The sequence below is a fragment of the Bos indicus genome, chromosome 26, assembly GCF_029378745.1.
Source record: "Bos indicus isolate NIAB-ARS_2022 breed Sahiwal x Tharparkar chromosome 26, NIAB-ARS_B.indTharparkar_mat_pri_1.0, whole genome shotgun sequence".
In the NCBI taxonomy this organism is placed as follows: domain Eukaryota; kingdom Metazoa; phylum Chordata; class Mammalia; order Artiodactyla; family Bovidae; genus Bos; species Bos indicus.
The window spans coordinates 37,729,233-37,801,321 of NC_091785.1; the positions used below are offsets into that span (position 1 = coordinate 37,729,233).

Here is a 72,089-nt window from a genome sequence, read left to right on the forward strand (position 1 = left end):
AAAAGGCTAGATCAGACTCATTAGATCCTGGGTATGAAAATTTTTCAGTTAGTTTATTCAATTTAGAAGCTACTGGCAAAAAAATTCCTTTTATATACAATTCTAAATCCATTCAGCAGATGGTACTTATTTTTTCTCCAAACCAAAAATTCATGTGTCATAAATGTTGATGAAGTGTTCTTAAATGAAATTTACTCCCATTCATCTTTCATTTCTTAGCAATAAGGCTGCAGTCCAAGTGGAGAAGGAAAATGAATTCTCTGCAGTGCAGAAAAGGATAACAGACTATTTGCATCATTACCTTTAATTACACAAGAATTGGTCCGTTACTGGAGATTATGCTGTGTTTTTTTGTTTGTTCCAGTCTTGCTTGGGATACCTTCCAGGTCTCAACTACATTAAAAAAAGTTAATCTCATGGGTTAACAAAGAGAGTCATGGAAAAACTGCACGTGAGTTTATCATTAGTTCTTTATGTTACCAGATACGTCTACTGTTAACTCACTTCTAGGATCTGTATTTGTCAGATGACTTGATTTCTACCCTCACAAGAAGGTAATATTCAAGTGCAATCAGTTGGTGCTGCTAAAATAAACTTGAGAATACTTTGCAGGCTGCTTCAACTTGACTAGTCCTTAAAAAGATTCAAAAATGCTCCTTAAAAAATGGGGGCGGGGAGGGCATATGGACTTCATGAGCCCTAAGCAGACATCATTGATGGAACAGAATCCTATTTCCACTTGTCCATTTTGTTCACCTCTATGTTACCATTTAGAACAGTCCTTTGCACATAGCAGATATTCAGTTGGTTGAGTGGAAGGATGGAAGGAAGGATGGATCAATGGGTGGATGGGAGAGTCCAGATGTAGGACTCACCAACTTCCTTGACACAGCAGCAACTGTTGATGGAGCAATTAAACACTCAAGATGAAATCTATTTTCCGTACTACACTGAGGTTTTATTCTTGACTCATTTTTCCTGACTATTCAATGAAAGACATGTATGTTAAAGAAAGCACTTCAATCAGAAAAGCCTATCTTGCTTGGTGTTCTCATCGAAATGCATCATGCTCATTTTTGCATCATGATATAATAAGAAAACTGTTTTTATATCTCGAGTTTCCATAAGTCTCCTAAACAGAAGTGGATCCATGTACTCCCTGTTTCCATTAGGGACCACTCAAGGTTTCTTTCTCTCTCATTAATTACAAATATAAGCCAAATGAGAATGGGAGCTCCTCCTTTCATCAAGGACAATGGAAAGTGTTTTTATAATAGCCATGGTTGCAGTATTTTAAAGTACAGATAATTAAAATCTCAGCATGCTGCCATCCAAATCATATACAACAAAAAAGTAAAATCTTCTTACACCATATTTCAAAGCACCAGCCACTTGGCTCCGTCCTCCCCTTCCTCCTCTAACAGGCTCTTCTTACTCGGGACCTGGAGTGTGACACATGGCCTGTAAGAGGGAGCCGGCACCAAAGGTGAGCAGCCATTTGGTTCTGTTGGGCTTGCATACAGATAAGCAGGGAGTGTACACAAGCAAACAAACAGCGAGAGTGGCTGATGACAAGCTCTTACTAAAGTCAGGGAAGGACTGAAGAAGTTGCTTCTTACATTTTGGTAGACTGCCTGTAATTTAAAATGAACATTTATTTCTGCCTGTTCCCAGTTTACACTGTCAAGGTTTTGGTAGTAATCATTTCTCCTCTAGATTCAACTTCCACTGCTTGTTAAAAACCCTTGCTTTTATTCATTTCAAAGGAGTTGGCTTCCTCAGGAGATAACATCACTGTTTATAACAGATATTCATAACAACCATATGGACCTTAAAAAATCATCTGATCACTCACTCAAAAAATATTTATTGAGTACCAACTAAACACCAGGCACTGTGCTACATCAATGTCAGGGCTACAAGGGCTAGAGAGGCTATATATTCTTTGTATATATTTTTTAAATTACTAGTAGACTTAAAAACATAGACAAATAAATGCACAAGACTGCGGATTGCTGGAGGTCAGCAAAGCTCAGATAGAGCACTTTGCATGCAGTAGAAGAAATGCCAGAAAAAAAAAATCATTCATATAATGTCTCATCCCACAAGAGGTTTGAGGTGATTTACAAAGATATATGAGCTTCCCTCCTAGCTCAGCTGGTAAAGAATCCACCTGCAATGAAAAAGACCCCAGTTCGATTCCTCAGTTGGGAAGATCCCCTGGAGAAGGGGTAGACTACCCATTCCAGTGTTCTTGGGCTTCCCTGGTGGTTCAGGCAGGAAAGAATCCGCCTGCAATGCGGGAGACCTGGGTTTGATCCCTGGGATGAGAAGACCCCCTGGAGGAAGGCACGGCAACCCACTTCAGTATTCTTGCCTGGAGAATCCCCATGGACAGAGGAGCCTGGTGGGCTGCAGCCCACAGGGTTAAAAGAGTTGGACACAACTGAGCAACTAAGCACAGCACAGAGATACATACAATTCAAAACGATGAAATAAATGAGTCAGTGCAAAGTAATATGGATATTAAAATAATAAAGGTGGGAATAAATTTACCATTTAGATACACTTTCTGAAATTCATTTAGTTACTCAGGAAAGCCAACCACTAGTGATTGCAAAATGGAAGAGAAATGTAGGTGAAGCCTATTTAACATGATTTCTTCTGCAAATAGGAAGAATTTAACGCACAGACAAATAAAAGGCATTTGTAAGATGATTGACTGTACTACATAATGGTCATGCTCAGCGAGAACACATGGAAAAGGTATTGTTATTGAAAGAACTGAAAATTATGCTCTTGTAAAGAAACACTCTTTTATGTGTGAACAGTTGTATTTTCTACTGCAGGACACAACATGCTTTTTAATTAAAGCATGCATCAAACTAAAAAAAATAAATTAAATGATTAGCCAGTCTGTGGAAATCAACAGAAGGGATAGTCCCAACCTACTTTAGATGGATAATAAATAATAAATACCTAGGTGTCTGAAATCATGTTGAAAAGAGTAAGGATCAGACAAAAGGTGGAAATAAGCTAGTATCTAAAAACAGTGAGTTCTATGCCATAGTTAATCAGAAATTAAGATGTGGTTGATTGCTGTGGTCTTCTTAAGGCTTTGACAATTGTGTCTGGGGGACACCCACGAGTGAGGTCACTCCTACTACTGTGACACCAAAAGATAACAGTCACTAAACAAAGAGAAGGTTTAATTTTGAGGACATCTGGTTTAGACATTAGAACACAAGAGTTGAAAGCAGAGAAGGCAGGGCTGAAGGGTGAGCACCAGGATTAAGATTTACCATTGGCAAGGCACTCCTGTGGCCTGGGGTGGGGGACTAAATTTTGTCCCATATAGATATCATTCTAGCACATTTTTGAGGCAAGCAGCAGCATGACAGGTGTCTAGGCTAGACAGTTCATCAGGTGGTGTGACCCTTAAATAACAAGCCTCCTGGAGTGAGCGAACCTCCTTAGAACCACTCCCGGCTAACAGGTGGGTTGACTAAGAATCCAGGTATCTACAGGCAGCTGAGTGGCTGAGAAAAGCTATCAATTTTTCACAAGCTCCCTTGCTCTGGGGAGACCCACCCATGGTGCCAACCTGCCCCCATCCTTCACCAATTCAGAGGAAAGAAACAAATAGCTTCAACCGGATTAAAGTTCCCTCCAGCACCCAGCTCACTGTTTCCAAGACTACCAAATTTAACCTGATGCTCCTCCCAAACCTGTCCTCCAGGGATGACCCCAAGACACCCAGGTTGTCCTCGTCATGGTTTCCCTCTCTGGTCCACTTCACAGAGCAGCCTGCTTGTCCTGGTTCCCACACGGCTGCCGCTGGTACTCTGCAGTAACTTCTCACACTTAGTGAAGGAAGCACAGAAGCACAATTCTAATCAGTACTAATGCCAATATTTTTATTTAAAATCTATTCACTTAAAGTCGAAGTGACATCTTAATGCCATTCAGCACTGATGAAAATGCCACTCAGCATTGATTCACTTGATGAAAGTGAAAGACGAGAGTGAAAAAGCTGGCTTAAAACTCAACATTCAGAAAACTAAGATCATGCCATCCGGTCCCATCACTTCATGGCAAATAGATGGGGAAACAGTGGAAACAGAGACAGACTTTATTTTCTTGGGCTTCAAAATCACTGCAGATGGTGACTGCAGTCATGAAATTAAAACATGCTTGCTCTTTGGAAGAAAAGCTATGACCAGGCTAGACAGCATATTAAAAAGCAGAGACATGGCCAACAAAGGTCCATCTAGTTAAAGCTATGGTTTTTCCAGTAGTCATGTATGGATGTGAGAGTTGGACTATAAACAAAGCTGAGCACTGAAGAATTGATGCTTTTGAACTGTGGTGTTGGAGAAGACTCTTGAGAGTGCCTTGGATTGCAAGGAGATCCAACCAGTCAATCCTGAAGGAAATCAGTCCTGAATATTCATTAGAAGGACTGATGCTGAAGCTGAAGCTCCAATACTTTGGCCACCTGATGAAAAGAACTGACTCATTGGAAAAGCAGAGAAGGCAATGGCACCCCACTCCAGTACTCTTGCCTGGAAAATCCCATGGATGGAGGAGCCTGGTAGGCTGCAGTCTATGGGGTCGCTAGGAGTCGGACATGACTGAGCGACTTCACTTTCGCTTTTCACTTTCATGCATTGGAGAAGGAAATGGCAACCCACTCCAGTGTTCTTGCCTGGAGAATCCCAGGGATGGGAGAGCCTGGTGGGCTGTCGTCTATGGGGTCGCACAGAGTCGGACACAACTGAAGCAACTTAGCGCAGCAGCACTGGAAAAGACTGTAATGCTGGGAAAGACTGAAGGCGGGAGGAGGGGATGACAGAGAATGAGATGGTTGGATTGCATTACTGACTCGATGGACATGAGTTTGAGCAAGCTCCAGGAGTTGCTGATGGACAGGAAAGCCTGGCATCCTGCAGTCCATGGGGTCGCAAAGAGTCAGACACAACCAAGCGACTGAACTGAGAACTGAGAATGCCAGTCAGCAAAGTAATTTGCCCAGAATAAGAAAAGAGCTTCATTTTTGTAAAGACTTACTGCTAAATTTCCGACATTTTTTTAAATTAAAATACAAGGATTGTCCTCACAAACTCTTCCTGAATATTTCATGTGTTTTCTGCTTTATTTGCTGTGCATATCTTCACAGTGTGTGTATTTTTAAGTACTCCTAACAGATGGCTTCAAGTGCTACATATTATATAGCATTAAGTGAAGAGCTTGGTAAACAAATGAGTCAAGGATTAAAATATTTTACAGCTTACAAATCATGAAAGATGTTCAATAACAGTATATTAATAAAAAAAATCTTTAAATGTAAACATAAAACATTCAATACCGCTATTAGATCGGTCAACTGTTTATGACGAATTATTTCTTAAAAGTGCTAGTCCTATACAGTTTCAGATTATAACCTAAATTAACCTGAGGTTGGCAACTAGTTTTCCTATGAGCCTGGCCTACTCCTGCTTTCTCCATCCAATTCCCCAAGCTTCTCTGCCATTTCCCCCTCATTAATGCCTCCTTCCTAACTGCTGCTGCTGCTGCTGCTGCTAAGTTGCTTCAGTCGTGTCTGACTCTGTGCGACCCCATAGATGGCAGCCCACCAGGCTCCCCCATCCCTGGGATTCTCCAGGCAAGAACACTGGAGTGGGTTGCCATTTCCTTCTCCAATGCATGAAAGTGAAAAGTGAAGTCGCTCAGTCGTGTCCGACTCTTCGCGACCCCATGGACTGCAGCCCACCAGACTCCTCCATCCATGGGATTTTCCAGGCAAGAGTACTGGAGTGGGGTGCCATCGCCTTCTCCGAACTAGGAAAGGAAATGAAATTCGTAAGTCAATTTGTAACCATTTGCCCAACTTTAGCAAAATTTTGCTGAAAGAAGTTGAAAGCGCAGGTTTAAGTTGAGAATTGAGAATAATCAGCTGTGATTTTAATGGCCTATGCTCTGTAGCTCCTTTTCTGCAAGAGACTAATCTAGTGGTTGGCACTAGTTTCCACTGAGGGTTTGTGTGATGATTGAAACAAAGACCAAAAAACCAGGTAACTTTTGCCAGTGTACAGATGTCTTTGAATCCATTTTACACTCTTAACTTTCTAGCCATTATTCCATCGAGGGATAAAAACCAATGAAATATTCTGCTACTGAATGTTTCTCTCTCGTGTGAAAGAAAGTGTTAGTCGCTCAGTCTTGTCCTACTTTTGAGACCTGGTTAACTGTAGCTCCCCCCAGGCTCCTCTGTCCATGAAATTCTCCAAGCAGGAATACTGAAGTGGGTAGATATTCCCTTCTCCAGGGGATCTTCCTGACCCAAGGATGAACCTGGGTCTCCAGCATTGCTGAAGCGACTTAGCAGCAGCAGCAGCAGCTCCAGCATTGCAGGCAGATTTACCACTGAGCCACCTGGGAAGCCCTCCTCTCTCACACTACCCTTATTTTAAATTGTTATTTTCAACCTAGTACGTAATGGTCTTTTCCTAATCATCCAACGTTTTCAGAATCTGATGCAAGATCTAACAAGACTCTTACATTTCATTCTCGATTTCCGCAGACATGAGAACTCGACTCAGTTTTGATTGTGAAAATAATGTAAGCTTTTTATGAACGATTTGACAAAATGATTATAACTAGCAAAGTTACAAAGTGCCTGTTAAATAAAACCTCTCACCTTCAGGTCACAAGTTGGCTTCACTTGCATCAAGGTTCACTGCCCAATTTCATACATACCTTCAAAAACGTTATTCTACTGCACTCCATATGTGGCTGCGTTCTGTTTCCTTTCTATGCTAATATTTTATACCTCACTTTTCCAGACGTCTGTGGGGCTGAGAAGGATGCCCTCCTGAATCAGCTTGGCCACCACATCAGAACAAAGGCAGGCACTCTGGCAGTTTCACATTAAGGCCTGTGTGCATTTTTGCCTTCCCCATCACAACAGCAAATCTTACTGCACAACAATCACTTAGAAGCATCAGCAGTATGAACTATGTATTCTGCATAATGTATTGTGCATATCTTATAAGCAGGCTATCTATGTTGTTTCGTCAGACAAGTTTCTTTAAAACACAAAATATTCACATCATCAAAAAACTAGGAAAAAAAAAACAGAAAACCAACCAAAACATGTTCATAAATAAATTCAGGACTGGCAAGGAAAGTTGCTTAAAGTTTCAAAAAAAAAAAAAAATCTCTAAAATATATTAAGGAAAAAGGGAGTGGGTCTCTATCTCCGTGGTACTCAGATTTGAATATGCATTGAACCACCTGCAGTTCTTGTTAATAGAGCTTTCTGGGTCCTGTCCCCAGAGTTTCTAATGAAGTGGGTCTGGAATTGGGCCTGAGACTCTACATTCTTCCAAGTTCCCAGGTGCTGCTGCCATTGCTGCTCTGGGAACTTTGAGAACTAGTGATCTCACCAACCACCTTTCCAGATCTGGTTGGCCAACTCCTTTAAAAGTACAGTAGAATTTTAAACGGCTGATGTACAAAATCAAAGAGACTATGGAATCAAGGACCACTGTATTTCAACAGAAAAATGTGTTTTACATCCCCAAATCACATCACACACACCACACTGACTTTAGACGACTGGAAGCTGTCACATACCATATGTGGTATGACCTTAACACAGGGCAGTATTATGTGCTAAACTGACCGCTGGGATACTTAGTTTTTACCAAAAGGCAAGACCATCATAAATGACACTGAAGAGTCATAGATACCACAAAGGGGCCTGTGTCAGCTCCTAGGTTAACATTCTGGAAGGCTCTAATCACCAGAGCAGCAGTCCGTGGACTGTCAGTCAGATTACCTGTACTGCCAGGCTCAAGGGCAGGTGTACCTAAGAAAGGCTTTTTCTTTATTGCTGTAAGAACATCTCACATGAGCTCTACCCTCTTAACAGATTCTACGTGCACAATACAGTATTGTTAACTGTAGGCACCATGCTCCACAGTGGATCTCTAGAACTGACTCATCTTACGTAACTGAAACTTGACAGTCCCTGCAAGCTACCTCCCGCCTCCCGCCTCCCGCCTCCCGCCCAAGTCTTGAGCTGTGGTTGCACATCACACGGGCCCCGCATGCCCCTTGGCCAAGTCAGGTTTTGATTAAACACAAGATCATCTGTGCGTGAAGTAAACAAGTACACTCTGCACTGTTCTGATGATTATGATAGTGGTACATCAGAAATAGGGATGCATTGGACTTCCCCAGAGATCCAGTGGTTTAGACTCTGTGCTTCTAATGCAGGGGGCACCAGTTCAATTCCAGGTAGGGGAACTAAGATTTCACTTGTGCTGGTGCAGTTAGAAATACTTCTTAATTAAAAAATAGAGATTCACTTACGAAGAGACTGTACTAGTGGCCTGCAGTTTTTTTTTAAGAACCAGTTACTAACATTTGGACATCATATTTCACATAAGAATGTGTATTGTCAGTCACTGAGACCATCAGGTTTAGCAACCCTGGCCTCACGTTCATTTCTGTCTGGCCACCATGAGCTGGGGCTGAGCAGTTCAGTTCTCCCACACCGCCACTATTCCCAGTAACACCCCCTTCTCCTGCCCCTGGCCTGCCTTCTCCTCCACCACATCTATCCGGCTCTATAAACATTTCAGTTTACCAGCCCTGCACCAAGGTTGTGGTATAAATGAAAAAGTTTGCTGGGAACTGTAAATAACCATAATCTCTGTCTCATGCACTTTTCTGTCATTCACCAGAGCATGAGAGAATGTGACATTGTAATAGTGACCATCTTTACTCCCCTCCAGTTTTTTTTTAATCATTTCCAAACTTTGGTTCTATTATTAAAAAAGTGGACCATATCTCACACTTAACAACACACCACTGAATACCTCTGAGACAGAATTAGATTTCATGCTTCCTAGTGACTTTTTAGTATGTCTAACAGATGATGAAACCCTTGAAATTTCAAGAATAAAATTTTAGGGGTATAAGAACAGAATCAAGCACTTCTAGTTCATGTAATTATAGGTATATAAGAATGTGGCTTGTAAACATTTGTACAATCATAAAAATGTGAAAATATGACTTCTGTGTTATCATGTAAAATCATTTAGGGGGAAATGTAGAATGCTGGGCATCCTACAAGCTTATTAGTTGAAAAGCTGAACAAAAACATTTCTGAGAGGCACTGCAATAGAGCAAACCTACATGGAAAATAACCACTTCAACAGAATAACAACTCTCTACTCCCAAATTACCCCAAATATCTGTCTCAGAAGACTAAGGAAAATAAATGTGAGTGCTAGGGACAGGCAGAAAGGGGAATGACCTGGAGAAATACTAGAGGAGGTGATGAGATATATTAAATGGACCTCTAAAACTGAGGACAGCTAGGGGTGAGGAAGGTATTCTGTCTGCAGAGAACCCCCTATTCCTTACCTTCACAACGACGACGTGTGGATCACGTCTCATCTAGAATACAACCACTCAACATACTGCCACACCCAGCATCATCCCACGCCCTTCGATTCCTGCTGCCCTTGGATGGCATTCCTGCTGCCTGGGATGGACAGGTGTCGTATACCTGCACTGCAGGCTGAGAAGGCTGGAAGTGGGCAGGAGTTAGTGGTCTTTACCAGGACCTAGACTAAAAACTGGTGAGAAATGCTACGGGACGGCCAACTGTAGTCTACTGTTGCGTTCCAGAAGTAGATATTGTTAATCATCTTCGATTTCCTCTGAAAGCTTGTACAGTCCTTACCTTAGAAGGCTGTTGTGAAGAATAATGAGATAATGCATAAAGAGAAGGCACTCCGTACAGGTCTCAGATTCTATACAAACACTCAAGATGTAATTTTCCACCAAATTGTTAAGTTCTGTCCCTGTGAGGGGATGATGTATTTATCTATGAAGGGCTGCTGAACAGTGTCCACGCTGAGGTATAAGCCACTCTCTCAATGACTTTCCAAAACCATTTTCATAGTGAAACGAGTCTGCAGGTATTATAGAATCCTTGCTGCGACACATCAAATGATAAGACATCCAAGTACTGCATTTTTAGAAGACAAGGAGGTCTCATGGACAAATGCATATTCATGCTGTTCTATCTACAATAAGAAATTATGACAACCAGATCAAGATTAAACACTTTTAATCAACTATAATAAACCAGTAATCATATATATTATATAAAAATTCTGATTCATGCATCAGATTACATAAATTACACAACTGTCACATTATGTAATGTTTACATACTTTTCAGTTTGTACCTGCAAAAATGTATACAAGTTATTAGAGCATTTTCCTTAGTAATTGTAATACTCCTCAGTTATAAATAATGCTAGTATCTTTCAAATACCTGCTAAATATATACATTTCTAGATCTGCAGCATTTTTTTGTACCTCAAAATACAAACCACCTAGAAGAGTTAAGATTATAAGCCCAATGTATCATTTGTTACAGACTTCAGTTCCATTATAAGAGTGGATTTTTTGACATGGAAAATAAATGAAATAAAATGTCAACTCTAGTTTAATGCTTGAAGAGCTTCTACACTTCTTATTAAATACATCAGAAAACCCTTCATATGCAGATTAATTAGTTAAGGTGCTACCTATTGCATATTAAATACTTCCAATGAGTGCATCTGGATTATTAAAGTTATAAATCTGTGAAAATGGGGGCTTTCGGTGTGGGCTGACAGACCCTTCCATCTACAATCATGAGCCAGCAGCACTGCGATCCTTCTCCTTTCACTTCAAAGAGATCGAGGAAATGAGCATGCTTCAAATTTCACTTACACACGCGAGGGACACCAACCGTATCTATAAGACATATGAGCACACAGACATCACAAAGTTTCACCTTGTTTTGCAAATCCAGGGTAGGCTGCTTTTTCTAAAAAGCTACAGAAGAAAATAAAAGCTCGAGGGTAACAATTAATAGATATATTAAAGGCAGCAATTTTTTTCTTTTTTTTTTTTTTGAGCTCTCTTTGCTGAAGAACAAGCACTCTTACGAGGGTGGAGGAGTTGGTGAAGGATGAGAAGAAAGCAAGTCTGTGACTAACGAGCTGAGTTTTACTTTAGGTTTCCATTCATGAAACCCCTTTAAATACAGGGCAACATTTTCACAGCTGGAAAATTACAACAAAATCTTCATTTGCTGTTAAAAGCAACAGACATAGTTATGTATAATCTATGGATATACATGAATACGTGTATTCATTCATGGGAGGATGGCAGAACTAGGCTCGATGCAGAATACAGCAGCAAAAAGCAATACTTAAAATTGAGTTGTGAATGGGGGACACATTATTTTATATACAATTCTAAGATTTACTCCCTGGTATTCAATAAATGAACTTGAAGCCTAAGTGGTAGGAGTGTATGTTCAATACTTTGAAGCTGAACTTTAGAATTTGGAAGGGAGCTGGTTGTATAACTACACTATTTAAAAAATATTAGCAGAGGCATTTTTAATTACATTAACAGAACTGTGTTAGCTTAAGACAGGTTTGAGACTATTACAAACACTGCAATTAAAAAAAGAATCCTCTTTTTTGTGGAATATTTTTGAGCATGTCTTTTTTAAGCATAAAAGCAGAAGTAATCTCTGTCTATAAGTCTATTGTGCTGTGCATTAATGAGTATATATGTTTTATTTCCATGTCTAAGTTACTAAAAAAACATACCATTTTAATACTTAAAAGTTACAGTTTGGAAAAATTAACCAATGTGATCTTTTGGCCTTTTTTCTACAATGCTAGAAATTAATACTACTCCACTTGCACTTCCACTCACAAACACAGGAAACACTGGCATGTTTACTCAGGAACTCATTTTTACTTTTCGTTTTTAGTTCATTATATTGACGAATTGATTATGAAAATACAGAGTAAGTCTGACTCTAGGTCATGAATGAAAGAAAGTTCATAAACATCAGAAAAGAATATTTCAGGCAGTGATAAATGCAGATTCAGTTTTCAATACAGTTCTTGTCTCAGAAAAAAAGATAAAAATATTGCAGTTATAGCCAAATCATTCACCAAGGATAAGTCTAATCCTTAACAGTTTTCACACAGGCCAAGATTCTCTCCTTAAAAATGAATTTCCTCATTAAAAAAATAGTAGTCCCTGAATCATACTTTTTCATGAGCTTTGTTTACATAAAACATATCCCCAGTACAACATTGGTATCGTGGGTCGTTCTATAGAAAGTAAATTTGGCCAAAGCATATTAAAATATCTGCAGATAATGTCATAATACTGAAAACACATGGATTCTAATACTTTTAAAAGTGTAAGAAGAGCCTCAATTATACTAAAACTAAGAATTGTGCAACATTTAACAAATGTTAACTAAAAATGGCACCATGTTAAAAAATAAGAACTACTAAGACCTCAAATGAGAAAATAAAATTTTACACCAGACCGTGAGGTTTACTACAGAAATTTAGAAGTGAAGGAAAAAGTTGGAAAGAGCTATTTTTCCTTCTCTTTTTCCTATTAAAAATTATTTTTTGTATTAACATTTGGGATTTTTTTTTTCAGAATTTCAAAATTTGTGCTCTCATAGGAAAACTAAAGCAATTCAGAAAAATACAAATAATAAGGAATTTTAGCTTATGAATATAAACCTGGCCAAGTATTATCTGATTCAAAATATTAAAACTGAGCAACAATTACATGTGCTTTGTTATTTAACTCTCAATGAAGTCTTAGTAGAGACAAATATTAGACAAAAATGTATTTGGTAAAAGATTGGGGAATACATGTCTCCGTGTATACAGGTGAACTTTTCATTGTAAATTTCCTTTAGAAGAAACAGATTTCAGTATTACACAGTATGTATTTCAGACTTTTAAAGTTAAAAAATGAGCAGCAGATGATTAGTAAAATTTTTATATCACTGTTTTTCACTTTAAAGACTAATTTTGTACAAATATATAAAGAAAATTCATGAAAGCGGTCAACATTTTGGGGGAGCAGACTTTAAAAAAAGTTGACATACAGTTTTGTGAAACTGATTTATTTTTAAAGGGTTTTAAGTATGTGGAACAGTATAAATTGTCATCCTAGTAAAGATCTGTTCTAAGAACTCACCCCTCCTTTAGTAAATCTTACTGTGGTTCAGAACCCAAATGCAACCATCTGTTCCATTATTTATGTAACTTGAAACCAAGCCTAATTCATCATTCCTAGAATTTGCTCATTGCTCTGGGTTATCAGGCATCAGAATGATCACCTACTCCCCCCCGAATTATCTTCAGATACAACTTCCTAATATTTCCTTTGATAGTATTTTAAAGACATTCAAAATCTCAACAAAACAAATCACATTTGCTTATCTTCTGCTTAAGGCTTAAACAAAGCTCAGATATTAAGACAAAAAACTAATTAAAAAAACTCATGCTGTTGTGAAGTTAATGAAGTTTCCTAAAATACATCATTCTTTAAAAAGGGACTTTGGGTCATTACTTTGGAAAAAGAGAAAGGATCTGATGGTAGAATAATATATAGTAGCAGCTTATTTTGAAACCAAGGTTCATATAGTCAAGAGTGATTTGAAGCAGCTTCTCTATAACAAACCATTTAGAGTATTAATAGCAATGCTGATTTGTTTTGCATCGACAGAGCACACATGTATTTCCAGATTAAGAAACCCTAATTGGTATCCTATAATTTTAGAGGCAACCAGTTGTTTTTAAATGTTCTAAAAACACACGTATATATGAGGTATATGCACGTATTTTACATACAAAGATACATGAACATCTAGATATTCATGTACACATATGTGTATATAAAATATGAAACCTTTTTTTTTAGTAGTGTTTATAATGATCAGTACTCCTGCAGCTAAATGTCTATAAATTGACTTCTGAGAAACCAACCACAGTTTCAATTTTGCTTTACGAGAAACCTGTTCCTGAGGAATACGTCATGTACTTCTGAAGATACTTCTAGGTCTAAGAGAGATTAGTGGGCCAGCACCAGCACCTAAGTGAATCCTAAGGAACGGCTTATTCACGAGAATCTGGCCCATTTTCACTTTAAAGGTTTAAATTATTGAGCTCACTTCAAAGGTCACTCTTGATAGTCCCTGCTAATATTTACAGGTGAAATCATTTTTCACAATGAAGGAGAGTACATAATGAAACCTGATAGCGTGGTCTCTTTTTCAGTACCAAGCTTTTCTATTTTTCGTCCTCTTTCTTCCTTCCTTTCTCCTTCCCTCCTCCCGCCCCTGCCCCCGATTATAAATGCAGTACCACTGGCTTGTTAAGTATTGGAGAATTTGCCAGCTTTCCTGGACGGCTCGTAGGGCACTCTGAGAATACTGGGCGTCTCCTCCATCACCCTGACCAGGAGGTTGTCGATGTAGTCCTCCAGCTCCCGGATGTGCGAGTCCTTCCTCCTCAGGAGCTCCTTGTGTTTCACCAGCTCCTGCAGTACCTCCTCGTAGGTCAGACTTCGATAGCCTGCAGTGGCGTCAAAGGGGTTGCTCTCCTAGAACAGGATGAAGACGGTCACTTCAATAGAGTATCAGGGGCAGATGATGAACTATTTTGAACTTCAACTTTTTTCAAACCCTCGTCCCTATCCTTGGCAAGAACCCGTGTGACAGTTCACAGCGTGTCTAGCCAGTTCTCCGGAGAAGGCAATGGTACCCACTCCAGGACTCTTGACTGGGAAATCCCATGGACGGAGGAGCCTGGTAGGTTGCAGTCCATGGGGTCTCGAAGAGTCAGACACGACTGAGCAACTTCACTTTCACTTTTCACTTTCATACACTGGGGAAGGAAATGGCAACCCACTCCAGTGTTCTTGCCTGGAGAATCCCAGGGACGGGGGAGCCTGGTGCGCTGCCGTCTATGGGGTCGCACAGAGTCGAACACGACCGAAGCGACTTATTAGCAGCCAGTTCTCAGGAAAGGACTAGAGCAGATGTACCCACGCCTTGATTACAACTCTAAATTCTTCTAAAACCATTTTTTACACTGTGTACAAATATCCTAGTGTTAATAAATGACCATATAATTTAAGATTAGATTAACAAATAAAATGTTCTATAATAAATATAATTTAAGAAGACGAAACCAAAAGATCTGTAGGAACCAACTGTAGGAAATATAAGAGGCTATTGAAAACTAGACCTTTGGACACTTAGTTCTCATGGAATTGCTTCCACCCAACTAGAGTTTAATGCTATGCCTTTGCCTCTTTATTGAAGATGGTTGTAAGAAACAGCATTATCAACTCTGCTTCAGATATTGGTTATGAAATGTGGCTGGTGTTCAGAACTACTATATACTATTATATAATGATATTATTATGTAATAATAGTATATAATAATAAATCCATGGGCAACCCTTGCAAGAAGCTCCATGGGATAACTACTATTTTAACTTATAGGCAAATAGACCTTTTCCTCCTCTGAGAAACTAGTTTATTTTTCTCCTCCCAGTACTAAAACCTGTATAATTTATTTCCCTTTTTGCCCTGGTTGTCAGGAAACTCAGAGTTCCACCCCTATCATGCTAACAAGATTAGTATATCTGCACTGTCTGCCACTTCACTTATTTTGTTTAATCTTATTCTGTTGGTGAAAATTCTTTTAACACAAAGGTAAAACATAAGCCAAAAAGGCACTGATTAATGTTTATTATAAAGCATCCTAATATTAATAGAAAGTATTTCTCAGGAATTTCATCCAAAAAGCACTGTATCATCATCTATTTAAAGTGTGTAATACTGAGATTTTTCATTATGCAAAATGTAAAGTAGCAATCTTTATGGCATTTTATATATACTTCTATCACTACATTCAATGACTGGAATTGGTGTTCATCACTTTCTTTCCAAACATTTCCTTTTGGCTTTAAAGAAAATACACTAAAATCCTGAGGAAATGGACCTTGCTCTTAAGGACTAACAGTATCTAATCTATTCAGTAGAGGACTGAGAACCAGGACCGATAAATATAGATAGGTCTTTTTTTTGTGTGTGGTCATAGAAATTAAATTTGTATTCATTTTTTAGGCTCTATTTTAATTTGCTATGCATCCAAGAGTTTTCATCAGTAAAGTCAAAGTGTAACTTTTCATCCCCTTCTCCCCCAGCCCTGTGAGTGTGCTGCACCAAAGGCATAAGCAAGAGCACAGGTGCCAGTATGTTTGTGTTGGCCAAGCACACTCCCTTCTCTAGCTAGGATAAAAGCAAAAAAATATTCTGGGCTGAAAACTTCTCCAAGCCACAAAATCCCTAAGGTGTTTTAGAGAAGACACAGCTTGCACTAGACCTTCAAAGATTCTGGAAGGTACAAATGCATATGGCAATCTCAAGCAGTGGGCTCTGCTTGTTCAAAGGAGGAAACAAAGCTCAAGGCCCAGGGGTCAATAAAGGTGATCAGCAGAGTACGGCTGGGAAAGAAGGTTCAGGGCAGGGCACAGAGACAGACAGAGGTTGAAATGGTGGGTTCCAAACAGGCCATCAAGGATGTCTAATGCTACCAGACTTAGTGCTATGGGAAACAGAGCCTACTAAAGGTTGTGGAAGAGAGGAAAGATGAGTAAAGCTAAATTCTAGCAAAATGGTATAGCAGTGGGTAAGACCATTTGGAGGGACCATGATTAGTTACAAAGTTATTTAACAGTATGTGGTACAGGCATCCTCACTTGTGTCTGATTCTTTGTGACCCCATGGACTGTAGCCCACCAGGCTCTCTGTCCATGGAATATTCCAGGTAAGAATACTGGAGTGGGTTGCCATTTTCCTAGCCCAGGGGATCTTCCCAAGCCAGGGATCAAACTCGAGTCCCCTGCATTGGCAGGTGGATAACACTGTGCCACCTAAGAAGTCCCCACTTAATAGTACAGACACAAGTTAGTAAGAGTCTCTACTAGATTAACAGAATAGAAAGGATGCTAAAAGGAAGTAAGTTTAAATTCTGTTAAACATATTAAAAACAGTGTATTTTACCATTAGAAACTGGTACAGATACAACTTTATGAGTTGTACTATTTTTGTCCCCCAAACATTTCAAAATATTGTTTTACTACAACTAAAGGACAATTCTGGAGATATGCCGGTTTACTTTGTAGTTTCTTCTCTTTCAAAGCAATTAACCTTTTGTTAGAGTAAGTACACACACATATTTATAAGTTTATCTAATTGGTCATAAGTAGTCTAGAGATATAAAAGTTATAATTTTCTAAACACATTCTTATTGACATTTATTACACTACGCATGTTTCTGAAAAAAAAAAAAAGGTAAGAAATACTGTAGAGGTAAGTATATTTAAAACATTAATTGAAAATAAGCTACTCTCTTACTTTAACCAAAGTAATTCTGTACAAATTTGAGACAGAAACCCACATAGGTCTCACTTTTCCTTCTCTCATAAATGAGACGTTCTCCAAGTTCCCTTTCAACTCTAACATCTCCTGGTCTACAAAGTGATTTTTCTGAACTGCATTAAAAAAAAAAAATAATGTCCAACTAATGTGATTTCATTTTTCTAATACAACATTTACTGAAAAATAGCAGTTCTGAGAACTGCAGGGATTAATGAAATTAAACTAAATGAGATTCATTATCAATTGATTATTTTACTTTTTTTCTTAATTTAACATAGTAATAGTGTCAGATTGAGCCTCTCTTAATCAAATTATACATTTATGAACTGATTTCTCCAAATTAATTAAGTGATAATATACACTTAGAAAATCATTTATATTGTTATATTTAACACTATACCAGCACTACCAGAGAATGTAGCTAAATTTCTCTAAAATGGGGATTAAAAATATCAGCAAATTCTTTTATTTTGACATAAGTAGCTTAAATCATGCCACGATGCAAGTCAATCTAAAATTTAATCTCTCAAAATAATCAATTATTATCCCACAATATTGTTTAATACTTTATAGCCATAATCTGAAATATACAAATCCACTAACTGGCTTATTTTTCTCTTCACAATCATCTTGGAAATACACTTCTGAGCTTTTCAATAAATTTTCCATTTGTCCTTTTATGTGAAAATTTTACCCCAAATTTCTTTATCAAGTTTCTATGCCAAAAAAACAAAAATCTTAGAAACACATGTACTATAAACTATGTTCTGGAAAATAATATAAAATAATTAAAAAGTTTTATGCCTAGCTCCAGATTTATCTTGTATTTGAAAATCATGTAAACCTAATTTTAAGCATAAGATTCTTAATTGACTAAATATACTCAATAAATACAACTATCTTTCTGTTTTTTATATAATTCCAAATAAAATAAAGATAAATGCATACAATAGGAAATAAAAAATATTTTCTAGTTTCAAAAATTATTTTGCTTAAGAACTCTCAGGCAAATATAAAAATAAATTATTTTTTCAAAAGATACCTTCAATACTATTTTTGGAAAAGCTAAAATTGAGAAATCTCCAAACTGGTAAAGACTCAAATAACTTAACACAGGCCTCCTAAGTACTCAATATTTTTCCTCTAGCACTCCATATAGATGGCACATATGTTTTTAAGATGTCTTCTTATATTGAAATTTAATGTAAATTTTTCTCCTCTATTCCTCTTTCATAACCAATCTTTTTTATTACTACCTTACCTCTGTTAAAAATTTCCATACGCAGATATAAGAAAATAGGTATTGGGTGAGAGAAAAGAATTACTACATGAAGCTTTTTAACTGGAATTTTAAATAACTGTTGTGCAAACGACTTTGAGAATTACTAGTGATCTATTTTTACTTTACTCATAGTCTAGCCTCTTAAACTAGGAAATGTATATTTTTTACAATATTTAAATTTCAACAAAAGCAAATTATCAAGACTCAAAATAACTGAAGATTTAAAGAAAGGTTGTCCTGGTAACCAAATATTGGTGGGGTACTAACTGACATCCGAAGCAACTAGAGGAGAGAGAGAGAGATAAGATGAAGGCTTGGCATTCTCTGATCATCTCATTATTGTTCTAATGAGGAACTTTGCTCTGGGAATATCATCTCAGCTACTTTCACATCTTTTGTCCTACTCCCTTCATCTCCCTTTCAGTTCTTAATTAGGCCTTAAAGAGCTCACACTGCCCTTTCAACTGGCTACTGCTCCTGTTTAAACACTGCGCTTTCACAGACAGGTGTTGGCACCAGCATGTAAGACATACAAACTTAATTACAAAATACTACGTCCAGAAGGGGGAAAAAATATAACTTAGTGCATGGCTATTATTGGAGAACTTAATGTAAATTACTTCAAACATCTTATAATCTTCAACATAAAACTTGTTCAAATACTTTTTTTCAACAACGATCAGTAGGAGGATGAGCTTTCTCCTCTTAATTGTATCTTGCAGTAAATTAACAACACCTAGTAATCCTTTAACTGTCATTTAGAATAGTTAGTATTCCAGAGAAAAATAATCACACATCAAGGATTCTTTTATCACCTTTAAATCCCTTAACTAAAACAATTTTCACATTTTATTTCTTTAAAGAATTCTAAGGATGCTTTTGCAGCAATAAATTACAAGATTTGGAAAAGTACATTTACAAGCACACAGAAGTTGTAATTAAGGTTACTTAATAAACAATAGCTGCACATTCAATCGATTTTTTGATGTTGCATTTTGTTTGAGATTAAGTAACTGCCTGATAGAATTCATTTTACTATCTGATCAAAGGCTGACTTCATATATTCTGACGTTTCTTGCCAGAGTGCCATAATATAAAGACTTGAGTATTTATGAAACATCAAAACGTACAAATCATTTACATAAAACAGTGAAAACACAGTACAAAGTCCTCTGCTTCTATAATGTTTCCTACCATTTTAAAGACAACTATGTTTAGAGTGGTTTACACAACACTATGGTTTCTTCTAGGCCTATCACATCACAGAAAATTGTGATATGTTACTGCTTTGAAAAATTCTTATTATACATCTGGATCACACACGTTAAGGACAGATGGTTCAAACAGCAACCACCAGCCGCTTGGAATAAGAAAGTTACTCAGTGAGAATGTAGTTTCCTACCAAGACATGTGCCCATATTTTAGAAAGTAACTTATTCTCTAGGTTTAATATAGTATTTAGAATTGACTGAACATGTTACTGAACCTCTGAACAGAGATGGAAAACTGAACTTGAAATAACAATGAAATGAACTTAAAATATCTGAATAATCCTTGCAAAATATGCGAGTTAATTTAGCAGGTCGATACCAAGTCTGTTAACATATTTGGTTTCATTCTGACTTAGAAGGTAAATGTCCTACAGGTTCTTTCAAACACACTTTCCTGGTTAAATGGATCTCTTGCCAGGAAGCTTTCCCTATTGTTAAATATTAACAAGCAGTTTTATTTTTCCTTCAATCTTAGTCACAACAATAACAACAAAATGCTAGTTTTCTCCACATGCTCTTATTTCATAACTATTATAATGCTGACTTTGACATATAGCTTTCTTATTCATATTTAAAGAGCCTGCAAACAAAATCTGTATATTCTAAATGAACTTCAATTTTAACTAAAACTGTTTGCTTATACTTCCATAGATCATACCTAAGTCATACCCTATGGTATATTTTGTGTTTCTTCTTTCTCTGCAGATTATTACGCTAAACCATAATCTGTAGGTAACGGAGGGATTCACGGAGATGGAGGCCTTTTTAAGAATGTGCCGCAGACAGCCAGCCAGCGTGTGGCTTGGTTTTTGGTAATTCTTAAACCCTCGACACAACTTACCGGAATCTTCCTGAGGTCCTCATGACTTGTCGGATTCACATGAAAACTGAGCAATAAAAGACAAGCATAAATGTTAAAAGCTTATCACAGTCCATGTGGGAGGAAACATGAAAGCAGAACATTTCAACCAGCACCGCAACAACAATTTCTAAACTCCTACACCACCTGGGTGACTGACATTTAATCCAGGATGTAAAAGAAAAACAAGATTTACGCAACATACTATACTTTTAAACTTTGAGGGAAAACCCTTCAGTTAATACTAGAATTGAAGAACTGTATCTTTAAATACGTAGTTTCTAAACATGTTTAAATATAAGCAAATTTACCTAGTCAGCTACTTTATAAAATTAAAGTTTGTAATATTATTATTCATTTAATACACATGCACATACCTTAGGCCTTCTGAGATAAAACTAAGGAGACTTAAATAAATTTAGGGTGGGAAGCATGTAGAATGAAAAGAGTTGAAGCCATCTTTTAAAACAATTATTCCTATAGGTGTTAGAAAAATTAACCTTTAAACATTTTCCTATCAAGGAGAGAATGAATTCAGAGCTGTGTGAACCATTTCTGTCATTAATGGATTTCTAAGTAGCTGGTCTTCAAAATTTAAATACCCAAATGGACCAAAACAAAATGGATTTCTTCCATGCAGAGGATGAAAACATCACAGCTGAATGTTATAATCATTTTCCTCTTTAACACGTGTCCATTAGGAAGGGGACTGCAACCAAAAAGAAGCTAAACTTCAAAGCCATCTGCTGAGTAAATATTTCATCGTTGCTATTCAAGTTTAATTTTTACCCAGCACTTAATGACTATTAGCCATCAGAACCTCTACAAAGCATTAATGTCCTAGGAACGTTTTTAATCCCCACAGCCCCCACAAAAAGACTTCACTGTAAAAAGTATATATATATATATATTTATTTATTTATTTTTTCATTATCTGTGCAAGTAACTGGAATCCTTTGAAGAAACTCACTTTGAAAACTTTTGACTGCATGCATGAAAAGTCTGGGCACAGAAAAATATCTATTTTCACACGGAAAAATATCTATTTTCACAAGTATATGTCCCAAGCTGTAAATCCACAGGGCATGTGTGCATGTATGACCACCTTGAGAGAGTTTCTCATATATCCAAGGTTTCATTTGTTATGACTAAAGGTTTGTGGTAGTAGCTACCAGAACTGGTTGCTGACCTCTTCTGCCTAGAACTCCTGTGGATAAATTTGGCATCTCAGTAGAGCCTGGTGACATGGTAGGGAAGATTGAGACATGTTTTAAATACCAACGATGCACCATTTACAGGCCAGTTTGGCTGACACATTTTCTCATTCCCAGTACTTCACTATCTTTATGGTGTTCTGTGTGGTCCCAGACTGGAGTCCCTGTACCGGCAAAGCCTCAAAAGTCTGACAAAAAAGTGGCTTAGAAGAAAACAAAAACAAATCCAAAATACATCATCATGTGTACCCCTAGGCCCACAGTGGCTCGGGAGCAGCTGATAACACATGTGGTTCCCATCCTCCCCGGTTTCTGGGCCAAGGAGGTCAACATCAGGGACCTCAGGACTCTCTCTTCTTGCCCATTATCTCAGTGTGCTGTTCTCTGATATGTCAAGAAACGCATTCTGCGGTGGCTTTCTCCATTCGACTGTGATACTCTGGAGGACAAACTGATGGGCTGACAGCACACCACAGTGGTTACAGGCAGAGAGGTGGTGGTGTGAACTCAAATCCTGCTTTTTCCCTTTACACACTTGCCTTTGAGTGTGTCTGGGTTCCCTCATCTGTAAAATGGGAATGCTAACAGGAGGAATGCAACAGTCCCATGTAGGACTCTTGGGAAGATCAAATGAGATGATCCCAGGTAAAACACTCAGCACCGTGGCTAGCAGACAGCACATGTTCAGTAAATTAATTTATTGAATGAATATTTACATATCGCTTATACTGTGCCAGACATTGTGTTTAATAATAAGCACTTTAACCAAAATTAACTCATTTCATCTTCATAACCCTTAAGGTAGGTATGATCTTCATTTTCAAAAGAAGGAAATGAGTCACAGAGAGGTTAGGCAGCTTCTGGGAGGTGGTACAGGAGGTGAGTGGTGGAAGTGACACAGGCCTAGCCCTGTTTTCTGCTCATGGATCCACTTAGTGAGCACCGGCTACACCGGTGAAGCCCTGAACACACAGGGCTTGAAGCATGAGACACACAATGTTTTGAGTAAGCACACAGGAGATGTGCCCCTGCAGGCGGAAGAGAGCACTCCTGAGTTAAATTCCTGGACCCCCTAGAGGAAGGAGGCATTCTAGTGCAGCAAATTAGCCAAGGAGCATCTAAGTCCAGGAAAAAGTAGGACTTAACACTGCATGAAAGATAGGCTTGGCAAGCCAGAGAAAGAGCACAGGGAGGCCCTGTATTGTCTGCTACTGCAGGACACCAAGGAGACCAGCACACAGGCAGCAGGATGGGAGGGAGCCCGTGAAGGGTAGTCATGTAGGGGATGAGGCCCCTGGAGCTGATCCACAGAGCAGCAGGTCACTTCTGACGAATTTCATCTTTCATAAATGCTACTAGATGTTTCATAGGGGTTTCCCTGGTGGCTCAGATGTTAAACAGTCTGCCTACAATGCAGGAGACCAGGATTCGATCCCTGGGTTGGGAAGATCCCCTGGAGAAAAGAATGGCAACCCACTCCAGTATTCTTGCCTGGAGAATTCCACGGAGAGAGGAGCCTGGCGGAATACGTCGATCCCATCACATCCTTAAAGAATAAACAGTATTACAGCTGTATAAATCTCATTACATGTCTCAGGAATGCATTATTAGACTAAGAAATAGAAATGCTCATATTATACTTATTGTAATAAAAGTTTTAAAGGAACAAGACATTTAGGACAAAAATTTTACCAAAATCACAAAGCTAATAGTATGTACAATCCAATGGCACTAGCCTATGGGATGAAAGTGAAACTCAGAGACAACCTGCAAATGGTCTGTGAATTGTCAAGAATGGTCACAACTGGAAGGGAAGGAGGTGTGGAGTGCAGAGAGCCCTGGTCTTCGCCATTGTACCTGTGTGTAACCTGAGCGTGCCCACACTCGCGGCCCAGGCAGCCATCTGAGGCCAGAGCTCTGGGACTTGAGGCCAAAGCTCTGGGACTGGCCATTGTCTGAAATCCAAAGGCAGAACCTGTCCCCTGTGGTCGGCTTTATATTCACAAACTGACGTGTCAAACACACGACCAACCCAGTCATTCACAGCTGCCTTTTTTGATCTGTCCTTAAGAGGGGAAAAAGAGTTAACTGAACTGGATTGAATTAGCCTGGGGAGAAATAAAATGTCTCTATTTATCGACTTGTGGCGCCGATTTGTGATACCTTTCCCCTTGCACTGCTATCCTCGTGTCAGACAAGACACTGAGGAATATAGGCTGGCTGCTCAACTGAGTTGTTGACAGGTTAAGGAAAAGGTTTTTTAAATCAGGTGTTAAAATAAACAGACATGCTCATACTGAAAAGGTCTTACACAAATTTAAACTTCACAATTCAAAAAAAATTATTTTTCAAAATCAGGACTATTAAGGTGGCAGCAGGAGATTTTAAAGTACCTTTAGACCGATAAAAACGTGTTTAAATTCATAGTTTAAAAAATGTTTTAAACTAATAAAATGCTTTACGTTAACATTCTGAGGTTTTTAAGTTTAATAAAAGCTTATTTTTTTATCTTGTGGTATTCCCAAATTTTAAAGAATTTTTAATTCACAGTACTCAAATATATTTCAAGGGATCACTACTGTCTCTTCAATAACGTCACAAAAATTTACTTTGAAGTTAGGATAAATACGGAGTAAGTAAATTAGTGAAACTTAAAACTGTCCTTCAATTTCTGCTATGGACTAGCTTCCCACAGATAAGCCAGAAAAGCAAACCAACGTTTATAAAGTGATAAAACTACAGAAATCACTAAGGCATTTGGCAGTGACCTGAGTTTTTTTCTTTATCATTCCTTTTCTCTTTTTAAAACTCCTTTTGTTGTCTTTTGGAGTGAGAATACCTAAGAAAGGGCAGATACAGTTAACAGTGAAAAAGTTTATCAAGACAAAAACAAAACAAAACCAAACCCACAGAACAAAGATCTATTAAAACTGATTAACTAGCTGCCTTGTCAGTGTAAGACAATACAAACTGTGGAAATCCCGGCTCTAGAATTTTATATCTTTCAAGGAGAAGTCATATAACAACACTTGAAGCTCTTCTGAAGGCATTTAAAAACAAGTATTATTACATCTTCCACAATACATCTTTCCAAGATGTGTTTCTCTGGAGTTACAAAGCTAAGTCCATTTTAGCCTACAACTTGACCCATTTTGTATTTAAGAAGTGAATTCAACTTATCTGCAAAATTCAGGAGGTGTCCTGCTTGTCTGGGAGGGAGGGTCAAAGAGAGGAAGGGGAGTAGAGGAGTAACTTTCTTAAAAACGCCATTTAATTCCTGACACTGTACAGGAAGTAAGTACCACTTTACTGCAGAACCCCTGACAAGAATTCTCTTCAAGGGAGGGTACCCTAATATTGATCTTCCTGTTTAGTTGAGAGAGGGGGCTCTGCAGACCTGGAGCTTCATTTGCGGGAGAGATGTAGTTCTGGGGGAGGGGTGTAAACTGAGAATTATAATACAAACCCTTTAATGAGTGTGAAAAGAGGAAAAGTAAAGTATGCCCTTTACAGAGAAGCAAGGGCAGGAAGTAATGGCACTGGTCAAGCCACAACTGGGATCACTGGACTTTAACCATGATACCAGGTACCTTGGAGAGCACGTTACACGCTACCCCACTTAATCCCTGAACATTACGGAAGAGGAAACAGGCACGGTAAAGGTAACAACAATGCTCAAGGTAACACGGTTACTAAGGGGCAGAGTCAGGATTCAGAGAAAAACAGCCAAAGGTCACCATCCGAGCTCTTAGTCACAAACTGCACCTCCCACACAGGGTTCCACTGGGAGCTGAGAGAGGCGGGTCTCAAGGCAGCCAGCACAATTCCTGAGCATTCTTCCAATCAGAATGACTGAGAAAAGTGCAAGACCCAGACATTCTTACAGACAGAACAAAGGCTGCAAATTAACAGGTACTGAACTTCTTTGTCTGTCCCCTCTGAACTCCCCCGCTCCATTCTGCCCATCTCTGCACCCAAGATGGCTGATCGCTGGAAAGTTCGTCACCTGGGCCCCTCGCCCACTGGTTTCCAGCTGTGCTTGACCACTGGGAGATACTTGCAAGAGACTGGAGGACAGAAAGAAGGGGTCTCAGCCCCATGGCACCACAGCTCTGCCAGTAGCTTCTGTACAAACAGCCACAGCTGTCCCTTCACACTGTGTGTGGCAGTCCCTTCCAGACACGGCAGGTCCCTAGTGCTACAATAGCCTTCCTTGGTGTCCCAACCCCAGCCAGCCCTCCATACGCGGTCTCTTCATTCAACTTTCTTCAATTACTCACTTTGAGTGTGTCATCTGTTTCCTGCTAGGAATTTAACTGATGTAAGAATACACAATAAACGCCATACACTGTTCACTCAATAATTTAAAATAAAAAAGAAAGAAAACCAAACTGCAGTTCTGAAATGGTATAACTGAAGTGACTGGGATTTGACTACTACTACTATACTTTATTATGGCGCCTCCCAATATATAACACATTTTCATGAACAGAACTCCTTTAAACATGTTTCCCAAGGAACAGGAATCCACACACTGGAATACAGTCTCCCACAGTAAGATCTCATAGGCGAAATCCCATCTGATCATCGCACCTTCGGATTCTCCCGCTCCCTTGCTCCTATCGGACCCGCTCTGTGGACCCCCAACATCCCAGGTGTTTCCTAATCCGTCTGCATTTACTCACCCCTCTCACCAGAGCATACTTAGCCCATCATCCCTCAGATGTTTCCTCACTTTCATTTTGCCAATCTCTAACTCCTCCCAAGCCCCTCCTGCCGTCTTTGTTACTTCACTGACTCACCTTTGTAACTAACCTGAAACACATCCTCACCACCGCTTTTATGAAGGTTAACAACAAATCACTTTTATTTACAGCAACAGCCTCATTCTCTTTAACCTCTCAGTTCTCTTTGAAGAGTATTCTCTCTTTCTAAGATCTGTGATCTGTGATGGCCTAAATTTTCTCCTATGTTTCTGATTACCTGTCATCTTCCTCATTCTGCCCTAGGTGGAAGACACTAGCTATTTCTAAAGGTTCTGCTTTCAAACTTCTTTTTCCACTCTACCTTGGTGATTTCGTATCTTCCCTCTACTTCAGCTGCCACCACTATGTGGACTGATGACGGCTGCATCTTTAATCTTCAACCACAACTGCTGTATCCTTTGTAACAATACCTCCTTTACAAAAGTCTGTTCAGTCTCAGACTGGGTATATTACTTGCGCCTCAAAGTTGTCCCTAGCCCATCATCACCTTGACTCTTCTATCAGTTCTGTCTGACTTTCCTCTTCTGGTACAAAAAGGTGAAGTCTTGCCTCAGAGGCACCCCTGACTCCAGCCTTCAGCTTGCATGCCTCATCAGCAGGCAGCCAGCTTCTCCCCACTCAGCTTCTGGACGTGGATCTCTCATTGTTTCCTTGCTACTCATTTCCAATGTTGGTTACCCTTCTGCTCATGAGACCACATGACAACCTACACTAAAACAGCCTGGACCACAGTAACAGCTTCCTCTCAGGCTCTACCACCCTCCTTCCATCCCATCTAGCTATGCAACAGGCGTGGGTAGGATATTCTAAAGCTCAAGTCTAACCTCGTCATCCTTCTTTCAAAGAACTGGCCTCCCACGTCCTCCAGGACAGTAACAAAATTTCTTAGCCTGGCTTTCAAAGCCTATTGTGCTTAATTATATCTTTTCAAACTTACTGCCCACCACTCAGCACCCAGGTACAACCTATTAAATTGCTCTACATTTCGTATATAATTTATTCTTAATTAGGAAACAAAAATTTCATTACCTATTTCAAAAAATTAGGATTAAAAGAGATTTAAAATGGAACATTTTTTTAAATGACAAAGTGCTAAATCCAATGTAAATTGTATGATCCTAGATACAGACCTTACATCCTTCATAAAAATTAACTCAAAATCAATCACAGACCCAAATGTAAAGGACAAAATTACAAAACTCCTAAAAGATAACACAAAGAAAATGTAGATGATCTTGGGTATGGTAATCATTTTTCAGATATTACACTAAAGGCATGATCCATGAAGAAAGAAAAAATTTACAAGTTGAACTTAATTAAAATTAAAAACTTCTGCTGTACAAAAAAAAAAAAACTGTTAATAGAATGAAAACTCAAGTCACAGACTGCGGGAAGATATATGAAAAAGATATCTGATATAAAGGACTGTTATCAAAATATACAAAGAACTCTTAAAAGTCAACAATAATAATCCGATTTAAAAACAGGCCAAAGATTCCAAGAGATCTCATCAAAGAAGACATACAGATGGCATTAGGCATAAAAAGATGTCCAACATAAGCTACCGAGGAAAAACAGACGCAAACAACGAGATACCACCACACACCTACCGGAAAGGCCAAAACCCGCCACAGCAACAGCACTAAGGCGGACGCAGGTGTGGGGCGGCGGGAGCACTGACCACACAGGCCAGCCCCTGCGCCCGGTGTCCACCCAGAGGAGCCGAAAATCACGTCCACACAAAAGCCTGCACGCAAATGCCTGCAGAAACTTCATTCCTAACTGCCAAAACTTGGAGGCACTCAAGATGTCCTCCAGTAGCTACGTGGATAAACTGGTACGTCCAGACAGTGGAATACTACCCAGTGCTAAGAAATGAACAGATAAGCTCTCAGGTCAGGAAAAGAACGTGGAGGAACCTTAAGTGCACGTCACTAGGTGAAAGGAGCCAAGCTGAAAAGTCTACACAGACTGTACGATTCTGACTATGTGACCTTCTGGAAAAGGCAAAAACTATAGAAAGAGTAAAAAGATCAGTAGTTTCCAGGGGTCGGGGAGGAGGGACCAGTCAATAGGCAGAGCACAGAAGATTTGTACAGCAGTGGAAATACTCCATATGATACTATAAAGATGGAGGCATGTCATTACACATTTGTCAAAAGCCACAGAATATAGCACACCAAGAATGAACCCTAATGTAAACCACAGACTGTATAGTTCTGATGTGTCAATGTAGGTCCCTCAGCTTTAACAAACATTTACCACTCTAGTGGGGAATGTTCATAATGGAAGAAGCTGTATCTGTGTGATTGTAGGATGATACGGGAAATCTCTGTACCTTCTGCTCAATTCTGCTGTGATCTCAAACTGCTCTATAAACAATTGTTTTTTAAGTCTGCATTTTGGGTATTTATCTTAATCCCTGAACTCTCTATTCCTTTCTACCACAGGCTCCTTGAAGAAAGGGAACAATATCTCAATCTTTTCAGTCCAAACATCTGACACAGTACCTAGGGTATGGCAGATGCTTAACAAACGTATGTTGAATAAATTAATAGCCAGTGCTTAATAAAAATTGAGCTAATAATTGACTGAATAAATAGGTGATCAATAAAGGCTTCAACAGGAAATAATCAAGTCCCCAAAGAGCAGAGGAAATCAGTTTTCTCAATAATGAAGATCACTTTGATCTAGACCTGAGAGCGTATTACTCGGGGGGCGGTTCATTCTTTTTAAGATATAATTACTCTGATACTTAAAACTGTCAATATGAATTGAAATAAGTTTCAAACTGGTGACTTCTAATAAAATCCATTCCACTAGCCAGTTTACCAACCAGGTCTACCACTTTGGGTATTTGATCACAATACAGATTAAATTGAAAATTCTCTGGTAAATCCTGAAAACAATTTATAGAGGTTCAATGTTAAAGGAGTTCAAAGAATGTTAACAATTCCTTTTATAAAAGCCTTTAAAAATGAAGTGCTGGTAGAGAGATTCCACTAAAAAACAAAACCTTCGGCACATTTCAATTATGTCTATTACACATGCAAATAGGGCTTAAGAGTCAAGGTGCAACTCAATACTGCTTTTTTCCTTTCTTTTGAAGGGGGAGTTGGGGGAAGTGAGTACCAAATCAAATTAATGTTACTAGAGATTAAAATACTCCATTCTCTCTCCTGGGACTGGGCATGCACACTGATACCTGGATGGCAAAACAGAACCTAACACATAAATGTCCGTGGGGATTAACAGTAATTTACTTATTATTATTCTCACAGGGTATCTTTTATGAGATCTCGTAGGCAAGATAATTAAGAAATTGTGGTCAGTGACACCACAGATCATGGACAGCAAACTCAGACCTAGCTGCTTCTCTATCATGGTATAGAAATCTCTATGTTATAAACAAAGTCCTAAAACATTGAGGACTGAAGGATATCCATGAAATTAAGGCATGTTTCATCAAGAATATTATGTTTGATCAAGTTTAACTTATGGTTTTTTCCTGGTGAAAAAAGAATTAGTTATAAATAAAATGTAGTTAAACTGAATAGCAGACAACAAAATAAAAAAACAGTCGATCAATTTACGAATTTCCAAACACAAGCCCTATGAATTCTGAGAGTTTGCCATTTCTTTAAAACTAAGCTTCTCAAACTCTGTTCTCGTTAGTATTCTGCCTGATGCATGAGAATAAATGTGACAACAAGCATAGATTGCCTTGACATCTAAAATTTAACTTAAAAATTCAGGTAGATTTTTACATTTTATTCCACACCATAATCATGTTTGTCTTAACACAAAAAAATCTTTTCTCCTTAAATTTTGAGGAACCTTGTCAGTCTGGGAAATTGTGTTGTGATTATCCTGTTGCTCTGAGTAGACCGTGGCCCACTGTCTGCCATATATTCACTGGAGTCTTTTTGAGGGTATGGGGAACGGGTAGGAAGCAAGTTCTGTTTACTCTGGAAGCCCAACAGTGAAACTGGGCAGGAGTGATGAGAACAAGGCACCAGGGCCCTTCACAGGGCCAGACCCAGCACAGGCTCTCTCTGTGATCAAGACCAACCCAGCCTTGATCAGCCTTTTCCTGACAGGCTGAAGACAATCTAGGCAGCGGTAACTCTTCCATGAAAGAGGGGACAAAAGCAAGTTGGCGCACAGTGCCCCTGGCCAAAAGTACCACAAGCTGGCTCTGCACCCACGACAAAGCCAAAAACAAAGTCCAAGTATTAGCTGCTCAGTGTGACTCTTCAACTCTATGGACTGTAGCCCACCAGGATCCTCTGTCTATGGGATTACTCAAGCAAGAATACTAGAGTGGGTTGCCATTTCCTTCTCCAGGGATCAAACCTGGGGTCTCCTGCATTGCAGGCAGATTCTTGACCGTCTGAGCCACCAGGAAGCCCAAGTTCTGGAAAAGAAGCCTTGGCACCCTCTGGTCACCAGGATGGCCTCCAATGTTCAAGAACATCCTGCAAGGGGTTGTGGCCAGAAAGCACCTGCTTCCTTAAACCATCATCTCTGCAGAGCTTTCAAGACGAGGTACACGAGGCCACTGGACTTCCTGGGGCCTCTCCACAGGGTGACACAAACCCCAGGCTCGGTGTACGTATCCTCCTTGGAAGCAGAGCTGCTAGGGTGACTGGGAGATTCCTGGCTATGCTACACCTTAGGCTGAAAAGCCCAGCCTTAAGAAGTCTTGGCAAGTTAAGAGCTGGTTTTCTAGGACTCTAACATTGTGTAATTTTGCCAGAAAAAAAATTATTGTTCCATGTAAAAATACTTTCTAGCCTCTTCTTCCCAACAAGAACTTTTAAAAGAAAATAACATTTATAAGACAAGTACCCACTTACTTGGTTAGAAGGGATATACTACTACCTGTGTGAATTTCCTAAGGCAGGGAAGCCTTTTCCCAAAGCAGACTCAAAACTTTGAGGAGTTTTCCATAAGCAGCAGTTATCCTTCTTACTCTGATAGCTTTGAACAATTTAATTTGAACTCAGTCATGTGAGTTTAGAAAAACTCATCAAGCTTTAAGGTTAAGCCACAGCTTAGATATTTACCCTGCACTGTTCTTATTAGTGTTATGTAATAATTTCTGAACACGGGATTATACACTGCCTTCAAAGTCATAAATTTTCTACTTAAATAGGGAATATTTTTACTTAATTTCAATGTGGTACACAGTTTATTTCATCAAAGATTATTACTGAACATACACATTGAAAAGAATTTTTATGTCTATTTCTTTTTACCAAATGTATGTTCTTTATCAGTCAGCGAAAAATATGAACTCCTAAGTTCTTTTATGATTTATGATTTTTAAAGCTGAGAATATAGTTACTTGTAAATAATTTAACTTATTTAAAGCAATCGTTACTAGATTCTATAGATGCTTTGTAGTAAGACCACAGCAAGAGCTACCATTTCCAGCTTTACCACGTGGCAAACCTACCTTTAGCACTTTATGGTGCCTAACATCACGTAATTTCTTCCATAGCACCAAGGCTGTTATCCCATTTTACAATGAGGCTTAGAAAGGCTAAGTAAGGTCAGACAGCTATTCAAGAGACTCAAATCCAGACCTGAGTCCTAAACCTGAATTCTTGATACCTATCCTATACTTGCTTTAGGATATTCTACTATGACTATATTTATACTTTTACATAACACTGAAAAGTCCTCTGGTAGAAGTAGTTAATCAAATATATCTTATGACTCAAACATGAAGTTATATCTGGTATGATCTCCATTTTTAATTTATTTGGGAAACTTAATTTCTTTGAAAGTGAAAAAATCTACGTGAAACAATATATTGTACACCTCAAGTAAACAAAACATGTGATTAACCTGAATATCCCCATTCCCACACCAGGCTCCATAACAAAGAGGCTGTTATTCTTAACGCAGAGCTGCTGCAGGGCACTCACTAATTGGCTCCTGGTAGCCTAAAGGAGCAAACACACTTCCTCAGGAACCTACCAGGCAGGGAACGACAGACTGAGACGAGACTCCAACTAGAAAAGCAATGGTAAAATTACTAGGTAGTTAGCAGACAACTAAAGATAAAACAGTATATAGTCACTGTTATAAAACATTCTTTCAAAATGCATCTCTCAATTTTTAAAATAAGCTTCCTTGCTATGTACTAAAAACTACTCTGTCTACTCATTCCCCAAGTTGAAAAATCTCGTTCAGTGGTCAAGAACAAAAGTTCAAAGGCCTCTTCCTTGAAGAAGCACTTCCCAATCTCTAGCAAGCTCTTCCTCCCTTCTCATAACAAACCGTATTCTACACAGTTCACTCGGCCTGGATTACTGGTCACTGCTTACACGTCCCACTCCCTAGCTTAGGAGGCTACTTGTAACCTATGAATCTCATCTTCACTCATCCACCTCCAGCCCCCGTAGAGTTTTACAAACATGTTTGTTGAAATGACCTTTAAAAATTGGCAATTTGAATTAAGTTTTATTCTGGGTAAACTGACCCATGTAATTGCTATTAAGTAGTATTAGCACTTTGTCAGAAAGATATCTAAGCTTAAAATAAATATATAAAATACATAAAACATTTTTATTTGTTGTACACTATATTTAAAGTAGTTACATAATACTGTACTTTAATATTTATATTGATTTGAATACATTTACATTATAATTATTATCTGTTATATGATGTGTGTGCATGTGCGCACGCTCAGTTCACTAAGTCATGCTGGGATCTTTGCGATCCCATGGACTGCAGCCCGCCAAGCTCCTCTGTCCATGTAATTGTCCAGGCAAGAATACTAAAGTCAGTTGCCATTTCCTCCTCCAGGGGAATCTTCCCCACCCAGGATCGAACCAGCATTTCCTACATCTCCTGCATTGTCAGGCAGATTGTTTTCCATTCAGTCACCTGGGAAGCTTCTGTTATATAATACTGAATTGTATTAGTATATCAAATCAAAGATAATTTATATTTAAAATATAAGTTCAAGGAGACAAATGTCAAATGTCTGAATCCTAATATTCTTAGAAACTAGCTAAATGCATATAAGGAAGATGATTTCCAAATCAAATTAATTGCTTCCTATCAATTCCAAATCAAATTAATTAATTTCTATCACCAGCAGCTATTTAAAACACTCTGGCCACAGGTAACACTACCACCACATGTTAAATATATAGAAATAGCACCTGTATTTAAAAAATTAAAGCTTTATTGTTATGAAGGGTAACCACAGGTGATGTGGACACAGCAGTCCAAAAAGAAATGCTCTAAACATCGAAGCAGGAGGCCTACAAAAGCGGTGCACAAACAAGGGAAAAGCATAAAAGAAAGAAAAGTTATTCTTAGTGAGAAACTGACAAAAGGGATCCCAAGGGGCACGACTTGGTAAAGCCAAAGCCACTGGAGAGAAATGCATGGAGTAATAACAGTGTTAAGGTGAATACACTTTAAATGCATTAAGTCCATAAGCAGTTATAGAAATGTGCATTCCTGAGTTCAAAGAACCTGAAGTATTTTCCAGGTTTCAAAAACAAACTCTCATGAACTGTTATTAGGTTGATACTAACTTCCTTGTCTCCAATAACTCAAAATATGTAAGTCCTATTCTCTAAAAACAAAATTCTAAAATAAACAGCATCACATTAAAAACACAAAAAACTCAAACCTCTTCATCAAGACTGGAATGCCAAGTTTGATTCAAAGACTAAAGATCTGACATTGCTACAATACAGTTCTTACAGTACTGTGATTCATCAAATTTAAGACATTGATTAAAGACATATCACTTAAATGATCCTCCTCATTTTTTCTCCTTTACCAGTCCCCCAACATCCCTCCCCTACACACACACACAGGCAGAATGGTCAAATCCCATCTATGTTAGTCCAGAAATGTATCTCAGAGATGTTCCCTTCTTTCCATCCTCACTGCCAAGTGACCTCAATCAAACTCTCACCTCAACAATCATGGTAACTTCTTAACTTGTTCTCTTGCTCCAAGGCCTCCTCCCTGTTGCCACTCCTGGCCCCAGGAAATCCCCATGCTACAGAATACTGAAGATATTACTCTGATGGTATCACAACCCAATGTAAAAATCTTTCATAGTACCCCAATGCCGATACAATGCCAGTCCTTAGCATGGAATTTAGACCTAATTTTTATGTGCCTGTTTTGATGAGCTCTTAGAGCAGGATTTGTATCTTAATAACCTCTGCTATCCTTATATATAGCAAATACGAAAGTGAAAGTGTAGTTGCTCAGTCATGTCCGACTCTTTGCAACCCCATGGACTGTAGCCCGCCAGGCTCCTCCTATATTCCAGCACAAGACCTAGTTCTAGCTTATTCATCCAAAAATAATGAAAACTGAAAACATCATTTGATTATGAGATCTGAAATTCAGAAAAAGTCATTCTGATGGACTTGAGCAGACAACACAGAGGAAGCAATGGAATGAATTAGAAGACCTGCAAGGGCTTTCTTCATATTCTTAACCTTTAGAGTATAGCATGTTTTAATAAAGGCTTACAGACTGGGAGTTTTCTGAACCAGATCTCAACTCATACCCCAACAATTTCAAATTTACATAGGAAATAATTAGACCAAGTATCTGAAATTGAGACCATCTAATCTCAGACTTAAAGGTACCCTAAGAATATACGGGAGGGACCCTTACAGTATTTTGGTCACCTCATGCAAAGAGTTGACTCATTGGAAAAGACTCTGATGCTGGGAGGGATTGGGGGCAGGAGGAGAAGGGGACGACAGAGGATGAGATGGCTGGATGGCATCACTGACTCGATGGATGTGAGTCTGAGTGAACTCCGGGAGTTGGTGATGGACAGGGAGGCCTGGCGTGCTGCAATTCATGGGGTCGCAAAGAGTCGGACACGACTGAGTGACTGATCTGATCTGATCTGATCTTGCGTATTACGTAAAAGCTAAACTGATGGAAGACAGTCCTCTCTGGCCTAGATCCTGACTAATTTAAAGCTCAAAGAAAGTGGACTGCCCATTTGGAACAGGCAGTTTTAATCAACAGCCCATAGGTGAAAAATAAACAGAATAGTCTAAATTTAGAGCCTGGGGGGTTACAGTCCAGGGGGTCGCAAAAAGTCGGACACGAATGAGCGACTACGCACAGCGCAGTCTGAATCACAGAAGTTACGTCCTTCCAATGTATTGTTCTCAAAGTTCATTAATGGCAATTAATGAAGATTATTAATCTATATGTAACAAGCTTCCTTGTTTGATTTTACAAAGAAATAATTATCTCAAATTCTATCTTAAAGCAAAAAATTTACATATTGATTTATAAAAATTAGTGCATTAAGGTCACTAGAATATAATCTTGTATTTTCCTATCAGAAACTTCAAGAACACTTACATTCTACATCTTGTATTTGATCATAACAACCTGTTCTCTTTAAGTATTGGACTCGCTATGTGTTATCCTGTGTCCAGTGCCTAAGAGCTCGTTAATTACCTAAACTATATCTCCATAGGTCTTGTTAATTACCCGTCTCCTGTCTCAGAGGACCTTGTTAATAACTTGTACAGTCTCTCTAAAGAGGTCCTAACAACACATTAAAATTAAAGATGCTTTTCTTTTAGCACCTGTCAAGTGCTGTAAATTGAGAAATTTTCACATCAGTTTATTAGCCTACAGTAGTTTTTATGGATTTTTTTTTTTTTTGGCTTGTTTTCTTTTCTCAACAGATTCTCTGTGTATCTCAATCTCTCAGCTCAAAATAATAACTTAGCAAAGTTTGTCCTTTTCTGTTAGGGCTTTTTTTGTTTTCAATTTTGAAGTCTATAAATATCAATTTGCAATAGTAAGTTAGCAAAAGGATAGCATGGTTGGTATCTTCAAATTAACCCACTGGGAGTTGTACCAATTAATGAGAGCTATTATAATGAGTATTAGGATGACAAAGGGTAAAAAAGTTTCAAGTCGTATCTGGGGAGTTAAGCATAAAAGTTCTAGTTAGTGTTAAGGGAACTAATCACATCACATATTTCAGGCTCCCAGTCATCCTTTCATTAGATACATTCTGTAAATCCCTGGGCACTAATGGATTAATGGCTCTAAAAATCATCTCAAAAGTTTTTGTTTTCTGTCTCATAAATGAAGCTACAAATTGTCAGCTGTGTAAAAAAGATTTATAGGCTGCCATGAATAACAGGCAGATTATCTTTAACATTAGACAAATATGGACAAAAAGTAAACACTGCTATTAAAATAAACCTTATGTGGGGTGAGGTTTATTAAACCAAAGACTGTGTTTTAAATTTAAATAGGAAAAAAAATGTAAGGAACATTATAAAAATGATGGCTTTAAAACTATGAATAAGGTCTTTTCTTTAGGATGATTTGTTTACTATAACCCTGAAAAATAAACACATGTCTATTTTTTAATGGACGTACTATACAACTTCATAGTCATTGTCACATGCTCAAAAGCCTGTGGTGATTTTCGCTGTGAAAATTAGAAACATATTTAAATATATACTCTAGGTAACTTTTTTTTTTTTTTGCAGTCTAAGAAAGGCATGTGACAATCATCAAAGATACTGGAAAAGACCCTGATGCTGGGAAAGACTGAAGGCAGGAGGAGAAGGGGACAACAGAGGATGAGATGGTTGGATGGCATCACCGACTCAATGGACATGAATCTGAGTCAACTCCAGGAGTCGGTGATGGACAAGGAGGCCTGGCATGCTGCAGTCCATGGGGTTGCAAAGAGTTGGACACGACTGAGTGACTGAACTGAACTGATACTATTATGCAAAATTGTAAAGTACATATGATAAATATGAGATCTTGATCTCAGACACTATGCACTGACCTAAAAAATAACTGGCTTAAGTTCAGAGCTAAGATGTGGACAGATTCTTCCACAGCAAATACTGCAAAGGGAAACACAGGCATATACACTCTAATAAAGTCAAGGATACTAGGAATGGAATTATACAATATACCATTAAGTTTTCATAGCCCAACTAAGAGTTTGTTTACATGGTTTTCACAACTACAACAAGGCAGAAAATAATGAAAGGAAAGCAGGTTCTTTGTGCAGGTCTTAAAGAGGATGTTCCCAAAACAAAATTCTCTGGTAAAAATACCTCCCCATAAGGTCTTGCTCTTCAATGAGCTGCCTCTAACCTCAAACAGCATTAGCTCATCCTACAGAGTAGGCTTATGTTCTCGACTATATATATTTTTTTAAATTTCAGAATAAGACACACTACAAATTTTTTCCTTGTATGAATGACTTCCCTTAAGCAGGAGAAGTTCTTCAGTCCTAAACTGGAACCTCAGAAGAATACACATCACAAATTCGAGGTTCTCTTCAATTTCTTACAGGTAGCGTACAAACACAAGCATGTTTTTTAAATGCTGTTCATCACGACTGATGCCTAGGTGTCACCTGAATCCTAAAAAACAATCCATCCACAGATGCCATAAATACTCAACAGTCAGACATTTCTGCTTGATCTTCAATGCCGACTATAATTTAGTTGTTTCTTAGCCATTCGACCAATAAATACTCCTCTCCACATCCCTGTTTTAGTCAAGCCGATCTCCTCACTGATCCCTCTACTTACTTAGGGCCCTGCGGACAAAGCTAATATGACTGTCTCTTCAACTATGAGTTTACCAGCACAACTCCTGATTCTTGTTCATATATAAGTACTTACTGAACTTTTATGAAATAGATGATGTAATTCAGATCAGTAACTATTAAGCCTGAGAATCAGCAGGAAGTCTTTTTTTTTAACACTGACTTTTATTTCCGGGCTTACCCACTGAAGATTCTAATTTAACCTTGCAGTAGGACTCAACTAAGATTTAAGCAAAACGAAACAAAAAACCCAGGTGCCCCTGACGGTCAGCACTGAGGATGAGCAGTGATCTGGGTGCTGCGCGCACGTGCTCAGTCGTATCTGACTCTTTGCCCGCGGGCTCCTCCGTCCCTGGGGTTTTCCAGGCAAGAACACTGGAGTGGGTTACCATTTCCTTCTCCAGGGCATCTTCCCGATCCAGGGATCAAACCTGCCTCTCCTGCACTGGCAGGCGGATTCTGTACCACTGAGCCATCTGGGAAGCCCCTGGGTGCTGCAGGCACCCACAAAAGAAGATACAGCACAACTGTTCAACAGTTTACACAGGTTAGTTGGGAAAACTAAAACCGAGACAGAATAAACATTGTTCGGCAATTACGTTCTATATCAGCAGAATTCCACAGGAGGGAACACTATGTTATCAATCAAGACAGGATTAAAGAGTTTTCAACATGAAGGATAGTCTGAGGACACTCAGACGAGTAAAGAGTGCATTCCACAGCTGAGCCAAGGAACGGAACTGGCCAGGCTTAGAGACCTCAGGGTAGAGAGGTGCAATAAGGAAATGAACCCACCTGGAACAGAAAGGTGAAGTTCAGTAAAAGAAAAACTCAATAGTTAAGAAAAGCCTAAAACACAATAATCCTTGACAATCAGAAACAGAAGTTTGGATCTGGTGTTGCAAACCAGTAACGCTGAAAGTGTTTTGAATTAGGCTTCCTTAAACAGAACAAGAGGCATTATGACCTAAACTCTAAATAACGATGCTATGTGCTATAATACATAAATGCAAACATCACAGTAATTTTACATTCTGAAAATTTATTATTCACAACAAGGTTCAGCAGTTGTTGTTATGAGGTGGCCTTTCACATGCATTCAGGGATTCTATCTATGGCTCTCCAAAGACCTCCATCTAGTTAGTACAGGTTCAACAGATTAGTTAGTACAGGTTCAGCAGATTATCTGTGTAAAAGGTCAAGTAATAAATATTTTTGACTTTGTGGGTCATACAGTCTCTTTCATAACTACTCAACTCTACTATTACAGCACAAAAGCATCCATAAACAAATGGGCAAGTTGCATTTCAGTAAGACCTTATTTCCAAAAACCAGGCAGCAAGCCAGATTTGGCCTACAAGCCTAGTTTGCCAACCTTCTGTCCAGGGTATGGTGGAAGCAAGGAATATGGAGGGCTGTATAGGAGGTTTTCATGGACTAGCCCTAAAACTGGTATACATCGCCCACTGGTATCTGTAGGGTATTGGTTCTAAGACCCCAGATTACTCAACTCTCTAGATGTTTAAGCCCCTTGTATAAAAAAACCTAGTATTTGCATGTAACCTACACACATCCTTCCTGTATACTTTAAATCATCTCTAGATTACTTATAACACTCAACACAATGTAAGTGCTATATGAATAGTGGTAAATACTGTGTAAATGGCTGCCAGCAAGCAGCAAGTTCAAGTTTTACTTTCTGGAACTTTCTAGAAATTTTTCCCCCAAATATTTTTGACCCAAGATTGCTCGATTCCATGGATGCAAAGAACCCAGGGATATGGAGGACAGACCATTCTTCTCTTCCACTAAGCCTTCAGTAAGCCAGAACTTGGTCACCTGTCCCCACCTAAGAGAACAGTCTAGCTGTGACTCTCTTCTTAAAAAAAAAAAAGCAAATCTGCTTTGGTGAACATACCTACCTATTTCCACTTTCCAGAGGGAAAATAGCCCAGTGTTGAAGAATTAATCATGAACAAATTATTGAAAATGGTATAACAAACATTCAGGAATATTGGTTTTGGGAAAGTTAAATATTGCTCATGTAAAAAAATCACTATTTTTTTTTAAATTATTTAACTGTAGGGTTAATCACGTAACATTAGCTGATACTGATGCTGCTAAATTACCTGTGATTTGTAATTAAAAACAGGAGCAGCAGCAATTTTAAAACACAAACAACTCAACACCAATAGTTAACTGATAAAACATTCTTCTGAAAACTCTAAGAATTCCAGCTACGCTTTCACATACACGTGCAGCAGGACTTCTACAGCATACCAAGTGTTAGAATGTTATCCAGACTTCTTAGAGCTGGCATCCAGGACACACACCACTGTGCACTCAAAGCCAGTGCTCTTCTCTGGGTCTGCAGCTAAACCATGCTTCCTAACTGGCTGCACTCAGGCTAGGACACGACTGAACACTGCCCAACGGAACACCGGCAGAACAAGGAATGGGTACCACTGCCAGGCCTGGCACATGAAGACATCCGCATGATCCTCCACTCTTTTTCTCTGCTGCGCAGCCTTGGGGGATGCACATTAAACAACAGTATTACAAGGAGCCTGGTTCCTGAGCAACCGTGTGGAGCCAAGAAACAGCATGGAACAAAGCACTCACGTGTCATGATAAGGAGGGATAAACTTTTACTGGAACAAGCCAATAAGATCTAAGGTTGTTTACTGCAGCTGGTAATCTATCCTATTATAATACAGAATTCTTAACAAACTTCAGAAATGTGCCAGTCAGAATGAGTATTACATTTTAGTAGTCCTTTAAGACTCATTTAGATTTCTAACCATCTTTTGTTGTTGTCGTTTAGTCACTAAGTCGTGTCTGATTCTTTTGCAACCCCATGGACTGTAGCCCACCAGGCTCCTATGTCCATGAGATGTCCCAAGCAAGAATACTGGAGTGGAATCATGTTTAGTTGTAAATAAAAATACACACATCTGCCTTTATGGATCTGTTTCTGGTCTATCAGAAAGACCTTCACAGCCCACACTGAGCTGGAAGCAGGGGGCTAAGGGAATGAGGGGATAATACTAGTATTTTAGGAAATCCATCTGCTATACCATATTCATTTATTCAAAACCTGCTTTCCAATACCTGCTACCTACCATTACGCTGGAGATTAAGGGTTAAAAGATGAATGAAAAGGAGGCTCTGTCCTCACGTTGTTCATGGAGGTGACAGGGGTAAAGTAGTCAGGTTACTGAACCGCAGGATGCCCACAGAAAGGCAGGCCTAGGGAGACCAGGCTGCAGCACAAGGAACAGTTACTTCTGTTCAGAGAAGTGGGGGTAGGTAAGAGGAAAGAGACTGAGAATTAGCAATTGCGGGGAAAGGGATTTCAAAGAGCCCTACTCTATGTTGAAGTAACCCAACAAAAACGCTAGCTCATTTCCTCTCTCAGTTTTACGTATGACTATGGGATCTATTCCAAGAACAGAAGCAAAATGCAGTAACTTTTGTGATTATAGGTGATTTCTTCAGCTCGACTTTACTTACAAACAAATAAAATCTCTAACTTTCAAGAAAGTGTTCCTTTTTTTGGCATAAGGAAAATTCTCCAGTTGTGATCACACACACTATTCAGCCAGAGAGTAACAATATGGTTCCCACGTATCTGAGATCACAGGGAACCAGTTTACTCAAAGAACAAAATTCAGTTCCACACCTACATATTTCAGCCTTCACTTTGTTCATCTTTCTCACAGACATCAGTCACAGGAGTCCCGAGGACTCTGTAAAGAGATCTATTTAGCGTTACTGGAAAAAAAATAATTCACAGCATGTGTCCTAGTGATGCAAGTCTATAGTTTCAAAAGTGCATTTGGTTTAGATGTTAAGGTAAGAAATCTAAAGTGTCCCATATAACTGAGGAATGCTACTGGAAGGAAAAATATGAACAGACCAAACTATCTTAACTATATCCTTTCTAACTCCACTTGAGACAAAGTTCTTTTCAAAAATTCAAACTGCACTATCTTCCTAGATCTATTTATAGTCAATCCTTCTATTAATTTATCTCTAAAAGATGCTTGCTCCTTGGATGACAAGCTATGACAAACCTACAGTGTATTTACAAAGAGACATCACTTTGCTGACAAAGGTCCGTACAGTCAAAACTGATTTTTCCAGTTTTGTACAGTCATGTACAATGTGACAGTTGGTCCATAAAGATGGCTGAGTGCTGAAGAATTGATGCTTTTGAATTGTGGTGCTGGAGAAGACTCTTTAGAGTCCCTTGAACTGCAAGGAGATCCAACCAGTCCACCCTAAAGGAAATCAGTCCTGAATATTCTTTGGAAGGACTGATGCTGAAGCTCCAACACTTTGGCCACCTGATGCAAAGAGCTGACTCATTGGAAAAGACCCTGATGCTGGCAAAGTTTATTGAAGCAAAAGAAGGGGGCGGCAGAGGGTGAGATGATTAGATAGCATCACCGACCCAAAGGACATGAATTTGAGTAAACTCCAGGAGTTAGCAGAGGACAGAGGAGCGTGGTGGGCTACAGTCCATGGGGTCACAAAGAACTGGAAACGACTTAGTGACGAAACAACAACAAACCCCTTTACCGCAAATGTTTTCCATTTACCACAAAGATGGTTTGTGATATAAAAAGGAAGAGTAACTTCGAAGGAATCTACAGATGTTTTTGTCTTCATAGTTGGCATCTCGTTGAGTATGAAGAAGAGAAAATTTTAAAATGAAAAAACCTATTGTTTTTTCACTACTTGCAATCATTTGATGCATATATCATCTTGCTGTCGTTCAGTTACCAGTTGTGTCCGACTCTCGCAATCCCACGGACTGCAGCATAACAGGCTTCCCCGTCCTTAACTATCTCTCAGAGTTTGTCCACTGAGTCCATGATGCCATTGAACCATCTCATCCTCTATTGCCCCTTCTTCTCCTACCCTCAATCTTTCCCAGCATCTGAGTCTTTTCCAATGAGACAGCTCTTCACATCAGGTGGCCAACGTATTGGAGGTTCCGCATCAGTCCTTATTCAGGGTTGATTTCCTTTAGGATTACAACTCTAATTTTGATAGACACAGCATTAATACTGAAGTAACCCAAAACAAAGCCTCAATTTGGCAAAACGCCACACTCACTTTTAAAACATTGATTTTTAAGTTCATGTAAATAGTCACATATAAGGCAATTAAAAATTCGAGGACACCTATTTTTCCACATACTGCCATAATTTAAAAATCATTTTCCTACCACATCCCACTGTTTTCACTTTTCTTTGACTCTACTGCTGCTAAGTCACTTCAGTCGTGTCCAACTCTATGCGACCCCATAGATGGCAGCCCACCAGGCTTCCCCGTCCCTGGGATTCTCCAGGCAAGAACACTGGAGTGGGTTGCCATTTCCTTCTCCAATGCGTGAAAGTGAAAAGTGAAAGTGAAGTCGCTCAGTCGTGTCTGACTCTTCGTGACCCCATGGACTGCAGCCCACCAGGCTCCTCCGTCCATGGGATTTTCCAGGCAAGGGTACTGGAGTGGGGTGCCATTACCTTCTCCCAGTCTCTAAGTTATCTCAGATAGTTCTTGGCAATAACTTGGTCCAAAAAAAGCTCAGTTAAGGGAAAAAAGCAACTACATGTCTATTTACCTGTGTAGCTTCTTAAGGCAATATGTGAAGTGCAGTATGTAAAATAACAAAGTGAAATATTTGGGAATAGCATATCAAAACCATGGCCTTCTCAATAAAATATTAATACCATATGATAAAAACATATTTCTTTGAAGTATAGTCTATAAAGAAAACTGAACAATACTTTCCAAAGCTACAGTGAATACCCATTTATTTTGGTAAAAGAAGACAAAAGAAATACTAGCTTTCCCCGGAAAACTCTAAATTCATGTTTTAAGAGATCAGAAGACAGGCAGGAGATCACAAGCCTAAAAGGGCAATTATTAGCACTATTTTCTGTTTATAGCGGGACAAAACAAAGCAACGTTCTTGACCAAAATATGACACGGCACTACATAAAACGTAAAAATATGTAAAACGTAAAAATATGACACGGCACTACATAAAACTAACAGCAACCGCTGTTACGGGTGCCCTATCTGGGGCCTGGGTTTACGCCACGCACTTTATCATTTATCGTCCCCCAATCCTACTGAGAACGTCTCCTTTTCCTTATTTCAAAGACAGAGATGCGGAAGTTGAGAGAGGTCACAGAGCCACTGAGGTTTCTCACTGGGGTCTGACCACCATACGTTCTTGCCCCGGGAAAGAACGTTTATGTTTCACGGCAAACAGTCTACCATGCTCCTCCATGATAGCTGCACAAGATTCCAATAGATTCATCTTATTTTTTGCTTGAGGTTTCCTTAATCAGCTATTCCACCATTCACTTCTGCAAAATGCATCATCTTACTTAAGCCATACAATTCCAACCTGTACTAAGGAACTAGAAAAGTACTATTAACTTAACTGAAAACTCCAGGATTTTGACAATCTAAACCTTATCATGATAGATTATTTCTGTAAGTCATCATTACAGATGCTCTGTGATGTATTTATAGCACTCCCAAGGTTCACTGGATTCCAATAAACATTACTCCAAACAGCCATTTAATAAGGATGTATGTATGTGCATGCTAAGTCGCTTCAGTCATGTTCAACTCTTTGTGACCCTATTGGCAGTAGCCTGCCAGGCTCCTCTGTTCATGGAATTTTCCAGGCAAGAAAGCGTGAGTGGGCTGCCCCGCCCTCCTCCAGGGTGTCTTCCAGACCCAGGGACTGAACCCACGTCTCTTCAGTCTCCTGCACTGGCAGGTGCATTCTTTACCACTAGTGCCACCGGGAAGCCCTTAGTAAGGATAGTCAACACCTGTAAAGAAAACCATGGCTTCCAAGGATACAGAAACATGACAGACTTCAAGTCCATGGAGTCACGAAAAGTTAGACATGACTGAGCAACTAACACTTTCACAAAAAAACATTAATACTTAAGCCAGTATTTCTTAAAGAATAGTCCATACGCTGCTACTGGTTCACAACCAATCAATGAAAAATAGTAACATCTAGAAACCCAACTCATCACTTAGATTTCTGGCTTGAATTAGCACCCACTGGTGATTCCCTCTCACCACACCTCATCAAAAGCTACATAGTTTTCTCCCTAAGTTTCTGAGAGTTTCTGGCCAGCATTAAGTAGAAAGAAATATAATGCGGTGGGGATTAAGAATCTTTTATCCTTCTAAGATAAAAAGTTCAGTTCCAAAGATGTACACACTGCCTGGCTCCAAAATTAATTATAAAAACAAGATTAGCATTTTTCTCAAATCAAGTGAAAGGAATTTAAAAAGGATATTTGATACTTTCAAGTATAATATTTTCCAAAATAGCACAACTTCCCCACGTTTAAGCTTACCTTGAAGATGGCATTATATTTGAAGCCCTGAATTTTGTTGTAAACGGATTAGTTGACTCATAATCAAAATAGTCCTGCCGATGTTCACTAAACGCATTAGGTGATTTCAAGTCACAAGGGCTATCGGCTCCCCCGTTGTTAAGTTTATCCGATCGTCTATCTTTTTTTCCAGTCACTCTTTCAAAGAGGCTGACTTTCTCCCTTTTTTCTCTCTTGTTTTCTTTTCTTACTTCAATTGATTTTGAAAATAAATTCACGCTGCTGTCCCATGATTCACTGCTTTCTTCAAATGGATTTTTCTTCCTTGGCAGTGTTGCAAATTTTTGGGGTAATGAAGCAGTCACATTTGTAAATGGGTCATTTTGTCTTCCGAAAGCCGATTCACCTGCATCCACACTGCTGTCAGGTTGGTTCATTTTAGAAGTATCAAAGCTCAGTGTTCTTCTGTGTGGAGACTTGAGACTTCCTGCAAACAATTTTGTAGTTAGTACATAATCAGTGACACATTATATCACACTATTTGACACATCCTGTGTGCATACTGCTGCTTTTAGAATGAGAGCAATTAGCTATTTAAAGATATTAACCTTTTAAAATAATCAAGGAAAACAATCTTAAAATGCTAAGGTACAGCAGTATTGCAGGCTAATAACAATTAGTATCTTGCTAGACAATTAGTAATTTACTCAGCTCAGAATGAAACAATCACACAAATTATAATGTCAAAACTAAAGGTTCTGCTCAGCACTATAGTGCTGTATAAATTCCCACTGTTCTTTCATCAGTAGTATCAAATTCACTTTCTTACTTCTGAACAGTAAGATTCTTTTCTAGGAAAATTCTGATGAAATGGAATATTCATTTATGTTTCAGGCTTCTGAGACAGGAGAAATAAGAGTTAAAAAAAAGAAAAAGAAACCAGGCCATGAAGAGAGACCAAGACTCATTTCTATTATCTAATTCTATAAATACAGGATTGAATTCAAACCAGCTCTGTCTTTAAATTTACCAATTTTGAGTATAGTAGGTACTCAATAAATATCTGAGGACTAATTTAGAAAATGCTAGCAAGAAACCTCAATTTTTATTCTCTAACTTTAGAAGTCAAAGTTTAAAAATTAGGAAGGTAGTTCAGATCACACGGGATCAACTATAAAGAATGCATACATCACTTACCACTTTCCGGAACTGCTCCAAAGGAATCTATCTGGCGGCCAAGAAGATGCGTTTGAGCAACGGCGCCAGACTTCAGCTTCTCCGAGCATACGTGGGCCCCAGTTAAATCAGACATTGAATGCGCTGAAGAGAGTCGCTGAGGACCCAAAAGGAAAGGCTTTTTTGGTTTAGATTTCATCTGTATTTCACTACTTGAAAATTCAGTATGGGCATCAGGCATGTGAGAACTTGGAATGATTGCAGAAGATGTATCAGAAAACGTCCCATCAGTTTTTCTACCTTTCATCTTATCTTTTAATTTTGCAAAAGGAGATCTTGTTTTGTCCTTCATTGATAAGTCAAACATACTTGCTGTCATATTGTTCCTCATAAATTGAATATTGACCTTTATCTCACCCCTGTTTTTGGCTCTTTTTCCTTGTTTGGATTCTAATCTAAACCACCTTAAAGAGAAGGAAAAACTGGGTTGTAATATGTAATGAAGAGAGGATTACCGAGCTCTGTTGTATACAAATTGCTTTTTAGGTAAAGTTACTCTACATCAAGGCAATCTAAGCATTGAAGGAGAAACTGTCAGCCAGAGTGCTTCTGGTTTTATTCATGGCTTCATTTAAAAAAACAGGGAGGTCTCTGCCATGTATCACATGCAGAAGGAATCAGTCTTTTTTGAAAAGCTATTTAGACACCTTTTTCTTTCATAATTTGAAAATCACGCATCAAAATTTCTTACCAATAATAGCTATTATGTTTCCATCTAGTCCAAGTGTGGCTCATGGCTGAAGAATATTTTTTAGCATTAAAAGACACTGAGGTACAGACCCTGAAATAATTCATCAATACATACTATTTTTGGGCACCATAAAATAATAACCAAACTTTTAATAAAATATTCAGCCTCTGAGCCAAAATAGTTCTTCTGTAAAAGCTATTAAAATAATTTTGTTAACATGGGAGACTACCCCATACAGTTTGTTCATCATGAAAATTGCTTACGATGTAAATTGTGTGTGTGTGTGTGTGCGCTAAGTCACTTCAGTCATGTCCGACTCTTTGCCACGCTATGGACTGTTGCCCGACAGGCTCATCTGTCCATGGAATTCTCCAGGCAAGAATACTGGAGTGGCTTGCCATGCCCTCCTCCAGAGGATCTTCCCCACTCAGGGATCGAACCTGTGTCTCCTGCAGCTTCTACATGGCAGGTGGATTCTTTACCGCTGAACCAATGGGGAAGCCCACAATGTAATTCAGATTTATATGAAATGGGTCAAAGCCTCTTCCTGAATAAAATATGCAAAATAAGTAAAGTGCAAGAAGTGACAAATGGTAATAAATCTTGTAAAGCATTTTTAAAGAAAAAAAGAAAGCTTAAGTGCTCCCTCTTAGAATCTGTTTCAATAACTTGCTACTGTGACAATGCCAAATAAAATTTATTTTAACTGGACCCAAATCTTATGCTTTTAGTCACTTGAGTGAATTACACTGCCCATTTTCAAATGATGTGTAAAATGCAAATTTTATTTTGGTTTATTTACAGTATTTTTATCCATGAAAACTTTTCCAGTTGGTGTCATAAATGGTCAGTCTACAGGGCAAACAGCCAAAAAAACTACAAACTCCAGCAGAGATGAGAGTTCCTACAATGTTTTCACATTACTTAAACAATGAAGAATAATATCCATTTCTGCAGACAGGTCATTATTTAAATACAGCTCTGCAAGTGTTAAATTTTCTTAAATAACTCAGATCTAATTTTACAGAATACACCAGAAGAAGCTAGCATTTACTATCAAGTGGAACACTAGTTTCAAAGATCTTTCCAGGCAAAAGAAAACTGGCACATAATATGTATGTATGTATGTATGTATGTATGTGTGTGTATATACACACCAGCTACATCTTAGAAAGTAACATGCAAGTGAAATATTTTCAATTTAATCAGTTAAGATCTAGCTGCATCAAAACAAGCAATTTTTAAAAAAAACAGAAAGTCTTAAAACAGAAAGCATTAACCTGAGAGCCTAAATAGAGAAAACCCTTTATTTGAGGCAAATGGTGAAATGTGAAAACTCAGAGACTAGAAACAAAAAATGACAGCAATAAACTCTGTGGAATAGAGAACCTTCAACAACACAAAGTTGAACACTCACAAAGCCTGAAAACAAAGTAAGGTTATATACCCAATTATTAACTCACAGTTTTGGAAAACAGAGCATTTTCGGGGGCGGGGCGGGGCATGGAATTCTTCTGATGGATGACCCATAAGAAATGCTCTGTTAATATTGCAGGTTATTCAGAAAATAGGTGAGTACACTTTGCAAGAAAATGTGCCCCCCCACCCGTCAAATCCCCAAACAAAATAGAAGCAAACAAAAACACCAAGTATGTCAGATCTGTGTATGTAACACAGCATAGCAAATCTGAGGGGAAAAAAAATCAAAAACAGAATTTTAGAAATGAGACCAAATAAATCATTTAGTCCAAAATCCTTATTTCACAGTAAAGGAAACTCAGGAACAGAGAATAAGTAGCTTCTTAATGTCAGACTGGAGTCAACAAGGAAAACAGACAAAGCTGACCAGTAACAGCTGCATGAAAATAGTAGTTCTTTTGTATTTAATGACCCACATATATGTTAATTAGGTTAAACGCATACCAGCTTGTATATCACAGGACGCTGTATTTAATCAGGAGACTCAATCACAAGGGCAACACAGGTTTTGTCTTGCTGGAGTGTAAGCTTCTTGAAGGCAATTTTCCTTGCACTAAATAAATGTTTACTGAATTTTCATTTCTAGAGCTATATTCTTAAAACAACGACACTACAACTCTCTGTATGTCTGCGTGTATGTTGCACCATTTTGTTCTCTGGTGAAGAGAACTGAAGCTTAGGTAAGCTTTAATGGATAAAAGCAAGTCAGTGTTTGAATATAAACTCTAAATACAGTCTTTTCCATCCTTCTTGACCAAAAAAAGTAAAACACACACACAAAAAAACCCAAAGACCCAACTGCAAAGAACTTTAACAAATATACCAACTTAAAATATAGGCATGACAAATAACTCGAGCTGCTTTGTTTGGAAAGTGATGTAACAGGGAAGTCTTAACGAGACCTTCAAGAATCATTCCAGAGACAGCACTTGTTTTCCCTGGCTTCTAAAAAGATAAAAGGAAGACACAGCATTTGAGGCTTAGTGGAGTAATGTTGATTTTATTTTTTCACCTCTGGAGTGCTAGATTTAAACTGTATATGGCCTCTGTTCAATTTTTGAGTGGGCACAGGTCCATGTTCAAAAACCATCACACATGTGGGAACTATTCCCAAGCAATTGGTGCTGTGTGGTCAGAAATGGGACAAGATTGGCAGGAAGGGTGCCAGAGGCCAGGACGCAGGTGCACCGCAGAGCGGCACACACAAGTCCTAAAACCTGCATGTGCTTGAGTCATACCTAACCTAGGCACTCGGATGGCTATTACTGTTCATGAGCATTAAAAACAAACAAAAACATCAACATCGCTCACTTCTGCTGTTAAAAAAAGAAAAATCAATCGATACAACATAATAGCATAAATTACAATTTTACCATTCTATTTTTAAGTACTGTATTGTTTTCTTAAATCTTGTGCCCGAACCAACCCAGACGCCCATTAAAACGGGAGATACAGAAAACTTCTCTTTCCAGGTCCCACTCATGAAAGTGTTCTGGCTCAGGCCCTTTATCCCTCTCCTTGAAAGAAGGAAAAAAGCTTTTAATTTCAAGGTATAAAAATAAATCAAATGATACTTTTAGCTACCACACTTCTTTGCTTATCATGGAAGACAAGCTGTAAATCCTTGTCTTGAGTGTCAAGAGTAGAAAGTGTCACACCCAGCAGTTGCATGGGACTTCCAAATCAGCTGGTCACCTTCATCACCCATACCCATTTTCTAAAAAGCACTTGGGAATATGCTGACAAGGCTCAGCAATGTGCAGAATATTAAATATCTTTCTTGCAATACGCCAGTGGCTCAGGTCTGTCTCTTACTGGGCCAAATGTATAGTTGTGCTGCAAAAGGAAGCTATTAACTATATTAAAAAACTAGAAATATTACGAATAAAGAGGGCTCATCAAATATGTGGTCTCCATTTATCCACAAAGAAAATCTTAGGGATTTAATAACCTGAAAATCACTTTGAATGCAATAACATCACGAGCACTGTTGATAACATTTAAATGCATTTTCCTCCCCAAAAGTCCTAATCCGTTTTTTTTAGTAGCCAACAGAGAATTTCTGTAGGGAGACGACGATATTAAGAGTATTGCTTACAGCCAAATTTATTGTAACTGTGATGCTGCCAAAGATAAGGAGTAAAACAAGAAGAAACTTTAAAAGTGTATTCCATCTTCAGAATCCCTGGGTTCACAGTCGGGCCTACTTTCATTTGGAACATTTATATTTCAGAGAAGGCCTGTAGTATATCATTCATTAACATTAAAGTACTGTAAGTGCAGTATCAAATTTGAAGATGCAATAAACTTAAAAAGTTTACATTCAAAACACTTCTAATATTATTTAGTAAGGTCATCCAAAATTGGCAATTTGCAATAAATTAGTCAGTGATTATCTATTTTTCAGTTTAAATTTGATGAAGAACTCCTCAGAGATAACTGAATGCTACTTCATAGGTATCAACCAGTATTATTAAAATCACTCATATATATTCAACTTTACACTTTATTTAAACCATTTTCTCTCCTTCTAAAATATTTTCATCTCTTCAGTTTCCTGTGGCATTCCTAGTATTACTTATCTCTCTACCCTTTTACCTTACATATATTAAACCTTTAGGTCCTTAGGTAAAGACCTGATTAAAAAACATTTTTTCAATGAAAGTAAAAATTTCAATCAAGAGAAATCTGCAGGAACGTAGGTATACAAAAAACATGACATGGTTGTTTTAAAATATAAGAAAATAAGATCATCAAGAAAGTTTTTAAAAGCGTAAATAAATATCAGTTATAACAGCAAAGCTATTTTTGCAATGTGACACCCCCTTATAAATTCAACCTATATTTTTCTCCCATTAATTCCATCCAGTTTAAACATTCTTTCAGACTAGAGTAATAATAAGTTTAAGAAAGGGGTATCACTATCTCAGAAAACATACTATTTTTCAATTTAAGACATAATATCCTAGTTTTAACTTATATTATGGTTTTTTAAATTAGAATATATCTAACCTAAGTTTGGAAGTCTTATTAAAAAGCTCATGTTTTTACTGTATATGTCATTTGATCACAAGAATTTAATCATTGTTTCCAATCTGATAGCATTTAATCGGTCTAAACACACTGGCTTTGCAGAACTAACTTTGAAGTAACCATGTTCAAGAATGAGGATGTCTGTACATACTTTTAAAACTTTTTTCTTTTAATAGCTTTAGACTCCACCACGATGTACTACTGACCCTGAAATCAGAGCTAAAATAAAAGCCAACTGTGTTTACAATGCTGAAATAAAATATTGAGTTCTAAATTTGGTAATTCACCACTTGACAGCTTCAGAGTTCAGCTACAAAATAAATTAAAAAAAAAAAAAAAATATATATATATAGAAGAAGGCATATTGGCAGATTTACTTTTCTAATGTTCCATTTTCTGAAAATTGTAATGTTTAAAGATTGTAATAATTTAAATTGATCAACACTACGGCCCAGTCCTCTTATAAGTAGTGAAACAATGTTAATTTACTTAAAATCCTGAGCAAAATATTCAATTATTTACGAGGTTTACCTCAAACGAGAGTAATGGATCATTAAAGACTCCACTTTAAAAAAAAATGTGTCTTCACAAGGGCTATTTTTACTTCAGATTTATGCAAATATGGTGCTTAAAACTGGGTCATATTTCAGTCCAAAAACCAATGCCCCAAGTAGACAAATAATTTCCAAGAACAGAAATCCATTCAGATAATAGCTAAGCTCCCCCCCAATTCAAAATAAATTACATAACTTACTCTGTTTTCCTTCTTTGTTTGTCCTCAAAGATGTCATTGAGATTGATGGCCACCTGCCCTAAAAACTTATCCAGACCCACCAGGGACCTGTGCATAACTATGAGGAAAAGGATGTATTTCTCTGGATTCCCCTGCATTAGCAGCCCAGGTAGCTCAAAAGAGGCCTCTTCCTTCCAGACTGGCTCAAGGGTTTTCTCAGCTACAGAGGTGGAGTACTTTTCCTTTCCCAGCTGAATTATAGTGTATGTGTCATTGGTGCCACTTTTGCCTTTTGGCTTAAGATCTTTGGCTTGGAGCACGGTGACCTGCACGTGGGTCGGAAACCACTTTTGGGCTTGCTCGGAGAGCATCATTCTGTCCTTTTTCTCTGCACCAAGTTCACCAGCGCAGGAAGAGCCCCTCCCGCAGGGAGAGCCTGATGCCTTGATCACTGCATCCTAAGGGCACTTAACGGAGGCAGGCAAACTCACAGCTGCCCGACTCCCTCTAGGGCTGAGGTCCAAACGCCTGGCTGGGGCAGCCCGGGGGCACGGCTGTTCTGTGGTGCCGGTGGTGGGAAGGGGTCCCCTTTCCTCTGGAGAAGCACAGGGGCCCAGCATCACCTGGCCGCGCCGTCCAGGCCTCGCGTCCGCACCTACACGCTCCGCCGCCCCCCCGCCTCGCCCCGGGACGGGCCCTCGGCACCGGCGAGCGGCTCCCGGGCCTGCCGGGCACCGCAGGCCCGGCCGCCAAGGCCCCGGCGGAGGGCGGCGGAGGAAAGGAGTGCGCCCCCACGCCCTAATTCTCAGCCCCTGGCCTCCCGCCGGCCTCCTCGCAACCGGGCCGCCCCCCTCCCGCCTCCTCCGCGCCTCCCGCTCGCCCTGCGCTAATCCGCGCGGGCCCAGCCGGGCTCCTCCTCCCGACCCCGGTAATACGAACCGCCGCCGGCTCGCGCGGCCTCGCTCCCTCTAGCAAACCTCTCCCTCCTCCTCCCCCGCGCCTCGGCTCCTCCTCTCGGGCGGGCGTGGGGGCGGGGGCCGATCGCCCGGGGCGGGGTGTGGTGGCGGGGGCGGGAGTGGAGTGAGACCTGGGGAGGGGGGCCCCGGCTGCCTCGGCGCGAGAGGACCGCGGGGCGGCGGGCTGCGGGCGCGCGGCTCGACCTCGCCGGGCCGGCGGCTCCTAGCACCGAGCGGGCGGCGACAGCACTTCCGGGTTCGCCTTCTCCATGTTGGTCTCGAGAATGCGACGGGGCGGGGCCGGGCGGGGCCGGGCGGGGCCCCGGGGTCAAGGGTCAGCAACTCCCCGGTTGCCTTGGTGACTGGGGGCGTGCCTCGCGGGAGCCCGGGAGAGCTCAGCGCAGATACGAGCGTTCGTCCTGCTGGTTCGCGCCAGCTTGGGGTTTGGCATTGCGCTGGGTGCTGGGGACGTGGGAACCTGCAGGAGCTGGCAGTTGTGGGGCGGGGGAGGGGTGGCGGGCCTCCGGGAGACCAATCTGAGAGGAGGCAGCCAAGGCCCGGAGCCTGCCTTGGGAGAGACCCATTTTCGATCTTTGGAAGCCGTCTTTGCTGTACCCTGGATGCCCAGTATCTGGCACCGAGTGGGCATTGGATGAATGATGGTGAAATGAATCAGTCACCTTAATAGGCCGAAAACATACTTTTTCCCACCCGCCCCCCCTTATCCACTTTTCTCTTTTTGAAGAGAGAAGGCTGTTGATTGGAATGACATCCCCAACTCAAATGACGGTAGAGGCAAGCAGATAAAAGATTCCAAATTAATTCGGGGGTTAATTATACCCTGGGAGGCACTGGGCTGGAGGCCGGAGACCTGGTTCTAGTCCCATGTCTGCCACCATCAGACTGTATGACCCTGGTCAGGTCATTTCCCCTGCCTGAACCTTGGTTTCTGCACAAGCAAAACACGTCTCCATCGTCCCTGAGACTCTAAGGACTCAACGTCCAAGAACTTCCTGGGCACTCAATCTGGTAGTCTGTCTAACTTCCGAAGCCAAACCCAGAGGTGATTCTGGTCGCATTCAACGAAGTCAGCTAAGAAAAGCAAACAACCTCCTTCACCAAGGGGGGATGACAATTTCCTTACCTGCCCTGAGGGCAAGGCCTGATGGACACCAGTACAGTGTTAAGAGGGAAAAAAAAAAAAATGGAGATGTGCTAATACTGCATTTTTTCCAAAACCATTCTGACTTCGCGGGAGAAGGGCAGGTAATGACTGATGAGTCAGGAGCCTTGTTTGATGTCCTGATTGCCAGAAATTCCTGTCCAGAGCTCACGATGAGCACTTAGCTTCCTGAGACAAAGAACTTAGATTCTGGGAGCCTGGATTTCCTGGTCCATAAATTGTCCAGAAGATTGCTACTACAGAGTTAGGAGGGTATTAAGAGATAATTCATGGACATTTCCTGGCATAGTATGGAACATAATTCTCAGCTTGCCTTTGTCCCTCTATTTCTCTATTGCAGGAGATATTTATATACTACACTTATTGTATTCTTCCCTGGTGGCTCAAACAGTAAAGAATCTGCCTGCAATGCAGGAGACCCGGGTTTGGTCCCTGAGTCAAGAAGAGCCTCTGGAGAAAGGCATGGCTAACCCACTCCAGTATTCTTGCCTAGAGAATTCTGTGGACAGAGGAGCCTGGCAGGCTACAATTTATTGTATTCACTTCTATTTATGTCTTATCTTCCCAAGGAAAGTCGAATTTCTTTGGATTGCCCTGTGTATTGAGGATCATCCCTTCAGAGTGCTTAGCAGGCAATAGACCTTTGTTGAATAACCCAGTGCCTTTCTCCATTTACAAGACTAATTTGGAGAGTAAAACAGTATGCTAGAGGTGCATACATATTTCCAACTAAATGACTACAAAAGTGTAAAGTATTACGTTTATCATTTTCAGGTGAGGTTTAAAACATTCCCACTTGAGAACATTGCGTTCTCCATGTTTTTGTTTTTGTTTTTTTTTTCCCCTCAGTGACCCCATGGATAATAGCTGCAGAACTTAAAACTCTTTAAGAAACAAGGTCTTTTCATTAAATATTTTTTAAGTGGAGATTTGGGAGAGTCCGATATATTTGTGTCAGAAGAACAACCATACAGTTGAAAAACCTTCGGGGGAGAGGGGATAACATTATATATTATTTAAATCTTGCAGAAAGAAGGTATTTGCTTGAGCCTAAAGAAAGTGAAAGTGAAGTGAAAGTCACTCAGTCATGTCCCACTCTTTGTGACCCCATGGACTTTACAGTCCATGGAATTCTCCAGGTCAGAATACTAGAGAGGGTAACCTTTCCCTTCTCCAGGGGATCCTCCCAACCCAGGGATTGAACCCAGGTCTCTGGCATTGCAGGTGGATTCTTTACCAACTGAGCCACCAGGGAAGCCCTGAGCCTAAAGAACAGCACCACAAATCTCAAAGCCTATTCATGTTCTAGCACATTCTTTCAGGGACCCACTGACACTTGCTGACATCTATAGATTTCATTTATCGGAAACCATGGTTTTTTTCGGTACTGCTTATGTGCAGTGACTGGTGTGAGTTCTCCATGAAGTAGGCAATCTAAAAAGAGAGATTAATTTGTTGGTGTTTAGTCGCTAAGTTTTGTCTGACTCTTTGCAAACTCATGACCTGTGGGCTGCCAGCCTCTGCCTATGTGATTTTCCAGGCAAGAATACTTGATTGGGTTGCCATTTCCTTCTCGAGGGGATCTTCCTGACCTAAGGATCAAACCCCTGTCTCCTGCACTGGCAGGCGAATTCTTTACCACTGAGCCACCAGAGCAGCCCTAGATTAATTTACCACCAAGATATTCAGGGACCCAAACTACAGATAAATCTTGAATCATCTTGAGTCATCTAGGATGAAAAGACCTGGTATCAGGTCATTCTGCTGAAAGTTAAAATCTAAAAAAGAGGCAGAATTTTTCATCTCTGAGAGACAGTCTATGAAAAAGCCATGTGTGGAAAGCAGAACAAAATCATCATACTGTAAATATTGCATCTGGATTCGGAGTGGGCAGTTGTTAGCCTTAAAGAAAAATATTCTGAGGAATTTTTAAAGAGTGCATTGGAATAATCAAGGGTGGAATTTCAACCAGGTTGTCCAGGGAGAAATCAATTGACACCTGAAACTTACAAAAGCAAAACAAACATCATAAAAATAAATTTAAATTTAGAATTGTTATGAATTGCATTTTTAAAAGTCTTCCTCTCTATTAAAAGCTGTAATTAGGTAAGCAATAGGCAACTGATTATAATAGTGAATGTGTGTTTCTGAAGAGCTTAAATTGTTTGGTAAGCTTTATGAATGATTACAAACTTGTTTACAAATATTTCATTCATCTGAAATATAGCCATCTCTAGGGTGGAAGTTGGAGAAGGCAATGGCACCCCACTCCAGTACTCTTGCCTGGAAAATCCCATGGACGGAGGAGCCTGGTGGGCTGCTGTCTCTGGGGTCGCACAGAGTCGGACACGACTGAAGCAACTTAGCAGCAGCAGCAGGGTGGAAGTTGGCAGTTATGGTTCACAGCAATGCAGTAACACACTCTAACACAATTCAGGGAATACTCTAAAGGCAACAGCTGAACAACTGGAATTACTAACATCTCTTCCTGTTGCACCTAAGTTTCTTTTGAGTTTTCCCAAAACTTGGCCAGAGCCAAAATTGTTCAGTTTTACTGTCTGGCAAGTTCACAAATTATGACTTAATGTTCTGAGCCATAATAAGAAAATAGTTTATTTTTGCCCCAGAGGAAGCAAATAAACAAGCAAATCAAAATGAACTAGAAAGAGTCTTTAATTGCATTTGTAAAAGTGGTTTCCCATAAGAAAGATTTTTTTCTTTTTTGATTATTTGTACTAAGAGTAAAAACATGTCAGTCGGGTCAAATATATGGTTGGCTCATTGTGAAATATAATGGTAATTATGCAAGATCTGAGATAAAAGTGGTTCTACAAAAATGTTTATTATCTTACAGTTTAAAGGTTCTTTTTACTAATTGAAAAATATACATGAACCAAAGTTTAGACAGGGAAAAAGGATTGCATATGTTGTAAGGACAACATACCTTACGAATGGACGAGAGTCACTTTTTAAAGTTATCCTATGACTGATGATATGTCCTGAAATGTTTGGTGAAATTCCAAAATTAAGGGTTTGGGAAAATAACATATCATAAAAGAGGAAAACGCTGAAATTTCTAACTTAACAATACTGCTGCAATGAATAAGAACTATTTGTTCAGGAGGTACAAATAATACTCTCCAGTAGTGGAGGATTTCACAGATGAAAATATTTACTAATGCTGCAGCTTTAATAAAATCCCACAAGGAGACTTACGCTAAACTTCATCGTGAAAGATCCCTACCCCTTCTTTGGGCATCAATATCTTTAAAATTGAGACTTAAATATCTATTGTAGGACAATAATAGTGCTCTTAGTTTTTAAATAGCCCATTGTATTAATAATGGCTATAAATAGCCATTATATTAAATAGCAAATATACATTGCATAACATATACATTATGTAACAGATATTGTTTTTCATATGGAGGTTCAGAGACACAGGGCCACAAGAAGCTTTCCTGATGTATCATTATAGTCTTCAGATATATGCACATACACACATGCTGCAAATATATATAAAATTTATACACATACGAGTGCATGCTAAGTCACTTCGGTTGTATCCCACTCTTTGTGACCCTATGGACTGTAGCCTGCCAGGTTCCTCTGTCCATGGGATTCTCCAGGCAAGAACACTAGAGTGGGCTGCCATGCCCTTCTCCAAGGGATCTTCCTGACCCAGGGTTTGAACCCACTTCTCTCATGTCTCCTGTACTGGCGAGTGGGTTCTTTACCACTAGTGCCAGACATTACTTTGCTGACAAAGGTCCGTCTAGTCAAGGCTATAGTTTTTCCAGTGGTCATGTATGGATGTGAGAGTTGGACTATGAAGAAAGCTGAGTGCCGAAGAATTGATGCTTTTGAACTGTGGTGTTGGAGAAGACTCTTCAGAGTCCCTTGGACTGCAAGGAGATCCAACCAGTCCATTCTAAAGGAGATCAGTCCTGGGTGTTCATTGGAAGGACAGATGCTGAAGCTGAAACTCCAATACTTTGGCCACCTCATGGGAAGAGTTGACTCATTGGAAAAGACTTTGATGCTGGGAGGGATTGGGGGTCAGGAGGAGAAGGGGACAACAGAGGATGAGATGGCTGGATGGCATCACAGACTTGATGGACATGAGTTTGGGTGAACTCTGGGAGTTGGCGATGGACAGGGGGCCCTGGCGTGCTGCAGTTCATGGGGTCGCAAAGAGTCAGACAAGACTGAGCGACTGAACTGAACTGAACTGAGTGCCACTTGGGAAGCCCTTGTACACACACATAATACGGCAAAACTCAGAATTATGTTAGAGATTCGTACGTAGATAATCTCCACATAATCAGTTGAAAAATAACTTGCAAAACTGATTTGAAATTATAATTGTTATAAACTAGTATTGGAGTTTTTGGTGATTGTCTTGTTTTCATCACTGATTAATTTGTCTCTGGGATTGGGCAGTGTAGGACACAGTTTGTGATGCAGGAGAAGCAGTGTGGTGTGTAGTTGAAAGTGCTCTAGTCAACAGCCTGGGTCTTAATCCCAGGGCTGCCTATTACAAGTTTCATATCTTTAGGGAAGTCATTTTCCTTCTTTGGACCTCTGTTTATTCATTTGTAAAGTAAGAGTCTTTAACAGGAACCACTTAAAGCATTCTCTATCATTTAATAATTCTAAGTAGTCCATCCAGAACACAAGGAAGCAAATTGCATTATCATTGTCTAATTGAATTTGCTTGGTATACTAATGCAGATTCCCCTTTTTATGTAATTTATTAATAAAGGATCTTCTAATGCAGCAGAAAAAGATCTCTCTCTCTCCCAAATGAAAATGATTATTACAGAAAGGAAGTAAATATAACTTGTGTTTATAGACCCTGCATGAGGAAATTGACACTAACAACTCAAAATTTGAAAGAAATTACATAAAGGTGTAAGGGATTTTGAAAAGCCTTAAACTTTTCATTTATAATAATAAATAGAACTTCTATTCATAATGTGTTGGGAAGGGTAAGAATTTGTGGACCAGGATACATATTTGTATGTAAAAATGTTTTATATGGATATTTTTTAAAAATTTCCCCTTCGTAGTATCATACTATTATGTTATGCAATTTTTGTTCCCTCAACAGAGTCAACTGAGTGACACCTTCCGGTTTCCCTGGCGGCTCAAATGGTTAAGAATCAGCCTGCAACATAGGAGACCCAGGTCGGATGCATGAGTTGGGAAGAGTTTGCAAATACACAGGTATTTGTCTTCAAGTTGTGATTATCTCATTGTCATGAGCCTTGCTGAAATCTTCCAGAACACGGTTACTCTTCTGGATTTATGTGGAGGTTAACAAGGACTGGATCATATTGATTATTGCTGAAAGAAATGTTTATCAGACTAACATAAACTCATCATCCTTGTATTTTGTAAACAGCTGATGATATTTTTTTATGACCAGTTAAAATCGAAGATGGAGGACTTTAAAAAGGAAATAAAGGATTAGAATGACAATATTTCTGAAACTAACATATATGTTCCTTTGGAGAGCATTAAACAGGTGAGCAGCTGGCAAAAGCATTTGGTGGGATAATTTTCTCCCCCTGCATAAGACCCAGCGAGCACCCTTTCTCCCTTTCTACTAATTTAATCCACACAAAACAAAATAGAGGACTTTAAAAGTAGTGTTATATTTTGTGTGTTTGATATAAAACCAGTTGAAAAGTATTGCATTTTGAGGCACAGACCCAGTGCTTCTTGACCCAAGGTCAGATTTCAAACTATTTCTGCTAAGCAGTTTTCAATCAGCCTGAACAATATTTTAGTCCATCTGAATGTCTGATAATAAAGGTAGTTTGGGCTTAGAACCAGGTGCTTATCTTTTACATGGTCTGGATTAGGTCACCTTCCAAGCACTTACAGTCTATGATTCAGGGACACACGATTTTGACCCTGTATTATTTCATTTTCTCATCATTGAAATGATCACTGGTGATCTATGTAGCCAAAATTAAGCATCAGACTTAGTTTGACAGGGCTTCCCTGGTGGCTCAGACGGTAAAGAGTGAGCGAGTGAGTGAGTGAAGTCGCTCAGCCGTGTCCGACTCTTTTCGACCCCCTTGGATTATAGCCTATCAGGCTCCTCCGTCCATGGGATTCTCCAGGCAAGAATACTGGAGTGGGTTGCCATTTCCTTCTCCAGGACAGTAAAGAATCTGCCTGCAAGCCAGGAGAATTGGGTTTGATCCCTGGGTTGGATCCCCAAGATCCCCTGGAGGAGGGTCATAGCAATCCACTCCAGTGTTCTTGCCTGGGGAATCCCCATAGACAGAGGAGAGTCCACGGGTTCGCAAAGAGTCAGACACGACTAAACACAGGACAAGGTTAGTTTGGCAAAGTAGACTTGAAAGCAGTATTTGCTTCCAGAAAGTGAGGCGATAATGGAACGGGCACTGAATGAAGAGGGGCCACCTGACTCAGCCAACCAATGGTGCGTATGACCTTAAGCAACATAAATTCTTCTTTAGTAAAACGGCAGCCTGTAAGTTTCTTCTACTTCCAAACTTGGATCTCAGATTATCTAGAACTGCTTCCGATAGACTCACATCAACCTTTTGCTGTGGTTGTTGATCAGGCTTATCGAGAAGGATAAGGTATTTAGATTGTGGAATTTGTACCGATAACTATGCTCTTGTAACCTGAGGTCTTAATAAAAATTAAGGACATTTATCGGAGAAGGCAATGGCACCGCACTCCAGTACTCTTGCCTGGAAAATCCCATGGATGGAGGAGCCTGGTGGGCCGCAGTCCATGGGGTCGCTAAGAGTCAGACACGACTGAGCAACTTCACTTTCACTTTCATGCATTGGAGAAGGAAATGGCAACCCACTCCAGTGTTCTTGCCTGGAGAATCCCAGGGACGGGGGAGCCTCATGGGCTGCCGTCTATGGGGTCGCACAGAGTCGGACACGACTGAAGTGACAGCAGCAGCAGCAGCATTGAGAGAGTAGCATCGAAACATATGCATTACCATATGTAAAACAGATAGCCAATAGGAATTTGCTGTATGAGGCAAGGAGCTCAATCCAGATCTCTGTGACAACCCAGAGGAGTGGAATGGGGTGAGAGATGGGAAGGAGGTTCTAGAGGGAGGGGCCGTATATATATACCCATGGCTGATTCATGTTGATGTATGGCAGAAACCAACACAATATTGTAAAGCAGTTATCCTCCAATTAAAAATAAATTTTAAAAATAAATTAAGGAAGTTTAAAAAAAGAAACAACTCCTGTCCAAACTGTGAAGTACATTGTTTGAATTTCTAAGCTCAAGTTTTGACTAAATCATCGTGTAATTTCAAGGGTTTTTATTTCTCTTTGCTTATATACATTTGAACACAGGAAAGGAATGGGACAAACCAGCTTTGTAAACATGAAGTCTGGAGCATGAGACAGCTCAGAAATCAAGGGCTGCAACATTTTGTAAAGCAAGATTAACTCCAAAGTTCCTGGCACTCACTCAGATAGAAACATTCACTCAGCTTTCATTGAGTGCCCATCCCAGGAAAGGTTTTGTCCCCTGGAAGCTAACTACCAGTGTGACCTTTGGAAAATTATGTAAACTCTCTAAATTTAGCCTTCCTCATCTGCAAAAGAAATTGTTGGGAGGATGAAATAAGGGGTCAAGTAAAGTTCAGGGAGGAACTGGCACACAGGAAGTGCTCAAAAGATGTTCATTGCTGTTGGGTTGGTGGTATAATTCCACTTCTCTTTGAAACAATTTTCCTCATATCTGAAGGCAACAGTCAGCAGCACAGTTGTTCTGGACTATTCTTCACCAAGGAGTTAAGTATCTGGAGCAGCAGCTGGTGGCAGCCCACCAGCTGGCTCAGCGGTAAAGAATCCTCCTGCAATTCAGGAGTCTCAGGAGATGTGGGTTCGATCCCTGGGTTGGAAGATCCCCTGGAGGAGGGCATGGCAACCCACTCCAGCATTCTTGCCTGGAGAATCCCATGGACAGAGGAGCCTGGCGGGCTACAGTCCATAGGGTCTCAAAGAGTCGGACACCACTGAAGCGACTTAGCACACATACACACAGCTGCAGCGGGTGCCTCACTAGCTCAGTGGATGAGAGTCAACCAGTGGAGACTCTGAGTTACTTTAGTTTCAAGCCAAAACCAATGTTATCAGACACTTTTTCCAAATAAAAATAAAATAACTCCTTAATATTCAGACCTTCATTTAATATTGAACATTAACTTTTAAAAGTATCATTTTAACAACTTAATTAGATTTTGAGTTCCAGAAAAATAATCAAGACTCTCTAAATTATATAACTTCTTTCTCTACAAGCAGCTGAATTAGAAACTTAATAAATTATATACCAGATAGTATTTTAAAATATTAGATTTTTACTTAGAATTGTGATAAATTTAAAAACAGAAGCATCACATCCTTTGGTACACCTAGTAAGATAAACATTCAGTGACTGATCAGTGTTTTCAAACTTCCACACAGCACTCTAATTTTAAGCATGTAATCTCTGTATTAGGGCCTCCTCAGTGGCCCATCAGTAAAGATTCTGCCTGTAATGTAGGAGATGCAGGTTCAACCCCTAGGTCAGGAAGATCCCCTGGAAAAAGAAATGGCAACCCACTCCAGTATTCTTGCCTGGAGAATCCCACGGACAGAGGAGCCTGGAGGGCTACAGTCCATGGAGTCACAAAAGAGTCAGACATGACTAAGTGACTAACACTTTCAATTTCTAATATTCTTGCCTAGAGAATCCCATGGGCAGAGAAACCTGGTGGGCTGAAGTCCATAGCGTTGCAAAGAGTTGGACATGACTGTGTGACTGAGCGCTCTTGGATCTCTATATTAATAATAATAATAGCCACTATTTCTGATTGCTTCAGTTCAGTTCCGTTCAGTTGCTCAGTCGTGTCTGACTCTTTGCGACCCCATGAATTGCAGCACGCCAGGCCTCCCTGCTTACCTTATGCTAAGTTCTTTAACGTCACATACTCATTTAATTTGAAAGAGATAAAGCTACAACCAACATAAACATCAATCACCATTGTTTTTTCATATCCCATCACAAAAAAGAAGGAAGGTTGGAAGGGAGATTGTCCTCTCAGGCACTGCTCACATCAGGATGACAAAGAACACTTGGAAACCAAATTCTTCATATCCTTAGAACAACTCTTGTACTTCAGTTGGCTTTAAGCATTATCATAGCATCCTTGACACAATCCCAGAGCCTAACACTGCATTAGTGAAACCTCAGAGGCAAGCAAAAGAGAATCAATCTATTTTGCAACACCTGGCATACTCTCTGAAGCAACAGCCTTTACTGTGGTGTTTGGCATCCATAAACTGCAGGAGATGAGATTGCCCTGGCAGTCCAGTGGTTAAGACTCTGCCCTTCTACTGCAGGGGATGTGGGTTTGATCTCTGATCTAGGGACTAAGATCTCCACAGCCCTTTCGGCATAGCCAAATTAAAAAAAAAAAATGCTATGCATAAACTGCAGAGGGATTGACATGTATCAGTGAACCCATCCATTGGGGGAAAAAGTCACTTTTGACATCATTTATGCTTTCGTAACCCAATGATGGGAAATTGTTGGGTTTTCATTCAGAAAACCAAGGTTCACATACCACTTTAATCTACTAATTCTGTTTATTAGACATTTGCCAGAAAGTAAACTGCAATAGTGTATGGAAAAAGCATGCTGTAAATCATTGCAGATGGTGACTGCAGCCATGAAATTAAAAGAGGCTTACTCCTTGGAAGAAAAGTTATGACCAACCTAGACAGCATATTGAAAAGCAGAGACATTACCTTGCCAACAAAGGTCCGTCTAGTCAAGGCTATAGTTTTTCCAGTGGTCATGTATGGATGTGAGAGTTGGACTATGAAGAAAGCTGAGCACCGAAGAATTGATGCTTTTGAACTGTGGTGTTGGAGAAGACTCTTGAGAGTCCCTAGGACTCCAAGGAGATCCAACCAGTCCATTCTAAAAGAGATCAGTCCTGGGTTTTCTTTGGAAGCAATGATGCTAAAGCTGAAGCTCCAGTACTTTGGCCACCTCATGCGAAGAGTTGACTCATTGGAAAAGACTGATGCTGGGAGGGATTGGGGGCAGGAGGAAAAGGGGATGACAGAGGATGAGATGGCTGGATGGCATCACTGACTCAATGGACGTGAGTTTGAGTGAACTCCAGGAGTTGGTGATGGACAGGCCTGGCGTGCTGCGATTCATGGGGTCGCAAAGAGTCGGAAACGACTGAGCGACTGAACTGAACTGAAACTGTAAAGAATTTTATAAATATGAAATTTTATATTGGGTACCTACTAGCATTTTAGCATCAATAGTTAGATGACTTGGACAGATTGAAAAGCAAGAAATTCTACCTTACCATCATTCAAATTAAGTTCAACTCAATTTAATTTATAAAGTAATGAATAAATAATAACTTAGCTACGTAGATAAATGTATGTGATGGGTCAAATATATTGACAGAATATACTGTGTTTGGACAGACTAAATATAAATGTATTGTGGAATGAAAACCCCCATACGCTCTTGGAAAAATACACCTTAATAGACCCTTGTGGCTGTAGGGTTGATAATACATTGATAACATCTTCCATGCTTCTCATTCTTAGTTATACAGAGTCCCCTTGAGACTTTCCTCCTAGTCTGAGGCAGTAGCTAGAAGAGCCAGGCGTACAATGCCAAGGTCCAGCATCAACTTAGCCATGTCAAAGTAACCAGTAAGGGAAGAGGTAACAAAAGCCATGGTTTATGCAGTAAATAAAAAATGTTGGAAGAACGCAATTGGTGAAAGAATTAGACTGGACAAAGATTTTACTGGTCAGGGAGAAGGGGAAAAAATAAGAATACTTTCACAGAGGGTCAAGCTTGTTGGATATTTTTTAATGTCTCTGTGACATTTCTCTTCTCTCCCTTGTTGAGCATGAGTATTGGGCATATCGTTCATAAAACTTCCAGACCAAAAGTAGTTATTACTTGTATCCTGTTTTCCAGGAAGTTCCTTGAAAATGAGCCAGGTACTAGAGGCTCCCCAATCCCTTGCACCATGCTGCCTTGGAGCAGCAGCACAGCAGGAGAACATCAGGTCAGGGGAACTCTAGACAGAGAAGATCCGAGGTAATCCCCTTAGCCTCTTGTTATCAGAGAGGCACCAGAAAAATCTCTTGAGACTTTCATCTTCTCTAGAGAGGTGAGAAAATGACTAAGAAACCACTGGTAGACCTAAATGATCATCCAAGTTATGATTGGAAAGGTTTGGAGCACATGGACCAAAGACCAGGAACCGACAATGATGGTGTGCTCGGTTGCTCAGTTGTGTCCAACTCTTTGGGACCTTATGGACCGTAGCCTGTTGGGTTCCTCTGTCCATGGGATTCTCCAGGCAAGAATACTGGAGTGGGTTGCCATTTCCTCCTCCAAGGGATCGTCCCAACCCAGAGATTGAAGGGGTTGCATCTCGCCCCTTGTCTTCTCAAGGTTTTGCATCTTCCATTATTCTTTCTCCCTCCTGCATCCTCAGCTGTTTTCTTCTCTACTGGATCAAAGTCTTGGCAGTATGCATATTCTCTAATACCGCTCATATTAAAACCACAATGGCTCAGAAGGTATATTGGTATACACCAGGGGCTGGGGTGGGAGGGGGACTGGGGACAGGACAGAGTTTCAGTTTAGGAAAGTGAAAAATTCAGGAGATGGATGATGACAGTGACAAAACAATGTGAATGTACTTAGTGCCACTGAACTATACAGTTACTATGGTTAAAAGAGTATGTTTTATATTATGTGACTTTTACCACAATAAAAAACATTCGAAAAAACAACAACAAAAAAAATGAAACCACAACAATGGCTCATTTGACCTTGTGTCCCCTCCAGCTACTACCCCACTTATCTATTTCTTTTTGGAGAAAAACTTCCTGAAAGCCTTGTCACAGCTTGCTCTCTCTTTCTCCTATCTTCTTTTAAACTGTGTTCCAATCAGATTTTTGTCTTTCCCACTCCACAAGTACATGTTGCCAGGGTCAGTTTTCAGTGCTCATCTTAGGCTAATTAGTAACATTTGATACAGTTAATCACTTATAGCTTTCCTTCATTAGATAAAATTCAATGTTCAAATTTAGGAAACAAAGACATCTTAAAGGAAGACCAAGGTTCAGAACAATGGCTTACTCTGTTGTAATATTGGGTGTATTACAGGTTAATGTCATTGTGCCATACAATGATTAGTAATGAAAATATAAACCAAGTCTAATTTCCAGGACTCATTTAGTATATTTTTCATTTATATTTAAAATATATTTTATATCCACCCACAGCTCCGACCACAAAAGTTGTTAAATAGCCTTATACTAGGTGTGTCTCTGAAAAGCATGATTAGTAAGAGAACTCTTATTTGGTAGCTCTAATAGCCTGCCTCTAGAGAAACCTATATGCAGGTCAGGAAGCAACAGTTAGAACCGGACATGGAACAACAGACTGGTTCCAAATAGGAAAAGGAGTACATCAAGGCTGTATATTCACCCTGCTTATTTAACTTCTATGCAGAGTACATCATGAGAAACGCTGGGCTGGAAGAAGCACAAGCTGGGATCAAGATTGCTGGGAGAAATATCAATAACCTCAGATATGCAGATGACACCACCCTTATGGCAGAAAGTGAAGAGGAACTAAAAAGCCTCTTGATGAAAGTGAAAGAGGAGCGTGAAAAAGTTGGCTTAAAGCTCAACATTCAGAAAACTAAGATCATGGCATCTGGTCTCATCATTTCATGGGAAATAGATGGGGAAACAGTGGAAACAGTAGAAGATTTTATTTTGGGGGGCTCCAAAATTTACTGCAGATGGTGATTGCAGCCATGAAATTAAAAGACGCTTACTCCTTGGAAGCAAAGTTATGACCAACCTAGACAGCATATTGAAAAGCAGAGACGTTACTTTTCCAATAAAGGTCCGTCTAGTCAAGGCTATGGTTTTTCCAGTGGTCATGTATGGATGTGAGTGTTGGACTGTGAAGAAGGCTGAGTGCTGAAGAATTGATGCTTTTGAACTGTGGTGTTGGAGAAGACTCTTGAGAGTCCCTAGGACTCCAAGGAGATCCAACCAGTCCATTCTAAAGGAGATCAGCCCTGGGATTTGTTTGCAAGGAATGATGCTAAAGCTGAAGCTCCAGTACTTTGGCCACCTCATGGGAAGAGTTGACTCATTGGTAAAGACTCTGATGCTGGGAGGGTTTGGGGGCAGGAGGAAAAGGGGATGACAGAGGATGAGATGGCTGGATGGCATCACTGACTCGATGGATGTGAGTTTGAGTGAACTCCGGGAGTTGGTGATGGACAAGGAGGCCTGGTGTGCTGCGATTCATGGGGTCGCAAAGAATCGGACACAACTGAGCGACTGAATTGAACTGAATGGGGGACTTGGAGCTTGGACTTCAGGGATGAATATCTGTGTATGTGTGTGTGTGACTCAGTCGTGTCCATCTCTTTGGGACTCTTTGCCCGCCAGGCTCTTCTGTCCATGGAATTCTCCAGCCAAGAATACTAGAGTTGGTGGCCATTTCCTTCTCCAGGGGATCTTCCTGACCCAGGGATCAAACCCTGGTCTCATGCGTTGCAGGCAGATTCTTTACCATCTGAGCCACATGAATTATCTATATCCTTGCACTTTCTCTAGTTTGGTGATGTTAAGTGTCTCATAGACCCAAGTCAACTTTTCTTGAGGCAGGTCATATCAGAGTAGCTCTGACTCTGTCCCTGTGGCTGTGGCTTGGTGGAAGGAGAGAGCTGGTGGGCCCCACAGTCTGCATAGGATTTCCACTTTATTAGGGATAGAGGCAGAGCCAGTCCTCTTGGACTAGGCTGTTGTAGGCAGCTACAGTGAATGACATAGAAAACATTAAAATACAGACTTTAAAGACTTTTGGTGTGGTTCAAATTTCAGGGTCAAGCTTCATTTAGGAACAAAAATCATTTTACCTCTCAGTTTAAATGAAATAAAGTGTTCAAAATCACTAAATATATGCTCTTGTCATGTCAATGTTGTATGATCGAAGTACATATTATTCCAAGTATTTATTTCTATATTCTATTAATGTTTGTAGATTTTTTCTTTCAATTGTTAAAATAATAATGACTACAAATTATAATTGCTAATATTCTCTACAGTAGAAAGCTTTCAAATCACCTCCCAGCATTAATACCTTTAAAAAAAAAACTGAGTTGCATTTGGAATTTCCTGGATTCTTCTATTTGTCATGCAAATATTCAGTTCTGCTCTTTTTATGATAATATGAAATAAAGTAGTTTCTCATAGTAACATTGTAAATCATTTGCTTTCTATTACATACAGCTGGTTTTGTTACTGTAATGATTTTCTATGAGTGCACATTGCAGAATGCATAAGATGCAATGTGATATTCTTTTATTCAGAATTTATACATAATTATTATTTGCCCAGAAATAATGAGACAATTTGGAAATATAGTAATTTATTGTAATGCATTTCTTTTTAATACGTATCTATAATGAGGAAAAAAAAAACTTAATTTCTGAAAATGAGATGCCATCTCTTTTTGTTGTAGAGACCAGAGTTTTCATCTCACTGAAAATTCAGAATCAAAATCAAAAACAGCTGAGGTAGTTACTCGGGTGCCTTCCTTCAGCTTATTCAAAAGAATATAGGATGAACGGTAAGAATTAAGTAAACCACAAATTATTTTGGAGTGTCTGGTTTGCATTATAAATAAATTTTTCACTGCTGGTTGTTTTTTCAAAAATATCGCCTGTATTTTTGATATTCATTCCTGTGATCTAATGTAAACTATGTCCTACCAGTTTAATGTATTGTTTGTTCATGATTACATTTTTTATTACACTCATATGCTATAAATATTTTTCACTCTGCTCTTTTGGCTCTTCCCCAAATACCAATAGTCTTTAAGACATGTTGGGAAAAGTGTTATTAAGAGAGCTATCCTCCTTTTGTGTTGGCACATACTGATTTCACACCTTGAACAGAGTCTAACCACATCAACAAAAAAGTATTGATTTTTAAGACATGGAATTAAAGATTATTTATTAAAAGGAAACAGCAACAAAAAGTCAAAATAGAGTCACTCTGGCATAAGTCAAAATAGAGTATCAATCTGGGATCAGAATTTTCTTCCTTATTGATCTGGACAAAAATTTTTAAATACTTGATGGTAAATTTGCATTAGTTTGTACTTTGAGAAAATCAAGGTAGGTTAGTTTTTGGTTTTGAAGTCTAAATGCTTGTGAACCTTTTCTTATATACTTGAAAATGGTAAATTTATATAATATTCTCATATTTCATTCTTAATTACAAAAGTAGTATCACCCTTCACAATGCATCACATATGATAAGGAAGAAAGAAGACTTCTAGTCATTGTCTGCAGGCCACATATTTTTAAATTGTGTTTAATTTTCACTACAACGTTCTGTTTCATTCTCATTTTCTTGGTAGTTTGTGGCTCCACATGAAGAAGCAGAAAGTTTATGAGAGGGGGCAGTACACCAAGAAAGATTTTGGGAGGCAGGTACGATGGAGAAGATTGCCTTCGTGGAGAAGGACATCAGTGACGGACGGGTCAGCATGAAGTAGACTGTGCCCAGAGAAAGCCACAAGCACCATCTGCATGGGGGCCACCCTGTTGGTGGACGTAGGGACACTTGGGACCAGCCAGAGCAGCAATATGAGAAGAACCTCTCCATGCAACCAGCTAGTGACCAGATAGTCACCTTCCTCCTCCCAGCGATGTTAGTCCTTTCAAGGCAGAAGGGTCATCTGAAGCCATGTCCCCTCCCTTTCTTGCCTCACTCCCATTTAAACAGAAGAACATTAAGTAGAGTTCCCTGTGCTATATGGTAGTTTCTCATTAGATATCTATTTTATGCAAAGTATCCATAGTGTATGTGTGGCAGTCCTAATCTCCCAGTTCCTCCCCACCCCCGACCCTTTCCCCTTGGTGTCCACAAGTTTATTCTCTGTATCTGTGTCTCTATCTCAGCTTTGCAAATAAGATCATCTAAAGGAAGGCCAACCCACCTCTCACTCCCAGGTTCCTTAAGCCATGCAGCTGGGTGAGGGAAGGTTGGGTGAGTGCTTTGAAGAAGATATAAATTGGACTTTATAAACTAGATCAGATAGGCTTGTGTTTTAATTCCAGAATGGGCAGAATATTATGAGAGCTGCTGAAGTTATTCTGAAGGGATGTGCTGGCCATTAATTTCTTTAAAAGCCACCAGAAAACCTATTGATCAAGCCAAGAGAAGTTTATTAAATCTACTGCAATAAAAGAACAGACAAGAGTACTGGAGTGAGTTGCTCCAGGGGAATCTTCCCAAGCCAGGGATCGAACCTGGGTCTCCCACATTGCAGGCAGATTCTTTACTGTCTGAGCCACCAGGGAAGCCCAAGAGACAACACCACCTTGACTCAAAGGGGTGCCTCAAAGTGGGGCAGTTGGGAAAGGGCCTAAGAGTCTGGGCTGGTAACACTGGGGCAGGTGCTGCAAGGCAGGAGTAGGGCTCACTGGGTAAGGGCAGGTTGTTTGTGACATATCAGCTTTGGCTAAGGGCAAATAAAGGCTCCCGTCTTGGAATGAACCTTGTTCATAGCTAGTAGCTAGTTTTGATCAGTAAACTGTTTTGTTTACTCTTGTTTTTCAGAATAGGTTTATGGTGTTATCTTCCAAAACAAGTCTTTTCTGGACCAAACAGCCGAGTGATTTTGCTTGATCTCAATAATATTTAACACAGGGACTGGACATTTTCCCTGGCTTATTAAAGGGATAAGAAATTACAAGCTTTCCAATGAGGAAAAGAAACTTTCCCAAAGTAATGTTAAAAGCAGTGGTTGGGTTAGCATAAATCCATTTCATGTGTATGCCCTATGCCATTGAGACTTTGAAATAAATCGGTTATACTTTATCATCATCCTCATTTGCAATTATAATCTAAACTTGTCCAA

General features: G+C 39.5%; 1 protein-coding gene across 3 annotated transcripts; it reads right to left on the reverse strand.

Moving 5' to 3' along the window:
• Window positions 1-10,133: 10,133 nt before the first annotated feature.
• On the reverse strand, window positions 10,134-54,036 carry RAB11FIP2 (RAB11 family interacting protein 2). Of its 3 annotated transcripts, XM_070780921.1 has the most exons (6): window positions 52,956-53,766; window positions 46,960-47,402; window positions 45,784-46,249; window positions 20,760-20,805; window positions 14,277-14,514; window positions 10,134-10,827 (listed from the first exon to the last, which is right to left on the reverse strand). In XM_070780921.1, exons 1-5 carry the CDS (start codon window positions 53,306-53,308, stop codon window positions 14,287-14,289), a joined length of 1,536 nt encoding a protein of 511 aa, XP_070637022.1. In that variant the 5' UTR covers window positions 53,309-53,766; the 3' UTR covers window positions 10,134-10,827; window positions 14,277-14,286. The 3 variants fall into 3 exon arrangements, 2 of the variants coding, with proteins under 2 accessions (XP_070637022.1, XP_070637021.1); XR_011564303.1 differs by lacking the exon at window positions 20,760-20,805 and having other exon boundaries at window positions 52,956-54,036; XM_070780920.1 differs by having other exon boundaries at window positions 10,134-14,514; window positions 52,956-53,764.
• Between the last annotated feature and the right edge of the window lie 18,053 nt (window positions 54,037-72,089).

Excerpts from the sequence above, each read along its gene's own strand:
- RAB11FIP2 (XM_070780921.1), bottom strand. The coding sequence starts at position 53,308 with ATGATGCTCTCCGAGCAAGCCCAAAAGTGGTTTCCGACCCACGTGCAG. Across the intron at positions 46,250-46,959 it reads TGGAGCAGTTCCGGAAAGTG|GAAGTCTCAAGTCTCCACAC; the intron begins GTAAGTGATGTA and ends AATTGTTTGCAG. Across the intron at positions 14,515-20,759 it reads AGGACCTCAGGAAGATTCCG|GAGAGCAACCCCTTTGACGC; the intron begins GTAAGTTGTGTC and ends ATCCTGTTCTAG.